Raw genomic sequence first — 62,706 nt, 5'->3', positions numbered from 1 at the left:
TCATTATATATATAATCCTAAGTATCCTGGTTTTGTTTCTCTAGAGAACCCTTCCTATCACAGTATGTAAGACAGTCTTGCCATCCTTGCCCTAAAGGGCACTTTGGACTGACTTCTTCCATGACAGATTTGTTTGTCTTTCTGGCAGTCTATAGTACTTTCAATATTCTTCTCCAATAATTATTCTCCATAATTCAAAGGCAATGAATTTTCTTCGATCTTGCTTATTCAAAGTCAAACTATCACATGTATATGAGGCAATGGAAAATACCAAGATTGCAACTTAAGGTTTGGATTTTTCTAGAGTTCTTTCAGTTCTGTGTATCCTAAGCTGGTTCTTCCCTTTGTTTTCCTAACTCTAGGTCTATGCACATTTCATTTTAATATTTGGCTTTGTCTTCTTGACAAAATACTATATAAAATGTTATAATACCAAAAGATAATAAAAAATGTACACAGAAATACAAAGGGAAAAGAGTTAATTCAGAATTCTATAGGCTGCCAAGATAGCATTTGTATATCTATAGCACTGTCTTTATAGCACTCAATATAGCAGTCTTTCTAAAAATAGTACTTAAACAAAATTAATTACTTATTTTTAATTAAATAGTGTTTATATATCATTAATATTTCCTCAGTTTTTTCCCTAATGATTTTTTAAAATATAGGATTTCCTCCAGAATACCACAGTACATTTACTAATCATGTCACTTTAGGTTTTATTTAGTTATGAGTTTTTTTTCAGACTTCTCATGTTCCTGATGACTTGATTGTTTGAAAATTGTATGTCCATTATGTTGGAGAATGTTATTTAATTGACTCTAAGTTTTCATAAGATGTATGTGTTACAGCCAACACTTCTTCTTCATGAAAAATTCTCAGGAATTCATCTTAATTCTTCACCTGCCTAAATGTGGCTCACAATATGATCGAGAGTAATGTCCTTCCATTAGAGTTGTCTTATTGTAAATGTTAGTCAAATGAATAATGTATTTGTACAGTTACATCAAAATTAGTTCTTGACTAAGCAGTTTATCTAAGGTGACATAAAATTAGGCATCACACGGATGCTTTTGTTATTTGTTTTGAGAACTTGATTACCTTGTGAAACTTCAAGAAACATCATCTTTTATTTTTATTGACCCAATCCAAGAAATAGATATTTATCCAAGGATCCTTGATCAGATTTGTTTTATAAAATGGTATTAGAAACCACTATGTGAACTCTATTGTGTTGCTATTGCTTCTAATTCTCTATGTTGTTAGATTAAGGAAATATATGTATACTAATCCACATATAAATATTTATAGTTTAGCCACTCCACCTTTATGACACTGAAGATGAGTTCATGCTGATAACTCCATTCTCATGCATTATTACTTGCTTTTCTAACCTCGTATTCCAATAGTACATAATTAGGTTCCTACAACATGCCATTCATTTATTTAATTGATAATTTTCAGTACACATATATAGAAGTATCATGTATACTGATAGATGATATCAAGTATCAAAAGTTTTCATCTGTATCTCTGGCTACTGAAATAATTCAATTTCAATAAGGAAAGTATTATGTACCATTTTGTTTGGTCTTTAGTTTATATACTTCATTCATTACAGACTATAACTCATTCAATGAAATATTTTCATGTTTTCAAAATATCCTAGATTTGTTAACAAAATGTTCAAATAATTGTCTTGAGTTAATAAAAATCTGAACAATGCAAATTAATACATTGTTATTATTATCTTTATATAGGAGGAATGGGAGAAAAATTCTGTGATATCCTTTTGGGAAAATTTCAAAATAATTAACATACAAAAGGCATGTAGTAGATAACTGTGTTGGACTGTTTATAGAGACACAAAATCAATGACACTCATATATAGATAAGGAAGACCTTTATATCAAGAAGGACATTTAAATAAAAGAATCATCCCAGTCCAGTTCAACTAAAGTCCATTGATCAGATGCTAATTGGAGACACCTCCAGACTCACACAGCTGCCTGCTGAGGAAGCAGAAAGGCAATGTGAGATGCTGGGAGGTCATAGGCTGGGGGCTTCCAGTTGTCTTTCTAGAAAAAGGATGGATGTTAGGCTGAGTTCTCTGGAGAAGAAAACTGATGATATTTGCATGGTTATGTATATAGAAATAGATTTACTTAAAAAAATGTCTTGTATGTTTGACGAATAGGTAAATCCAGTCCAGTTCAAGTTCCTTAGTAAAAGGTAAGCTGAAGCCTTCTTATAACTCCTGCAGGTACAGGGGCTGAGGAACAGGAAGCAGGATGAGGAAGCATGAAAACCACAGGCTAGTGGCTGATGAGCAGAATGAATTTGAGATCAATCTAATGAATCTACGGTTGGCAGTCCATTGGTGGCTCTTGGGATCAGCAGGCAAGATAATAGGAGATTGATGACCCAGATAGAGAATCTAAGTCCATCAATAAGTCAGCTGGCTTTTTACATATTTTCAATGTATGAGTAGACCACACCTTGAATTAAACCTCTTTCAATCATATCAATGCTGTAGTCAGATTCAAGAGGTCTATTTAACCCACAACCCTTTGGCTGCTTTGCAGAAGATCCCATCTTGGTTTTGATTACACAATGTTAGATCACATCATGGGAGATTCTTAGCTCACCCAAGGTGGAATAAAACCTAACTCTCACAGTGTGTTAGGCAGGGTTCTTCAGACAAACAAACCCAGGACACTTGTGATTATATATAGATAGATATAGTTATGGATAGGTTTATATAACAAGAAGCAATACAACAGTTAATTGATCCACATAGCAGTATGGAAGGCTCAGTCCAACTCACTTTTGTGGAGCAGTTAATATACTGAAAGTCCTTCCAAATCACGCTGGTTGCTGGTTCAAGCTCATGGAAGCAGACAGCTAAGTGGCTGGCTGGAGGTTTGGAGTCTGGCAGGGAGCAGACATAAGCCAGGTGTGGCAAAAGCAGCGGGAAGATGAGATGCCAAGGAGTAGCTGAGGCCAGTATTGCAGCATAGGGAACCAGGTTACAATGGAGTCTCAAGGCATAGCGATGCACAGCATGTCCACATAGTCCACCATGATCCATGGGTTGTCTTGGTCCAGATATAGATCAGAGCTGCTAACCCAGGCAGCTGCTCCAATCACTAGGGAGAAAGAGGAAGAGGCCATTTACCTGGGTCACCCTGCAATCCAGCTATGACCTGATTGACAGGCTTAACTCCAGCTACATGTTCCTACACGAGCCATGTTGGCACAAAGAAACTAATTTTTATCACACACAGATAGCTGGAGTCATTGTCCTATTTTATAAGGAAAACAAATAAGCAAGAAAATATATATACTGTTATTTAAAAATAAAATACTCTTTGTTATTTAAGGTCATCAAGGGAAAATCCTGCATCCAGTTTTCCCTAACATTTCCATGGCAAATGTTCTCCAACCTCAATTTTATAACATAGAAATTAACAAACTATGTTTTTACCCTAAGGAACATGTGACTTATATTCTCCAGATAGAAATAATAGTTATGTAATTATGAGGAATCAAAATGTGTTCTTTAAACAGCTGAAAGTATAACTACCCTTGGTTTTCCATCATCCATGATACATGTCTTCACAGCAGCCCAGCCTCTTGAGAAGTACAATCCCAGACTTGCCTAGCTGGCTGAATCTGTTGGATCTGCCGCAACTCGACCTCAATGATTATGCTCTTTGCTTGGATTTATGTACTAAAGAAAGTGCATGAATTACAGGACCACCTACTCTGCACAAACATATAGTCCCTGGCCTATAAGTACAAAAGTAGCTCATCTCATTTCTGGACCCAATTCAAAGTTAATAAAGGTTAATGCCTTTCCTTTATCATCACTGTCATCAGTCTGGCTTCCTGGTGGAGTGGTGCAGGGTCAGTGAGGTGAGGGGGTGATGCCATAATTAATGATTACATTTCAAGGACAAAATAGTATGTATACAATGTACTGGGCAAATTTCCCTATCCATTTCTCAGAAGCCAACCATGCCATTTACAAACCTCTGGCTTATCATCAGTCTAGGAATGTATTGATTAGAAACAAAAAGCCAACTACATAGCCTCTGGGATTGCTGGTTCCAAATGGAGTTAGTATTTAAGCAACACAATCATTTCAGCTTTGATATTTGTAAGTGATCAGAAGTTCACATCATTGCATCTACTTTCTGGGACCTCTGAAATTAAAAAAAGAAAAGCTAAATGAAGACAATAACAAAGTGTAAAGAGGAAATAGTCAGTGTAGGACTAAGCGTGCAGAGGGAGAGAACAGAATTGGCTTCAAGATATAACAGTATATTTAAAATTAGAGAAAACTCTGAACATTTAACACTCTAGACAAAATAAATACAAGGTAAAGCAGAAGGAGTTTAAAACCAATAGCAACAAAGAACTAAAGATAATAAAAGTATAAATGAAATGAAGACAGCATACTAAATGGTGCAAAACAAAAAAACTATTATCATCAAAAAAAACCAAAGAGAAACACAATTATTTAAATGACAGCAAAAAAATTCATAACAACAATTACACTGAATTGAAACAGATTAAATCCAGTAGTCAAGTGACAGACTGTAGCAGAATGGATAAGAAATCAGGAACCATCTACATACTCTCCATAAGAGACATATCATATGCACACACACACAAAAACGAAATAAAAATCAAAGCATAGGAAAAAAAGGAAGCAAATGGAAAAAAGGCAAAATTGACCATACTAATTTCTCATTAAACAGGTTCTAAGGCAAAAACCAGTATACAATCAAAAATGACATTATATGATGAAAATAAGTATCCATAGAGGACATAATCACCATGAATATGTGCACACCTATTTATTTATTTTTCCATTTTTATTGGGAGCTCTTACACATATTATAACAAACTAGAATTCCATCAGTACAAGCATGGTTGTACAACTGTTGCCACCATCATTTTCTAAACAATTTCCTTCTTGCTATCTTTGGTATCAGCTTCCCCCCTTCCTGCCAAGAAGCCCTGTTATTATATTAAATATAGAGGCTGGGTCTTAAGGCATGAAGATAAACAGGCGGCCGCCTAGCTGAGAAACAAAGCCCACATGCAAGAAGCACACCAGCTTGTGTGATCACGAGGTGTCGAAGGGATCAGGTATCAGGCATCAAAGAATAAAAAATAACATCATTGTGAATGAGGGGGAGGGTGGAATGGGGGTCCAAAGCCCATCTGTAGGCAACTGGACATCCCCTTACTGAAGGTTCGCGGGGATGAGACAAGCCAATCAGGGTGCAGTGTAGCAATGATGAAACATACAACTTCTTCTAGTTCCTAAATGTTTCCTCCCCCTCCACTATCATAATCCCAATTCTACTTTACAAATATGGCTGGACTGGAGGATGCACACTGGTACAGATAGGAACTGGAAACACAGGGAATCCAGGGCCAGTGGAAAGAGTGGGACACCGGGAGGGTGGAGGTGAGGTGAGGGAGAAGCGGCAGATTACAAGGATCTACCTATAACCTCCTCCCTGGGAGGTGGACAGAGGAGAAGTGAGTGAAAGTGCACATCGGACGGTGTAAGATATGACAAAATAATAATAATTTATAAATTATCAAGGGCTCATGAGGGAGGGGGATGCAGGGAGGAAGGGGAAAATGAGGAGCTGATGCCAGGGGCTCAAGTGGAAAGCAAATGTTGTGAGAACAATGAGGGAAACGAATGTACAGGAGTTCTTGACACAATAAATAAAAATAAAAGGAGCCCATACTAATAGTCCATGTCTATTTCCTGACCTCGAGTAGATGAGTAAGCCCTTGTTAAATAGTGAGCAGGCCCTGATAAAATCCATTGGCCATACCCCTTTTTCTTTTGGGGATCCTTCTCCCAGAAAGTGCTTACCCAATAACACTTATACCCTTTTAGTCCTCAGCAGTCATGTCCGAGGGGCGCACCTTCTACAAGACCCAATTGCTCTTCCTGCATTCAAGCCTGGAGCAGTCTAATGTTCCACCCCACACCTTGTTATACTTTAATTTTCACTGCGAGCCCCTTGTGAATATCTTCCAAGCAGCTCAGATGGGGGTGCACACCTAATTCATTCAATCAAATCTCCCTGCCATCAGGACGATGCTGACTCATAGTGATCCTGTAGGACAGGATGAATTGTCCCTATGTGTTTCCACCAATGTAATTTTTTTTCATTGCATTTTTTTAGGAAACTTAAAAAAAATCATTTTATTGGGGGTTTTTACAGCTCACAACAATCCATACGTCAATTGTATCAAACACATCTGTACATATGTTGCCATTCTCATTTCAAAACATTTTCTTTCTCCTCCCCCCTTTCCCCACCCACCAACTCTCACCAACCCTTGACAAATTGTAAATTATCATTATTTTCATATCTTACACCATTCACTTTTCCCCTTCTCTCACATTTTTGTTGTTCATCTCCCTGGGGGTGGCAGTGGTTATACATTGATCATTGTGATCAATTCCCCCTTTCTCCCTCTTCTCCCCCTACCTTTCCCATACCCTCATGGTATCACTACTCCCATTACCAGTCCTGAAGGTTTTATCTGTCCTGAATTCACTGTTTCAAGCTCTTATCTGTACCAGTGTACATGCTCTGGTCTAGCTGCATTTGTTGGGTAGGACTGGGGTCATGATAGTTGGGGGTTGGGGGTGGAGGAGAAGTATTAAAGAACTAGAGAATGTTATGTGCTTTGTTGGTGCTATACTGCACCCTGGCTGGCTCTTCCCTTTCTTGTGACCCTTCTGCAGTGGAGGTCCAATTGTCTACAGATGGGCTTTCGCTTTTCATTCTGACCCCACTTGTCCGCATCAATATGATTGTCTGTTTTGGGTTTTCTGATGCCTGATACTTGCTCCTGTCAACAATTTGCAACCACACAGGCTTGTGTGCTTCTTCTATGTGGGATTTGTTGTTTCCCTGCTACATGGCCACTTGTTTAACTTCAAGCCTATAAGACTCCATATGCTATGTGTTCTAATAGCCAGGAACTGTCAGCTTTCTTCACTACATTTACTTGTGTACCCATTTTGACTTCAGTGATTGTGTCAGGATGGTGAGCATCACAGAATGCCAGGCTCTTAGAACAAAATGTTCTTCCATTGAGGGAGGACTTGAGTAGGGATCCTATGTCCATCTGCAACCTTGATATGTAGCATATGAATATATGTATACAGATCTTCATTCTTCAGATGGAATACACAGATCTCAAAATGACTAGCCGTGCAAAGAGACCATGGAGAAGTTCAATATCAGCAGCTAAAATGATGCCAGCAATTGATTAGGGAACAGAACATAAATTGCTCATCTGTAGTTCAGGTTGACACTAAAAAAACATTCAAACAAGTCTGTGAAAGCCAAAATATAACCTTGAGTTAAGTCCATCTGAATTTTGAGAGTATCTCAAGAACAGACTTGATACATTGAATATTAATGAAAGAAAACCACAGAAGCTGTGGGAGGATATCAAGAAGAACATTCATAAAGAAAGCAAAAGGACATTGCCCTTCACCAATACCATTTTGAATAGAATTCATAGTAGTCAGAAGGAAACATTATCAATTGTTTTAACCAGATGGCATATGCTTTGGATTATGACTAGCTTTTTTCTAAGAGAAAAATAAAATAACAAACAACCTTTATAAATACACAGTAGCAGGCTAGCTAAAATTACATGAAACAGGGAACTGATCCAAGATTGAAGAAGGAATTGAAAACAACTAAAACTTGACACCATTTTCAGAAAAGTAATAACAGAGAACAACGTTCCCCCGCCCCCAACAATAACAAATGATAGCCTTCAATAGCTGCATATCTTAAGAAATTTGCTATTGAATACACATGAGTGTATTCCTAATAAAATTCCAGAAACATGGTTATGGTATCAGCTTTCCAACCCTATGATTCTCCTTTTTGGGCCTCAATGACTTTGAGGCTTAGCCACTCTCCCTCGCTTGACAAGGTGCACAGGACGCCGCATTAAGCCTTGCCTGTCTTTGGAATGCAGCATCCAGAGAAGATGGAAAGAATACACACAGTCACTGTACCTAAAGGAACTAGCTGATAGTCCACCATTTCAATACATAGCAGATGAGCAATAACTAATGGTGCTGAAGGAAGTAATTCAATGCCACTGAATGCATTAGCCAAAAACAAGGATCTAGAAATTGATGGAATTATCCATTGAAATGTTTCAGCAAGCTGAAGAAGCACAGGAGGCACTAATTTATTTATGCCAGGAAGTTTGGAAGACAGCTACTTGAACAACTAACTGGAAGAGATCTATATGTGTACCTGTTCCAAAGTAAGGTGACCCAATAGAATGCTCAAACTATAGAATCATATCATTGATTCTCATGTAAGTAAAATGTTGCTGAAGCTCATCCAACAGTAGTTGCAGGGAAACTCCAGAATTCAGGCTGAATTCAGAAGAGGACATGGGACAAAGAATATCTTTGCTGATATCAGAGGGATCTTGGCTGAAAGCAGAGAATACCAGAAAGATGTTTACCTGTGTTTTATTGACTATGCAAAAGTATTTGATTTTGTGGACCATAAGCACTGTGTATATCCTTGAGATGAATGTGAATTCCAGAACACTCTCGTGCTCATTAAAAACGTGTACATTGATAGAGGCAGTTGTATGAACAGAACAAGTGGATTGTACATGGTTTACACTCAGGGGAGGTGTGCATGAGGGTTGTACCCTCTCACCACACTTGTGCAGTCTGTATGCTGAGAAAATCATCAGAGAAGCTGGATTTTATGAAGAAGAATGTGGCATCAGGATTGGAGTAAGACTTTTTATCAACCTTCAATATGCAGATGACACAACCTTGCTTGTTGAAAGTGAGGAGAATTTGAAGTATTGCTTGATAAAATCAAAGATCATAGCCTGTAGTATGGATTACATCTCAATGCAAGGATGCACATCAACTGCTAAAAGGTCAGAGTGTTCCTTAGGGTCAAGGATGATAAGACTTCATCTTACGTACTTTGGAAATGTAGGAGAGACCATTGCTAGAGAAGGATATCGTGTTTCATAAAGTGGAAGGACAGCGTAAAAGAGGAAGAATCTTAGTAAGATGGATTGATCCAGAGGTTGCATCAATCGGTTCAGGTACAGGAACAATTGTGACCCTGCCACAGGACCATGCAGGGTTTCATTCTGTTGTGCATAGGGTCACTATGGGTAGGAGCTGAATAGGCACCTAACAAGAACATATCATTTTACAAACCCCGGATAAAAAGAAAGGACTGAATTAACACGTTCTATTTTATATCTCTCAAAAGGTCTGCTTTATTGGCAAATCTTCAGTGAGTGATAATGCTATTTTTGACACAGGCCCCTGTTGAGCCAAGTGCCCGTAATTCTCTATATTTTTCAACCCTTAGAATAAATATGCTTGACTCCTGTACTCCCTCCTGTATTACCCCTTGAGGTCTTGTCTGCAAATATTGTTGGGCTGGCAAGATAATGGGAACAAAATGTACAAGTTATTCATTTTATCTTTTGCCAAAGAAAAGTTCTTTAAACTTAACCTTGGCTACTCAAAAAGTAAGGACTCTCTTCTCACAATCAAATGTGGATTGTTAATAACTTAAAACCAGCTTTATAAATGTACTTTTGAACTCAGTTTCAATTCTGTTTCTGGTTATCAATAAATGATATAAAGAAATATTACAATTAAAGCAAACATTTTATTTCCTTGAGTGGTCATGGAAGACAAATTGAAGTTAGAGATCTTAAAACCTTAAAGTTCATCAATTATCTGAGATTATTTATATTAAAAATAAATTTGGACAGAATAAGTTTTTATAACTACTGTGGGAGAGCACAAACAGGCATGCTTAGATCTTAACACACCTTATTTCCCTCCCATTACGAGCAGAATAAGGCAAGCATAGGGCACAGAGGATGAGGGCTCTGGTGAAGCAGTTCTTCATGTTAGCTTAGTTAGCTCTGACTCACAGCAATACAGTCCACTACAAAGTAAAGCCGCTCAATAGGGTGTTCTTGGCTATAATCTTCACATAAGCAATTTTTCAAATCTTACTCTTATGGAACTTTGGGGTGGAACACCACCTATAGCTCTGCATTAGTCACTTCAAGTCCTTGGAACTCTGTGATGTGTCTGGCAAGGGCCAAACTTGCCTATGAATGAAGCATCCAGGTATGATTCCCACCCTGAAAGCTATTAAGCTTTTTTTGCAAGATGGGGGTCTGATCATTTTTCCCATTCTTTCCGATTCTGAAAACATTATTTCTTCTAATTAGATCCAGAAAGGCCGTGAGTTACTTATATGCTTCCATAGCCACATGCTAAATATCTAATGTAAACTATTCAGATATTTAATATTGTTTATCTTAAAACATTAGAATTTTATTTGGATTTGCAACTTTTCTGTATTTATTATTTTACATAAGGAACCTTACTTTCCTATGCTATTTGTATATGTTGGAAAATTATATGTGTTATAATTGATAGGGACTATGTCAGTTAAGCTGTAATATTCTGCTTGAAAATTTTTAAACATTCACAAAATTTCAAAGAATAATATGACCAATGAATGGTCCATTCATCTTCCCTTATAACCAGTAAGTTTTATACCTTTCAATTTTGATTTATTTATTCCTTTCTTTGTCTCTACTTTCTAACACACATTTTCACACATAATTTTCCTTGATGAACTTGAAGTTAAGGAATCCTACATACAATAGAATGAAATACTGTTTGGTTCTCATAATTGTTATTATGTTTGACCTCACTGTTGCAGCCACACTGTATCAGCCATCTCAGGAAGGATCTTGCTCTCTTTCAATGACACTGTACTTTACCAACATGATGTACTGGCCTAGGGACTGATCTCTCCTGATAATGATCTATATGGAAGTCTTGCCAGTCTTACTTCTAAGGAGCATTATAGATCTATAGACAGATTTGTTTCTTCTTTTGGTAATTAATTATGCATTCATTATTCCTCCTCATCATCATAGTTCAAATGCATCTTGGATGGTTTTCCTTATTCTGTTGCCTGGTTTCTCATATGAGATTGCTGTGAATTGAATTCAACTCATGAGCAAATAATATATTCCAGAAGACTGAGGAAACAAGTCTATTCATTTGATTTTCCTCTGACTTTTGATATATTCTGATTTTTTCTCAAATCTCACTGCTAATAAGCAATACTGAACTGTATCTCTGAATCTTAATTTCAGTTCTAGCATGACCTTAAACCATTTGTGTTACTTGTAATTTCCATATCCCGTATCATATAATGTTTAAATAGTCCTATGAAAAAAAGTAGAAGGAAATTGAAAAATTGAGAGATCAATCAAAAGAACTATCCCTGTGGAAATTACTATTAACTTGTCACACAGTAATCTGTAACATAGGACCATGACAAGCATGAGGCTGTAGAAAGGTCAATCTCCATTTGTTCTTGGGGAAACAGCTGGCCCGCTAACAAGAAAGAATTAACACCTGTGCAGTTCCCAGCCTTTGACGGGAAGCATCTCCACCTCATACAGAAATTTCCTTGCACCCAATCCAAATCCTTCCCCATGACCTCTATACCACCTGTGCATTATTGGCTTTCACTTCCTTTCCCCTCCCGCGGAGTTGATTATAAAAGCCCAGGCTTTCAAACCTTCCAAACCATTCCAGACCCGCGCCCAACAGGTGAGTTGCAATTAGATGAGACAATCATTACGAGTCTTTCTTCACACGTGGAGGGAGATTGTAAGGACAAGCTCTGTCATAAAACACAGGAGTTTATTTTCATCAAAGATACAGCTAAGGGATGCTATGGCTATTGCCTCCGCAGCTCTCTACACAACTGTAGCAAGGGATGGACATCAGGAAAGTCAATGTACTTCTAGGAGTACAAAGGAAGAGGCATGGGTAGAAAGAGGTGGGAGTAGCTCTTCAGACATACTTTCTACTCATCCTTCTTGTAGTGGTCTCGGGTTGCCTGCTCAACTCACAGACGAGATGCCGTCTCCCATGGCCCTGCCCAGCCTGTCCTGGATACTGCTCTCCAGTCTGGTGATTCTGTCACAGGTCCAAGGTGAGTTTGAGTTGTTTTTTTTTTGTATTTTTTTAAAGATCATTTTATTGGTGGCTCTTACAATAATCCATTCATCAATTGTCTCAAGCATATTTGTACATATGTTTTCATCATTATTTTCTAAACATTTATTTTCTATTTAAGCCAGTGATTCTCAACCTTCCTAATGCTGAGACCCTTTAATAGAGTTCCTCATATTGTGGTGACCCCTCAACCATAAAATTATTTTTGTTGCTACTTCATAACTGTAATTTTGCTACTGTTATGAATCGGGTGGCCCCTGTGAAAGGGTTGTTCAACCCCCAAGGGAGTCGTGACCCACAGATTGAGAACCGCTGATGTAAGCCCTTGCTATCAGCTCCTCTTTTTACCCTCCTGCCCCCCCTTACACCCTTGTGACCCCTTGATAAACTATAAGTTATTATTATTTTCATATCTTATACCTACCGCTGCTTCCCTTCCCCCCAGTTTCTTCCCCCCTCCTCTCCCCTCCTTCCCCTTCCCCTCCTGGTATTGCTACTCCCATATCTGTTCCTGAGGGGGTTATCTGACCTGGACAAGGTAAGATTTTTATGCTTCTAAACATTTCTGGTGCATGTTTGGGGCCCCAAAGAGGAAAAAGCTACCTGTGTAACACATATGGTAATAAAGAGGTATATTCTCACATGTGTAAACCAACTGCAATTCCCCCAATCAATACTGTTTACACTTGGCTAACTACTTGTGGGAAGCATCAGAGTGGTTCACTAATAGTGGAATGGGGTTATCAAAAATCAAACAACAAACTCAGTGTCATCGAGTCAATGCTGACTCGCAGCAACCTCCTGTGGGTTTCTAAAACAAAGTAGGAAACCCAGTCTCCTTCTGAAGAGCTGCTGGTGGTTTTGAACTGTCAGCGATGCAGATCACAGGCCAGCACACAACCACTACACCACCAGAGCTCATGCTGCCTGTGGGCTTTAGTTAGTTGTCGGAAGTTGAGAACATAAAACTATGCATAATGTAGGATGTGCTATAGAAAGGGTCCAGTGTAGAAACAGTCATCCAGAAAGAGGTGAACCTTGAGGAAGAGGCGAGAAGAGAAAGAAGAGAGATGGCTGCTATAAAGCCAAACAGTCCTGAAGGAGTTGGCAATGGTGAGAAGTGGTCATCCCAGGAGTGAGTGTCACTCTCTATGCCCTGACTTCATGGGCCTTTGTGCCTTCAGCGTTACCTTCCCACTGTCCCTCTCCAATCACCAAACTTCCTTTCAAGTGGTTCCTCACCTTTATTTTTCTCCCATGACTACAGGGGAAGACTCCCCGATGGAGCTGCCCTCTGAACGGATCAGCTGCCCCAAGGGCTCCAAGGCCTATGGGTCTTACTGCTACGCTCTGTTTCTGACACCCAAACCTTGGACAGATGCAGACGTACGTATAGTGCTATGGGGATAGCGAGCACAGGGTGGGGTACAAGGGGCCAGAGGATAGAAGGGGGGCTCTTTATTCTCCAAAAGTCCTTGCTTGTGAGTATGTGCGCCTCTATCTTTCATACAACCCTTCTCACTCACCGCCTCCCTACACAGCGAAGCTTCAGTTTCTTCTGTCTCTCTCTCCCCATGCAGATCGCCTGCCAGAAGCGGCCCTCGGGACACCTGGTGTCTGTGCTGTCTGCGGCTGAGGGATCCTTTGTTGCCTCCCTGGTGAAGAGCACTTCAAACACCAAAGAGAACATCTGGATTGGGTTTCATGACCCCACGATGGTGTGACTGCAGTCTTTTTGTCTCTTTGACCTCTGAAATGACTACTGTCACTGGACTCAATCTCTGTCTTATATGCCTGCCTAAGTGGTGCTTTCTAGAGCCTGAGAGCTCAGTGAACCTAAACAACATTTGGGGGGAAGAGAAGACCTTGCAGGCAGTTGAAGAACTGAGTTCTGGGTGTTCAGGCCTACAGCTGAAGCACATGTGCCTCTCATATTTTACATGAAAAGCTCACATGTGGCTTTGCCATTCAGTTCTCTGTTCTCAGGGATCGGAGCAAGCTGTGATGAGAAGAACCTACCTAGGGAAAGGCTATGGCTTTCCTCCTTTAAGAGAGTCATTGTCTTTGGGGTTCAGAGGCTCATCACAAATGTATCAAGGGTTGTTCAGTCAGTAATGTATTACTTTAGATATTTCCATCAGCCTTAGTTTAAAGACGAACTTCCCAGAGGCTATAGTCCTGGAGCAGCACTTTGAGGCACAGATGAAATGGCATGATGCTAGAGAGAGGATCAGGCATTCCAGTGAAGGGGATCCTGCAAGGAGTGCTATGTGGGCTATTACTCAACTTGACTCCTTCCTTTATAGGGATCTGAGCCCGATTTTGGCGGATGGGAATGGAGCAGCACTGACTTGGTGACTTACTCTGCCTGGGATGAAGAGACCTGCAGCAACTCAAGCCCTGATTTCTGTGCAAGCCTCTCTGCAAACAAAGGTAAGAAATGCCAAAGCCACTTACTCCCCTTGTTCTCTCCCAATCCTTTATGGCTTGACCTTGGGAAAAGCCCCAAGTTGTAAAATACAGTGTTGGAAATTACTATGCTGGCTTTTCTTTTCTCATTTTCTTTCATTTCTCCTTTATTTCTATTTCCATCAGTTGAGTGTGACACCAGGGAAGATGGAGAGGCTTTGAACCCTAAACTAGAATATGAGACAACTCCCTATCGGGTCCCAAACCAATCTTCCTTATGTTTCTTACTTCAGGATTCCAGAAATGGCAACGCTATGGCTGTGAAAAGGCGTTGCCCTATGTCTGTAAATTTAAGGACTAGTGAAAGCATTTGGAGTGGCTCATCACTGTGGATTTGAGACTTCGTGTGAAGACTCACAAAGAGGACAATATCCCCCCGACGCCCTCAAAGGTTCCTCCGAATTCAAATTTTTCCTTCTAGTCTCTCCTTCCTGTGCTCATTACTGTCTTTTCCATGGACGGAAGTCTAAGAGAACAATAATCAAATTGTATTTTGCACGTGCCTCTTTCCATCGCAAATGAGATCCTGAAGAGAAGAAAATGGGTAGTGAATAGACACTGTGGATTCTGTCCTTGTCTAGTCTCGGTGATTCCTTGGGCAAATGATGAAATATAAATTCTTAACAGTGTATTTGTGTGTGCTTGTCTAGTCCCTGTGATTCCTTTGGGGAACGATGAACTCTAAATTCTTAACAGTGTATTTTTTTTTGCTATGAACACGGAAGATTTGGGTTGTAGAGGGATATTGTCCTCTTACACAGACTACAGTATGCACATTTACCGATAACGGTTGATGAATATGTCAGAATATTCAATAAGTCCTGGCTTATTTGTGTTTACATATTCATCTGTAGTGAATAATGCTACATTTTTATACCATTCAAAGTTTCTGCTTCTGGAACCATGTGGGAAAGAAGGCAAGGGTATCACATATAAAAGTTTCAGGGAAAAATTATAAATCAAGAATCATATCATATACAAAGAAAAATTGACACTCAACTAAGACTGTGAAAATAGGGTATTTCCAGAAAAACATAAATGAAAGGAATTTGTAAAAACCAGATCAACTTTACTAGAACTACCAAATGAAATTCTTTGAAGAGAAAACTCATAATTGTAGCCAACAACCACAGATGAATACAGGATGACATCTCAATGTCGATCTAAATATTGTGGACTCTAAAGTACATCATGCCTACAAAACCAGGAACATGGAACTAGAGACCTTCACTTGTAAACAGAGATTATTACAAATCGAGAGGAGTTCAAATAGATTTCAAGACCAAAGAGAATGTTTTAAACTTGATATGGAATTGATAAATTACAGAGTAACCACAGACAAAATTAACATGCACCACAGTGAGAAAGAGGAAAATCACAAAGACGTAATATACACTAAAAGAAAAAAAACACAAAGAAAACCATGGTATAAAAAACACAAACAAGTGAACTCAGAACAAAACAGTATGTGGGACAAAGATGCCCACAGTACTACACTCATACACGCAAAACCCACAATAAAATAACAGCAAGACACAGAATCCTATCCATAACTGCTCTAAATGCAAATGGCTTAAATGTCATCAAGAGACAGAATGTATCATATTGGATAGAAAAATGAGATCCACCTGTACATTGTCCATAAGAAACTACTTTTCAAACTAACACAAAATATATTAAGAGTCAAAGGATGAAAATAAATAACAAGGTAATGGCAACCAATAAAAGAGTAAGCGTGATAATATTAATTTATGATAAGGTAAAGTTTAGAAAAGGTTATTATATAATAACTAATGGGTCAATTGAACAAGAGGGCATAATCATAATAAATATTTATGCACCAAAAAATATTTATACACCCAGTAAAAGAGGCTAAAATATATAAACCAAACTCTGCACAATTGAGAAAAGACTTAGCTAATTCAAAAATAAGAAGAGTCTTTAATATGTCACTTTTTATGAAGTGACACTTTTGATCAACTAGAAAGAAACGGAGTAAAAACAGAACAATTAGACAATCCAACCAGTCTTCTTGGCCTCTCAGACAAACGCAAGACAATCGGCCAAAAAGAGCACTGAGCTCATGCTTTTCTGTGAACCTTCCCCAGAATAGACGATATACTGGGCCTCAAAAAGTCTCAATATGTTTATAAAGATCAAAATATCAGGAGGCAACTTGCTGGTTTATAATGTTATTAAATTAACATTGGAAGATCAATAAAATAGCAAATAGATGGAAATTAAATATGTTTAAAAACTACGTTTAAAAACTACTGGGTAATGAAAGGTATAAAAAATGAAATAGAAATATTTCCTAATCAAAAGAGGATGAAAATACATAAATTACAACCTTTGTGACATAGCAAAAGCAGTGCTAAAAGTATAACTTATAGGAATAAGTAGACACATCACAAAAGAAGAAAGAAAATAATAACAGCACCTCAATACCACAATGCAAGGTTGCCAACAATTAAAAATAAAGCAGTAAAAAATTCTACAAATTTCAGGAAATATTTATAAGTTTTAGTCGTAAATGAAATAGAAAATAGTAAACAACAGAATAAAAAGGAGGACACCTGGTTCTTTAAAAAAATAAACAAATCAACAAAGCACTGACAAATCTAATGATTAGAGCCACAATTGAACCAATGAAAATAAAAATACAATTCTAGAATGTTCTGAAGAACTGCATTCCAACCAACTGAAAATGTAAAGGAGATGGAAGTGTTTCTAGGAAATAGTAGCTATCAGTCTGAGGTAGTTTCTCTAGAGAAGCAAAGAAGATGATGCTTTTTGTGTGTGTGTAAAGAAAGATAATTATATCAAGAGACTCATTTACACGGATTGGGAGAAGGACACAGACTGGTGGAAGCAGTGATAAATTAATCAAAATGATCAGATCAGGGCTGTGGTTGCAACGTGTAATAAACTCAAGGTCAGCAGGTATATGGCACCTAATTATGCTCATTCGAAACTTTTACATAGATCAAGAGGCATGAGAACAGAACAAAGGGATAGAGCCTTGTTTAAAATCAGGAAAGGTCTACATCAGGATTGTATGCTTTCACCATACTTATTTCATCTGTATGCGGACAGAAAAGGCGAGAAGCTGGGTCATATGAAGAAGAATGACATATCAAGATTGGAGAAAGGCTTATTTACAACCTGCAATATGCAGATGACACAATCTTGCTTGCTGAAAAGGAGGAGGACTTGCAGCACTTGCTGATGAAGATCAAGGACTACAGCCTTCAGTGTGGATCACAACCCAATGTAAAGAAAGCCCAAATCCTCACCACTAGGCTATTGGGTTAAACAGGATAGGACAATAGATTGAAGTTGTCCAGGATTTCATTTTGCTTGAATCCACAATCAAGAGATCCAGCGATACATAACAGAGTGTAGATCTGTTGCACAAGATCTCTTTAAAATGTTGAAAAGCACGGTGGACGCTATGAGGACTAAGGTGTGTCTGAGCCAGGCCATGGTACCTTCCATCACCACATATGCATGTGAAAGTTAGACACTGAATAAGGAATATTAAAAAATGAATCAATGCATTTGAATTATGGTACTGGTAAAGAATATGCAAGTACCATAGACTGCCAAAAACCCAAATGGATCCATTTTGGAAAAAGTACAGCCAGAATGCTCCTTAGAAACAAGGACAGCAAAGCTTCATCTTACAAATTTGGTTATGTTGGTAGGAGAGACCAGTCCCTGGAGAAGGCCATTATGCTTAATAAAGTAGGGGAGCAGTGAAAGAAAGGAAGACCTTCAACAAGAAGGATTGACCCAGTGGCTTCATCACTGAGCTCAAACATAAGAACAATTGTGAGGCTTTTATTCTTTCTTATATAGGGTCCCTTTAAGTTGGAACCAACTCAACGGCACCTAACGACAACAGCGACTTGTCTCCGTCCCAACAATACTTTCTTCCAGTAACATTTTCTTCCAGGGCTGTGATCGGATTAAAGGTATAGAACGGAACTGTAATATTTCTACACCTGCTTGGTGTCTCAAAGCAGATCCCATAATGGAGGTGACTGACTACCTTACGTTAGATTTCATCATGGGATAAGTAACAATTTCCAAACGAAGGAGAATCGTGGCCCAGCAAGTAGGTACAAAATCCATTGCACAGGGAATGAAGGAACCCTGAAAAGACTCATAAAAATGAAAAATTTCACAAGTTGTGAAAAATGTCCCAGTTAAAAAAAAAAACAAACCAGTCCCAGAAAGTTTCACCGGAGAATTCTTCCAAAACTTCAGAGAAGAGTTAACAGCAATCCTTTGGAAACTGTTGAAAATCCAATGGAAGGCTTCTCATAACAGCAGCATCAACAGTAAAACGAAACTGATAAAAGAAATGACCAAAACGGCAGTGCAATTTGAGAAAAAGTAATTTTATGGGGCACACGTTGGTCTGTTAAATGGCTATAACAGACCTTTCAATGTTGGTACCTACTTCACCATGACTGCTTAGCAAACTAGCTGGATTCCAGCACTATGTATCAATTTGCACGCAGAGGACACTTTTTTTTTAAAGGAAAGGACCAGTACATCCTCTCTCCTCAATTCTTGAAACATTCTGACTCAATCCAGACTGGTTTGCATATTGTTCATATATGGCATTCTTTATCTTTAAAACAATCATTTTATTGGGGGCTCCTACAACTCTTGTTACAATCCATATATCAACTGTATCTGACATATTAGTACATATATTCCATGGTTCTTTTCTAGACATTTACTTTCCATTGAGCCCTTGGATCAGCTCCTGTTTTTTCCCCTCCCTCCCCCAACCCCCAGTCCTCGTGGCCCCTTGATAAACTGTAGATTGTTAATTATTTTAAAATTTCACATGAACTGCTGTCTCCCTTCCCCTCTGGTTTTCAGTTGTTCTTCCCCCTGGTGGGGGTGAGTGGTTCTGTGCCATTCATTGTGATCAGTGGATTATTTCTATTAATATATTTAAATGAGTAAAAAAAACTGTTGTTATTTTAAAGAGGTTTCCCTTGTCTAAGTTAGGAAATAGACTTCCCCTTGTCTAAAGAAAGAAATAAGTATATTCCAATTAAACTTTAGGAAAAAAGAAGAAACAGGTATTTAATATACATCTATATTGTTCTCATATATTTCACGTGTATCCATGTATAAATGTTAATTTCAATATTTCAAGACTTTATCGCTATCTTTAACTAGCAAAACGCTTCTATTGTGGAAAAAATATATGTGTGTACTTAGTCAATTTCTTCACCTGAGAAAGAGGGTGTTATTTGGGACTGTGTGTAAATGTGTTCATGGTGGCCTGAATCACCACAGCACAGCTCTGTCATTATTGTCAGGTGAGCCTGCACGTGTGCTCACCACACCCTTGCTTCCTGCCTTCAGAGAGCACCAGGGTGTCATCATTTTTTAAGGTGTCATTTGTTGCTTGTGTGTGTTCATTTTTGGTGAAAGAGATAATAGATATAACAGAATATTTATTATTTCAATCATCTTACATAAACAATTTCATGACATTATTAGTCTCATTCATGGTGTACAACCACCATCACAATCCATTTCCAATTTTTAAAAATTATCTTGACCATAAGCTTAGCTCTACTTTAACAATATTTCCCCACCTTCCCTTTCCTTCTATTCCCCAAAAGTAATAATAAACATATTTCTATGAATTTTCTGGTTATGGATACTTTTATAAGGATCCATGGAATCACACAGATTTTTTTATCATTTTGTGTTTGATTTATTGCTGAGTGAAATAAGAGAAAGCATTTTCAGTTACAAATAAGAAGGATCACACCATGATTAAGTTCAGGAAAGGAAGCGGGCTTATTGGAACACTTAACTGAGAAATTCAGGTTTAAAGTAAGCTTTGAACTCGTTCAATCAGAACCCAGGTATACGTTACCCAGAACCCTCTTGCCTACTCTCTTTCATATATATGTCTTATCACCCTACCAAAAATATCATTGTTCTCAAGTCCATTCTGATGCACAGTGGCCATGTAAGACAGATAAAGCACTTCCCTGCTGGATTCCCAAGGCTATAAATCTTTGAAGAAGCAGGCTGGCATCTCTTTGTCCCAGGGATTCTTGCAGGTTTGCATCACGAGGTCTTTTGGTTTGCAGCTGAGGGGTTTAACTACCATGTTCCCAGAGTTCCTGTGTTGTCCCTCTACTGGCTTAGTTTTACAACTCGGGTACATTTGTCTTCCGTCACCGGAGCAACAGAGTCCAGAAGAGAGAACATATACAGTACATATTGATTCCTAAATTTATACAAGAAAAATAATGAGTTTCATCATTTTATAATTAAAATTATAAATATTAACATGACCAACTTTGACATGAGCTGACAATTGAAGTCTGAATTTCGAACCATTACAACAGTAAAAAGATGATGCGCTGTTTGAATTACAAAATTTATAAACTGTCCAAGGTCATAGTGTAAGGTTGATATCACTCACACCTCAGGGAGATTCACTGAATAGAATTAAGGGTTTTAGTTGTTGTTCCTGGTGGTGGTGGTGGTAGAAGACCATGTGAGTGTCAATGGCAAAGGGCAGGGTGCATTGAGGTTGATTAAATATCTACTGTCTATTGCTGTACACATTCAGTCAGAGGATTGTAAATGGACTTGCTATGATAATCAATTTGAGATGAGAAAGCAAAACATGGTAAAAAGCGTTTGCTGCTTAGGAATAATCCACAATTAGGATATCACAGCCATTAAAAGAATGAAAAAACACATATTGAGAGAAATAAATCAAAACCAAAACCCACTGCCTTCTGTCAATTCTGACTTACACTCACCCTATACAGCACAGGACTGCTCCCTAGGGTCTCTGGGATTATAACTATGGAGGTAGATGGACTCATCTTCCTCTGCCAGGTGGCCAGGGGATGAGAACTCCAGATATTTGGTGAACAACCCAACATTGGCTCCATTGCACTATCAAGGCTCCTTACAGAAAAAGTAGAAACCCACTCTCATTCGAGTTTATTGCTACTGATAACAGCCTCGTGCAGGGCTTCTGAAACTGTAAATCTTAACAGCAGAAATGTTGACAGATTGAAAATCAGGGGGAACAACTATTTTCTTATTGTCCATGGACAGTTGACACTTGACATCCATCAAAAATCATTTTTCTAATTTTTCTTATACTCTTGTGTTTTTTCTTTTTGAATCCACAATGCCAGCTTTCAGGGTGAAGAACCTTTTGGCCAAACTGTTACGTAATATATTATGCATAGGCTCAGCTTTGTTATCAAAGTGATCAACCACACTGATAGGTACAGTTTAGATAACTTGTTGCAAAAAAGAGCATAGAAGCAACATCTGACCTCCTTCAGCTACACAAAGGGAAGGATCCAACCCCACTGTGGCCCCAGGCTGACTTGCACTCTCCAAGCTTCTTTACCTTCTTTGTCACCAACCCTCCAGTCTCATGTCGCAATACATCCATACTGTTGTTGCTGGGTGACATCCACTTAGTTATTACCTATAGGCACCCATGTGCTCTTTAGAAAAAATCACTGGCCGGTCCTCTGCATTCTCACAATTGTTCTTGGGGTTGATCCCCTTGCTGCAGCCACTGTGTCAATCATCTTGTGCAGGGCCTTCCTCCTTTTTTGCTGCCTCTCCACTTTACCAAGCATGTTGTCCTTCTTCAGGGATTGGTCTTTCCTGACAACAGGTCCAAAATTTGTAAGATGAAGTCTCACCATGTTTGCCTCTAAGTATCACTCTGGCTGTACTGCTCCCAAGACAGATTTGCTTATCCTTTTGGCATTCCATGGCATTTGCACTATTCTTTGCCAGCACCATAGTTTGAATGCACTGATTCGATGTCCAACTTTCACAAGCATATGAGACAATGTAAAACACCATGGTTAGAGTCAGGCACACCTTGGCCGTCAAAGGACCATCCTTGCTTTTCAATATCTAAAGAGGCCATCTGCAACAGCTCTACCCAGTGCAATATGGCTTTCGATTTGTTCATTCTGTTTCCATGAGAATTGATCGTGGATCCAGGCAATACAAAATCTTTGACCACCTCTGTCTTTTATCCATTTATTATGATGTTACCTGTTGGTTCAGTTGTGAGGATTTGGGTGATATTTTGAGTTGTAATCCATACTGGAGGCTGCTATTCTTTATTTTCATTAGCACATGCATCAAGTCCTCCTTCCTTTCAGCAAACAAGGTTATGTCATGTGCATATCTCAGGTAGTAAATAAGCCTTCCTCCAATCCTGATGTCACATTTTTCTTTGTAGAATTCAGCTTCTCTGATTATTTGCACAGCACGCAGAAAGGCTAGGTATGGATGGTAAGAGGATAGAACCTGGACACAAGGGTTTCCTGATTTTAAACTACCATTCCCTAGTTCTATTCACAAAACTGCCTCTCGTTCCATGTACAAGTTCTGCAAGAGGACAATAAACTCTTCTGGAATTTCCATTTTCCTCAGTGTTATCCATAGTTCGTTATGATCCACATAGTCAAGTATTTGGCATAATCCATAAAACACAAGTAAACATCTTCCTCGTATTCTCTGCTTTCAGGCAAGACCCATCTGACAGCAGCCATGCTATCCTCTGCTCCAGGAGTTTGCTGAATTTTGCCTGAACCTCTGGGAGCTTTCTGCCAATGTACTGCTGCCACCATCATCCGATGGTCATGAGCAGAATGGTATTTGCATGTGATATCAATGAGATTGTTCTATAATTTGAGCATTCTGTTGGATCTGTTGGGTATAAATGTGGATTTTTTTTTCCTGTTCAGTTGGCCAAGTAGCTGTCTTCTAAATTTCCTGTGGTCTTTAACCTTTTGGCCGTGTCAATCTCTTGGCCTCTTCCCTCCTTGGACAGGTGTGACAAGTCTTCTTTAGCACCCCTGCATGGATGTCAATCAATGACAGGAAGACATTTCACATTTTTGATCTGTAGACTTGGAAGCCTGCCACAGTGTCTTATGTTGCCACCCTGTTTCCACTGCTTTGTGCAGGAATCTCAGAAGTGCTCTGATCTTGTCACTCTTCCTTACTGGTGGTTGTGCCACTCTACACTCATGCTTCTGAGATGGCTAACTCAATACTGAATAGGATGGCAGAACTGGCCATTCTCCTCATACTAGATTCCTGTACACCCTATTTTCATGCTCAAGCTTAATTATTTGATGAAAGTTACAATGACTCAAGATCAAAGAAATGCATCAAAGTCATTTTACTTCAAGGTGCTTGATTTTTCAAATCTAAGAATATTGATGTATTATGTTAATATTTTAGAAAAGTATATGGGCAATACAGTATAAAATAAGATGAACTAAAAACACTACTCATGTTCCATATCAATGGAAAGCAAAAGAGTGGGAGGCTTCTTGAGGGAAAATGTGTAATATTATAAATTATTAAAATCGTATTTTGAAAATTCTTCTATATCAGAACAAAATTGTTGTTCTCACAGAAAAATTTTCATGACTTCTAATTTATCTGAAACTTCAACAAGGACACTTAGCATCCATCTTCTGAACTACAAACCAGAGGATTACATAGTGATCCCTTAGTTGCTCAAAAAGAAATCATTACCAGTTCTTGTTGCCATTCATTTTCTGGAGAATTTCTTCCTATCCCTCTGAAAAAGAAATACATGAAACCCCATTGCAAAATATCTTGGAAATTTGAAATCTATTTAAAAAATATTTATTCCTACATTTCCTAGACATTAAATAAACCATCTCAGTTTAGTAAATTATGATATACACAATGGATTAAATATCATTTACTATAATAAATGATATGGCAAATTTTAAAGATAATTTTATATATAAAATGTAGATATGGGAATGGAGGTAGAGTTACAGGCAAACAGGAACTACTTACAATATTATATATTAACCATCTGATTAGTAGTTTTGCCAGGTAATATGGGGAAATCCTCTATACCATAACCTGTGGGAGAGACAGGTTGGACATTAAACCTAGCAAGTGAGTAGAGTGACCCCAGGACATTGAGAAAAGACAAAGGTGACATCGATGATAGGCATTTCTCAAAAGGGGTGTATATATTTCCAGGCAGAAGCTTAACTGCACAAGATGAAGCTTCCCCTCTTAATCAGTACAGACTCCTTCTGGCAAACCTAGGGCTTTTCCATGTAACAGACGTTTCCAGGTGCCCTTTTCCCATGGCTCTAAAAGGCAGGAGGAGTGAGATAAAATCTTCCAGGACCTAATGGAAAAGAAATTAAGTGGCACATTTTCTTAAGAACTTGGCTTCTTTAAATAAATGCTACTTATGATCTATATCATTATTCTAAATTAAAAAACAAACAAACAAACAAACAAACAAACAATCACTAGGTGTCAACCCTTCAAATAATTCTTTGCAACACATAGGTCTATAACTCACATATAAACAGCACACTATCATGGATTAGTTGTTTAATAGTGGCTTCCTGATTGTCAGATAATGAATGTCTTGCTAAAGGTTATTTTTTGAAAAAAAGTTTTTTTTCTAAACCATTTTACTGGGAGCTAAAACAGATACAATACCATTCCATAGTCCAATTAATCAGTATTGTACAGTTGCTACTATAATCTGTTTGTAAACTTTCTCTGCCTTCTTGAACTCCTTGATACCAGCTCCGCTTCACCTCCCCTCTCTGTCTGCCCAGCAGCGCTTTGTCTACTTGCTGTTTCTATTGGTTCATCAATCCTGGGTTTCATTTGAGAGGGTTCCCCCCCAAAAAAGCCAAAAAATTCTCCACTGGACAGAGTTTTTGAAGTACACATTTTTCCTGTTGGGAAACCATCAAGCAACTCACTCTGAGTTAGTTTACCCAATGGTATCACCTGGGAAGGTTGTCTCTGGTCACAGCGAATGGTTTCATAAAATAAGTTTGGCTCAAACTTCACTTTTTGTGATGACCAACTTAAGAGAACAGCAGGTGGCCATGAAATTTTGTTTCCTGCTCAGGAAAAATGCCACAGAAACTGTTGTGATTTTGAACACAGCTTGCAAGGACAGTGTTAAGGGAAAAGCTCATGTGTATGTGCGGGTTTTTTTGTTTGCTTGTTTGTTTCCTAAAGGTGAAATGTCTATCATGACCTCAATTCTACCTTACAAATCAGATCAGACCAGAGCATGCACACTGCTACAGATAAGAGCCCGCAACACAGGGAGTCCAGGATAGATAAACCCCTCAGGGCCAACAATGAGAGTAGAGATACCAGGAGGACTAGGGAAGGGTGGGCAGAGAAAGGGGGAACCAATCACAGGGTTCAATCTAGAACCCCCTCACAGGGGAACGAATGAAGGAAAAGTGGGTGAGGGGAGACAGAGGATGATGTAAGGTATCGAAATAATAATCTGTAACTTATTTGTGAGAGTGGTAGGTGAGGAGGCAGGGGGAAGAAGTAGGGAGCTGATATCAGGGGATCAAGTGGGAAGAGAATGCTTTGAAAATGATGATGGTGGCCTATGTGCAAAGTGCTTGACACACTGGATGAATGGATTGTGATAAGAGATGTAAGAGTCCCCAATAAAAGCATTTTAAAAAAAGAAAAGAAAGTATCAAAAGTAATTAAGAGAAAATTCTGGAAAGGAGAATTAAACAGAAAAAAAAAACGGTGAAATGTCAATTAATGACAACATTTATTCTAGACATCCAGCAATTTCCCAAACAGACAAAAATATTCACTCATAGTGCATTTGGGGTTCATCCACGAGGTCACACTGTTTGTTAATCAAGCTTTCTATTTAGAGCTTATGGAAAGATTGAATATTAGTGTGTGCCAAAAAAAGGCTTGATATGTGGCAGATGGGGGACTGGTTTTGTCGCCATGATAATGCTCCTCCTCACACAGCCAACTCAGTGTGCCAACTTTTGGCAAAACACAGCATGCCTCTCTTGCCCCACACCCCTGACTCATATGACCCTGCTCCATGTGACTTCTTTTTGTTTCCGTGAATGATGAGGGATATGAAAGGACAATACTTTGACAACATAGAAGAGGTAAAGAAAAATAACAAGGGAGCTGCTGTCAGCCATTCAAACAAATGAGTTTGAAAAATGTTTCCAAGAATGGTATCACAGATTTGACAAATGTATTAAGTGTAATAGAGACTACTTTGAAGGTTATAGGTTGTTTTGTAAAATAATTTAAATACATAGGTTTGAAAAAAAATCCTATTTTGAGGGGGTGGGAAGGTGTATACCCTCATACACCAAAAAAGAGAAAGAGATATAACAAACATTCAAGAAGGTTACCCCCAGTGACAAATACAGAATAAATCCCAATATGGAAAGCAAGAACAACCAAAAAACTGAAAACCAGATCAGGCCCAGCATGCATCAGAGGATATATAAACTGGCAAGCTTTTACCCGTTTAAATCCGGTTATCATTTTGATCTCCTATAGCCATCTCTCCCATGCACTCTGTTTGGTAACCAGTTTTGTTTCATCCCTCTATACTGGATAGAAGGAAATCAACAGGCTCTATTTCCTGGGTCGATCTCACAAATGTATGTTGAATTTCCACTAACATCCACAACCTTCTGCAAACCAGAATCTCACAATTTAGGCTTTGAAATGATTCCTCCTTTGGCTTCAGATTATATGATTTCCAATCCCTTGGTCACTCATATTGGTTATCCAAGGTTGGATCTATAAACTAGGTGGATGCTTAAGGATTAACTATTAAAGAGTTAATTCCTATCATTTGCCCCTCTTTACACCGGCAATGCTTAAAATATAGATCCCTTTTGAGACTCCATAATTCTGATGTTTTATCAGTTAAAAAAATGGTACTTGAGGCATAAACCACTCATAATGTTCTAACCCATTGATATTGTTATTTGAAGTTATATATTTAAAATTTCTCTATATAAGAATGTTGCCTCATCAAAGGTTCATGAGGGAAGGGGCATGGGGAGGGAGGCGGAAAAATGAGGAGCTGATATCAAGGGCTCAAGTAGAAAGCAAATGCTTTGAGAATGATGATGGCAACAAATGTACAAATGTGCTTGATACAATGGATGTATGTATGGATTATAAGAGTTTTATGAGCCCCCAATAAAATGATTTTAGAAAAAAGAATGTTGCATTGAATGACACAATTTTTGGAGTCAGCGCGCTGTGCTCCCCAGGGGTACGGCTGTGATTTCTTCAAGGCCGTTCAGAATGCTCCATGGGGTTATACAGTTTTCCCATGTTCTATGCATTGCCATTCTTCAATTCACCATTTTAAAGATGTTCAAGTGTTCAGTATCTCTGCTGCTAACATCTCCAGACCCTCTTTCAAACACTTAAACCCACACAAATGATTGTGTCATGAGAGTGATACAGTATCCCAAGTGGAAAAATTCACCTTCTTTTATTGAAAAAGAAAAGAATATAGAGTGACGTGTTTAGGGACAAGTATCTTAATGTCTCTCAGGGTTCTAAAAGTCTTGCAAACAGAAATACTGACTACTTTTTGTTGTGGATTATTTTTCAAGGGTGTGGGAGAAGTGAAGATCCTTTAAAGTAAACATCTTTCTCCAAAATAATGGTCGACATTTTTAATATGACCTAAGAAGATAAGAATAAAGTTTCCAATCATTATGAGGACAAACAAGCTTACTACCCAGAAAAATTACAAAAATTAATGTCTTCCTCTGGAGTAAAAGATAGGCTTGCTTAGAGACCATAATAAAAAAAATCACGGCTCCAAACTGATGAATATTAAATTATCTTTTCCCAAAAGAGATATTGAAGTTCTAATCCTAAATATCTGAGTTAGACAATTTGGGGGAATATAATTTTTACAGATATTATTCACTAAGGTAAGTGAATTCATACTGGAGCAGGGTCAATGGTTATACAATCTTAGTGATGTCCCTGGAAAGCAGAGAAGAGACATAGAGGAACACGGAGAAGGACAGCCGTTTGAAAAGGCATCTCTGAGCCAAGGTAGATTCTTGGGCCAACGGAATTGATGTGGCATCAGAAAGGATCTTTCCTTGGAGATTCAGAGTGAACTTGGCACAGCCAACACATTAATTATTACCTGAGATCTGCGATGCTGTATGACAGTAAATGTCTATTGTTTAAATCCACCCACCTTTTATATTTTGTTATAGCACTACTAGGTAACTATGGCATGCATCCTAATCTTTTAAAACAACATAATTTGGTTCATGCTTAAGGATACTAATGAAAGGAATAGTTCTCAGATTTTACTTTGCAGAGAAAATAGCAATGTAGAAATGAACCAATAGAGAACCCTATCACGTGGCAGGTGCTGAGGGTAAGCAACCGGGTTCTGTTCATCGAGAGGAGAGACACCTGGAGGCCCTGGAACCTGAGACAGAATGTCGTCTGTTAGGACAGGCAGTGTTTCCAGTCAAGGAAGAACAGCACAGCTTACAGGAAACTTGTAAGATGGACATGGTGGAGGTCAGTTAAAAAAAAATAATGGCAGAGTAAAACCCATTTCTGGGGTTTCTGAGACTTTAAATTTTTACAGGAGCTTAGAGATTTGATTCATCCTTTTTCCTCAGATAGAGGTCTGGTTCGAACTATTGGCCTTGTGGTTTACAGCCTAACACTTATCCCACAATGCTATCAGAGATCTTTATTTTTAATAATAGTTTTACTGATATATAATGCACATATTATAAAGAATTGCACAATCAGTACAATAATCAGTCTATTTCCCTCCTTTCTGCACTCACTACTCCTGCTCCCCATTTTCCACCAACCTACCCCCTCCATAACCCCTACAAACCAATGATCCAGTCTCTCTCTCTAGATACCCTCATAGCAAGGTAGGGAGACCAAAGAGGAACAGAAAAGAACTCTGCAAATAGTAGGGATTAAATATAGGACAGAAAGAGATGATGTTAAAGAGAAAGGAAAAATTAAATGTACAGTCTGAAAAAGGATAGTTAGGAAATTGATCTCTTTCTTCCACCCTGTGATATTGGAACAGAATTTAAATCATCTGAGTTTCAAATGACTTTCCCTCTGTCCCAGGCAGGGAGGCCGAACCACTTGTCCCTGAACCCTGGCCCTGGTGTCACTCACTCACTCCCTACTCCTCCTCCTTTGGACATCCTCCTCTTCCTCCTTCTGACCTCCTCTGCTCAGCAGTGCTCAGACTCCTGGAAGGTCTCTTTACCTGCCTTGCCTCTCTGGGTGGTGGGAAACTGAGCACGTGTGTGAGGCTGCAGAAAGGACACAGCCACCTTTGTCTTGGACAGGTTGCAGGTCTGTAGCGGGAAGAGGCTTTATCAATGACCATGCCCAGTGTGTACCAGGAATAAGTTCCTCTGATGCCAACATTGCCTTTTGCTTCCTCTGTAGGGTCTCTGACCTTGTCCCCTGGACCCTCCCCTGATCATGTGCCAGTTCGCCTCACTCAGGTCCTGCTATAAAATCCAAGTCATCCCTGGCCTGACAGCCATCACAGACCCAGTCTACCTGGTAAGTGGCTGCTGTTTGGGCTCTTCCCTTAGCAGCTTGAGTGGGAAGTAAAAGGTGGCTGACTTTCTCTGAGACTATAGCAATAATGAAGCCAGAACAGACTCAAAACTGCCTTTGGGGAATGGGGCCAATATAATACTCAAATTCTCAAGAATAGTGCTTGATGGTATTTGATCAGAAACCCCCAAAAAGGGAACAACAAGGAATGTAGTAAAAGTTCTACCTTCCACTTATCTGAACCTTCTTCCCTGTGTTTTCCTACAGAGAGTTTGAATTTGCCCCGTCAGCAAGAGATTTATTTACCACTACTCATCATGATGTGCACTAACTCATGTTTGATTCTGTTCTCATATCTGATGTTCCTGTCTCTGAGTCAAGGTAGACTCTTCCCACCATATCATTTAATCCTCGCGTCCTTCATCCTTTCCGTGTGTATGTATATTGGTACCTCTAAGAAAAATTTTAATTTATGAGGTTTGCTTGGTGATCGTTATTGATGTTCTAATTCCATTAAGATATATCATCACTGGAGACTTTAAGAGGTATTTACAATTACTACTTATCACTTAACTGTGGTCAAATCAATTCTGACTCAGAGCAACTTTGTAGGGCAGGGTAGAACTGGTCCTATTCAGTTTATGAGACTGTAAATCTTGAAAGGAATAGAAAGTTTTTTCTCTCCCGTTTCACAGTTGATTGGCTTAAACTACTAATTTTGGGGTTAGAAGCCCAACTCATAATCCATTGTACCACCAGGGCTCCTTAGGTTGGTCAAATAGATGTATTTATCTGATTAAATGTAGGTTAGCTTTCAGGTGTGGGTAGGAAGGTACATGGAAGGCAAGTCATGGGCGGTAATGGGATGGAGAACAGATGAGAGAGAGCCTTATATGTAGGAGAAGCAGAAGAAGCTCAAGAAAAGCAGACTTGAGATCTTGAAATGATGGAGAAGTGCTCAGTAAATTGAAGAGAAAAATGGAACTCATCTTGTTCACACCTCTTTTCTATGGTGTGATTATTTCATAGGGAGGCTTGAGGAAGAAGGCACTCGTCGGGGAAAGGCTGAAATGAGCAATCACTCCCTACCCATTCTGTATCTGTATATTCCTATAACAGAATCTCATGAATTGCTCACTAACCTCCCAGCCTTCACCATTCCCTATGTTCTTTATTATCCTTCCTTTCCAGGACTGGAGGACCAGACAGAGCAGCCCTCTGGCCGGATCAGTTGCCCAGAAGGCACCAATGCCTATGGCTCCTACTGCTACTACTTTACCCAAGACCATGAGACCTGGGCCGATGCCGACGTACGTAAGGAAAGTAGGATGGGAATGATGTGTGGGTGGTACACAAGAATAAATCATTGCCAATGAATCAATTCAGCATCACAGTGACCTTATAGGACAGAGGAGAACTTCTCCACAGGGTCTCTAAGACAGTGTCTCTTTATGAGAGTAGACATCTTCATTTTCCTCTCATGCAGTGGCTGATTGAAATGAGACTGTGAGTTGCTAGTGGCCTCTGAGGCTGAAATGAGATATGATTGCTTGTCTAGAGATTGTATTGCCAGTGGGAGTCACATGATGTAGACTCACCCATCTCCCCATCTTGTTCTTCTATTATGCACAATCACACTCAGAAGAATTTATTGTTGACAATATCATGTTGCCCTTTTTTTTTTTTGCAATTTCCACCTCTCCTCTGCCCACCACATGGAAAAGGGGTTCAGAAAGATAATCATTTTCCATTTAATACTAATCTCTTCTTTCTCCTGCCTAGCTCTACTGCCAGAACATGCACTCTGGTCACCTAGTGTCGGTGCTAAGTCAGGCCGAGGGCAACTTCGTGGCAGCCCTAATCAAGGAGAGCAGCACTGATGCCCTGAACGTCTGGGCTGGCCTCTACGACCCCAGAAGGGTGAGTCTAATGTCCTTCCCTTTCCTGGTGCCCAGGACTGGGGGATAAGAAAAAAATATCAGAGGAGGCATCCTATGACCCAGCGTTTATTATTATACCCTGTAAAAAGTACTACCCCGTGAGGTCTCAAAATGTACTGATATGATTCATGCCTGATATTAGAGAAATTAACTGAGTGAAGCATTCCCTTGGTGTCCTTGGCATTCATGATAATATAATTCTGCCTCCTTCAGGAAGCGTTTTTCTGTGCCCATTCTCACGGAATCTTGTTGCACAGGCTCCCTCTGCCAGTGTAGAGGGCAGGGGGCTGTAGGAGGAGAGCCCACTGTTGGCACTACACAAAATAACATCCTGAACACTTGTCCTGGGTACTCGAGAAAGTGAAGCCCCCAGAGGAGCTGTCTCTAATCTGCTGTTTGGGGGCTTGTATCAAGTTCAGGATCCTTACTGTTTCGAGCAGCATATTGGAATGAGACTGTGAGTTGCTAGTGGCCTCTGAGGCTGAAATGAGATATGATTGCTTGTCTAGAGATTGGATGCTACTTGACTGGGAAAAGTGAGGCAGAATATAGGCAGGGAAGGAAATAGTGTTCGTGGGTAAGCAACATTTTTTCCTCTGAATGTTTTTACCTATTCCTGGATGTGCACATGATATAATTTCTCTCTGAGCAACCTCGAATCCCGTTACACTTTGTTTCTTCTAGAACCGCCGCTGGCGCTGGAGCAGTGGGTCCCTGGTCTCATACAAAGCCTGGGCCAGCGGATCCCCGAGCACTGACAACCCTGGCTACTGTATGAGTCTGACTTCAGCGTCAGGTAAAATGCAGCAAACCCACTCCCAGCTAGTTACTGCCATCTACACCTGCTCTAGTTCTGGGGGCTGAGGATGGGGAGAGCCTAGCTTCTTATTTAGGTAATTCAAATGCTAGTTACTCTCTTTTCTTCTGAGGTTTAGAAGTCAAGAAAGAACAAAACGGTTTCCTGGTTTTCTAGTTTAACTCTTCTCTTTGGCTTACAGGTTTCCAGAAGTGGAAAGATGAAGACTGTGAAACAAAGTTCTCTTTTGTCTGCAAGTTCAAAAACTAATGACTGCTACAGGTGGATTTCTATGACTCCCCTGTTAGTTACCATAATGACACACCAAAATGAACTGTCTTTCGTCTCTAAACCGAACACTCCATCTCCTGATGAGTTCCTATCTCCACCCATATCTCTCCAGAATATTCCAATCCTTGGATCCCTGAAAAGTGAGAATAAACACATGTTTGCCAATTATAGTGTTTTGTGTATCTATATTTGCCTGGGGTGGGTGAGAGTGATTGGACCACTTTGAAAATTGTTTTTATCCATACCATTTTGTGTGTGCATGTTAGATTCCAGATTCCAGAATTTACTAACATGAAATTGAATCACAACTGATGAAGTTAATAAGATAGGACTTCAGTTACTACCCAGATATTCACATTGTGAATTGCAGAAATTTTTAGAACATGGGCGTTGAGATAAGTGGGATATTTCATTCTTTTGAATCATTTCCATACCTGGTATATGAAAAAGGCATAAGACCTTGACTGAAGTGCTAATTTAAGGTGCTTTCATTAGTATAATATGAATGAATGGTGATGTGTGTAGAATAACAACCTGACAAAATTCACTACATGGCATACTTTGAATGAATATATAAATTAGAATTTATAAAACATACAGGCATACATTACAATTCTTAAAATAGTTTGCTTATCTAAGTTGAGTAAGTCTCCACATATTTCCCTCTTGTATTAATCTATGCATATCAGGATCCAGTCTTTGCAATAGTCTGATTCAGGATTTAGAGTGATCATGTAGGTAAGGATGGAGGAAGTCAGTTGTGTTAGTCAGGGCAGACAAGAGAAACAAATACAGGGAGACTCATACAGGTATTGGAAAGAACCTTGTGATAGGTAGGTTTATTGTGCCAACCTGGCCAATAGAAACATGTGGGATTAATAAGGCCACAATTTGATTGGAGGGAAAAGAGATAAATGGCTCAACAAGCCCCACCCCTTGTTCTTTTGCTTTCTGGTGATCAGACCAGTGTGCAGCTGCTTTAGCTAGTTCTTTGCTTCAACTTGTGAGCTACACTGCCTTTAGGACAGCAAACCTGTGATTATGTTGCTACAGCATGAGGTTCCCTTGAAACCTGCTTTGCCACACTGATGATGTATACATGGCTTGAGCTTGAGGTTGGTGGGTTCTGTTGTTTTGCTTTGTATGAGTTTGACATCCCATCGGGCCTCATGTGCTAAACTCCAGAGCTGCTGACTGTTGGTGAACTGCCCTGCTGTTTTCTGCCTGTGGCTGGATTGTCTGCATTCTCTAGGGAAGACTTAGCTGTCTACTTCCTTGACCTTGGGCCCAGCAGCCCACGTGAGCTGAAGGACTTCCAACATATTACAGCATATTAACTATTCCATGGATGTAAGTTGAACTGAGGCCTGCTGTTTGGATGAATTAGCTGTTATATTCCTTCATGATATATATATATCGTGTGTGTGTGTGTGTGTGTGTGTGTGTGTGTGTGTGCGTGTGTGTGTGTAAAGTGTCCTGGTTTTATTTCTCTAAAGAACCCTGTCTAACACAAACTTTATATAAAAGAGCAATTGTATATTGAGAAAACATCCCAACCCAGTCCAGATCAAGTCCATAAGTCCAATATTAGCCCATATGTCCCAGACCAGTCTATACATTTCTCTACAGACTCATGCAACACATGCAATGGCTCTGCATGCAGGAAGATCACAGGCCAGTGGGTGGGAAGTCTTATGGAGCTACTGACGATGGAAGCATCTCAGCGCTGGTGTGAGTCTCTGGCGTGGCTCCTCCAGCTGCAGGGCTCTGGCTCCATCAGAGTAACTCCATGTGGTTTGTCAACAGGAATGTCTCACAAGAGATAGTATGTGTCCTACCTCTAGGGAGGAAGACAGGAGTTCCCGGAATTGTTAGGAGAAGGCCATGCCCACACAGGGGAATCATTGGCTATGACCTGATTTTCAGGCTAGACTCCACCCCTTCCTCAAACTGACAGTGGATTATGCATCTATCGGCCACATCAGTATAATATTTAATCTGAAAACAAAAACAAATAATAAAAGAAAACAACTGTTAACTTTAAATCAAAAGCCGGATCCATACTAGAAGCTTAAATAGTTTATCTCTTTTGATGTTGGAAATATTTTTCTTGAAATATTCCTATGGATTGGAGTTACAAATAATCGGATATGGAGCTAATAAACAAGGCCTTTGCTCCAAAACATCAGTGCTTTTCTCTACATTGCAATTACTATTTACTAAGCATCATCTTATCAGTCTCTAACTTTTATTTTATATTCTTTTTATACATGTATATTTATTATAAAATGATTGGCAGCATGCCATAGTGTTTAAAAGCACAGTATCTAAACCCAGTGTATTTAACTTCAAAATTGGCTTTGTTACTTTTTAAAAGAGGTATCTTTTAAAATGATTTTTAAAAATTTGGTTTTGAAGAATATTCCCAGAAAATCTATAATAATCTAGCCATTTCTGCATGTACAATTCAGTGACATTAATTAAAACTCTCTATTGTGCAAACATTCATGCTTCCTTTCTGAGTTGCACCTCCCCCATTTATATAAAGCCTCTGTCCCCTAGGTTTCCTTCCTAAATTTTTAGATTTCTGTTGGTATTTAACCCAATAAAATTAGTTCTTCTGCAGGCATAATGCTTGAGGTGGTTGCTTTTTACTTGTTAATTTCAACTGCTCTTTAGTTTTTTTTGTTTTGTTTTTTAGTTTTATAGATTTATTTTCAAAGGGCAAAACACTTACGACAACTTAAATACAAGCCCAACAGAATTACTCTAGTAAAGTCAGCAATGATGCTGATAGGCCACCTTACTTCTAGACAGTCGCCAGAGTCACCCCAGTCTTCTCACAGGGAAGAAAGGTGGTCTGATACATTATTCACATGCATCCTTCTTATCTGCAATGTAATCTACACTTGCTTGTGGATACATTAATTTTTCCGCATCCTTATCTGGAATTTCAAATCTAAATTCATCCTCCATGTCTGATATAGTTTATTGTGCCAACCTGGCTGATAAACACATGTGGGGTTAATTGAGGGGCCGAGGGATAAGTGGCTTGATGAGCCTCGCCTTTCTAGTTCTCAGGTCTCTTGCTTTCTGAAGGTTGGATTAAGGTGCAGCTGCCTTAGCCAGTGCCCTGCTTCAGCTGGCAAGGCTCACTTCCTGCAAGATATTCCTGAGGATAAGCCACATGGACCTATTCCGATGCAGCCCTGGGTGCTGGAGCAGCCATGTGGAGACCCTTGCCAGCATTGAAATGTTTACACTTTCACTGACTCAGCTTTCCTCCTGCAGTCCAGCATCGTTGCATGTTTTGTGAGATTGTGGAAGACTTTCTGGGTTGGTAGCAGACACATGGGTTAATGTTGGACTTGTGGGCTTGGGCAGAACTGAGTCAGGATGTTTTCTTGATGTGCACTTAACCCTTATATAAAACTCTCTCTTATACATGAGTTTCTGTGGATTTGTTTCTCTAAAGTACCCAGACCAACACCATGGCCATGATAATCTCCACTTGTTCCAAACTGTCTAAACCCTGGTCTTGGGAATTCACTGAAAGCTTTTCAGGGTCAATCTTATCATAGAATTTCAAGATGTAAAGAACATGGTCCTTGATTCCTTCTAACGTCAATGGTGGTGCATTGTTGTGCTGGCAGCACAGCTGTGTGACTCTACCAGGAGCCTGCACGAGCATCGAGACCGACTGCGGAGCCCTGAGATTCATCCGGTTCCCCAAAGGGAATAGAGTGGTGCTGAGTGGCCGGGTCATGACCAAAGTGGTGGCCCGAGGCAGTGGTACAAAGGCCGCGGGGAGGCAGCAGACACAGGTGGAAAGGACACGGGCCGCCATGGCTACATCAACCCAGGATGCACTCTGCTGTTTAGTTTTAAGAAGACTACAGGAGTTGTTTTTTATTTAAAATTTAAAGATTCCCTCAATGGTTCACCCAGTGTTGATGGTTTCTGAAAGTCTGTAGTCATGGAAATTTGTAATTTTATTCTACATTTTATCACTTTGGGGCAAGATTCTTCTCTAACATCTTTCATCAAAATACTCAGTAAAGGTAGCTGGGTACCACCTAGTTCTCTGATATCGTGGCAAAGTAAGGAGTTGTGCTTGGTGGCAATGAGCCATCCATTTCATCTCCTCATTATTTTTTCTTTCATTCTTTTGTTTGTGCTTTCTTACTCAGTTGGATCACTTTTTCTTTGTAATTGGCACAAATATGTATTTATTTCAGTTGGTGGACCAGCTAGCACTTTTTAAATTTACTGTCATAGTCAAGTAAGACCTTGGAGTGTTGAAACATCTCAATTTTTATCCCATCAATTACCAGAGCCTTATTCATGTACCATTTCCACATGAGCACAATTTTCTAGAATTCCCATTTTTCTCAAAATTGTTCATAGTACATTATGATTTATACATTTGAATGCCTTATGTAAATTAATTATGTATATCAATAAAACACATGCGAACATTTTTATGGTAATCCCTTCTTCGAACCAAAATGCATCTGACACTAGTCATGATATATCTTGTTCCATGTCCTATTCAGAATACAGCTTGACTTCCTGGCTGCTCCTTGTCTATTTACTGCTGCAACAGTTGCTGAATGATTTTTAGGAAAATCTTAACTTGCATGGGATATTAAGGACATTGATCTGTAATTTCCATGTTATGTTGGATCTCTTTGCTTTGAAATAGGAACAAGCATGAATCTCGTTCATACCTGGTAACTGTCTTCCAGATTTGAGGCATAAATTTGTGAGTGTTTCCAGAGCTTTATCAGTATTTTGAGATATTTCAGTTTATATCCCATAACTGACATGAACAACTGATGGTCTATTATGTTACTCAGTCAGCCCCTGGCCTGATTTTGGATGATTATATTGAGCTTCTTGGTCAACTTTTTCCACAGATGTAGTCATTTTGGTTTCTATATATTTCAACTAGATACATCCACATTTATAGTCTGTTGATGTTTAAAAAGGTATTTTATATAAACATGTTGTTGGTCTTGTAAAATCTATGTTACTATCTCCAGCTTCATTTACATATTTTCTAACTACTATTCCTTCCTCTTTGTTTCCAACTTTTGCATTCCAATCATCAATAATTATCGATGGATCTTCATTGCATGTTTGATCAATTTCACTTAAATATCTTCTAAACTAATAATTCTTCATTATTATAAAACAGAATTCCTCTTTCCAAATATCATTCTAAACACAGGTAGGGGAGTTTGATTTTACAACACATGATTTAGAAAACACAATTCAATCTGTAACATTCTATATTTTAGCACCCCATAATTCTTGTCATTCCCACATATGAACCACACTTTCACCATCATATCATCCAATGTTAGACAGGTTTCTCTAGAGAAACAAAAGCAGGACACTAATAATTTTATATATATTTATATAGATAGATAACATAAGAAATAAACAGCTAATTAATTAAAAATCAGTACAAATGGCTCAGTGCAACTGAGTTCCGTGAGATAGCTGTGAGACACTGGCAGTCCTTCAAGTCTTGAGGGCCGCTGGTAGTCCTCTGTAGAACAATTCAGGCTATCTGGCCACAGGCAGCAAACAGCAAGGCAGGTCTCCTACAGTCAGCCAGATGACAGGGTCCGACAGTCCCCAGCTCAAGAGAAGTATATTCCAGTAGCGTAGTGAAGCAGGTCTTGAAAGAACCTCAAGTTACAGTGAGATAGTGCACAGGTTAGGTGTCCCACAGGTAGTGTAGCTTGCAAATGGAGGCACAGAACAAGCAAGGCAGCAGCATACTGGTCCAATGAATTAAGAGTAAGAGACAAGGAAAGTGAGGCTCACCGAGCCATTTGTCTCTCTGCCCATAAACTTACCTATCACACAGCCTAAAATCTTAAATCAACACCTATACAAAATCTCATCATTGGACTCATCTAAATCAAATATGGGTGGGATTTTGTGCATATTATATTATGGGAAGAATTCATTTCCACCAGTGATCTTATAAAATTTAGAATACAAATTATCTGCTTCCAAAATAAAGTGGAGAGACAAATATGCACAAACATTCCCAATAAGAAAAGGTATTATTGGAGGAAAAACAGGAGTTATGAGAACTAAACATTCCAAACACCAGTGTTACCATTAAACTAAGTCTATTCTATGGGAATTGAGTGGTGTTCCTGAATTTAAATGCATACCATAGAGCCTATTTTATTAAGTCTTAAACAAAACAAAGAAAAGACAAAAACAAAGCAGTTGGATGAGGGAGCCCATTAGCATGAGGTCATAATAGTTTCCCAAATGCTTATGGTCAAATGGCTAATTATAGGGGAGGGGATCATCACAAAATCATGATTGGTGACAGATCAATTTATCAATGTCATAGGCATGAGCTCAGAACAGAAAAAGGACCACAATTAAATATATACCCAAGTGCCTATTAGAAAAGTTTACACGATTGATTCTGAGACCCTCAGGACATTCTGAGGAATGAGTCATGACCATGGAACCCTGGTACACCGTTGTCCATGTCTAAGCATCTTGGAAGATTTGGGCATTTGGAACATCCTTGATCTCTAAGTCCTTGGGATAATTTGGTATTAATTCTTCTAAAAAATTATTATCATATATAGAAAATCTAAGTTTAAATTTTCATTATAAATATCGAGTTCCTAGAATGTTGCCAAATGTTTAGTTAGTCACCTTAAATTTAGATAATGTGAATCATTGCCATCATCATCTGACAAGAATTTTCAAGTGACTTATAATTGACATTTAAAATTTAAAGCAATGTAACATAAGATAGAATGCCTAATCACCATTTTCTACCTGCATTGATCTCTCTATAGAGCAGTGGTTCTCAACCTTCCTAATGCTGCGACCCTTTAATACAGTTGCTCATGTGGTGGTGACCCCCCAACCATAAAATTATTTTCATTGCTACTTCATAACTGCAATTTTGCTACTGTTATGAATCAGGTGACCCCTATGAAAGTCATTCAACCCCCAAAGGGATCATGATCACAGGTTGAGATCCATTTTTATAGAGTATTCAAGTCCCCAAAATGATTATGTGAGCAGTCAAAGAAAGCCAATCTGCCTTTTTTTCCCCCTTTCCCAAAGCAGGAATCTTATATCATCTCTTCAGTCTGCCCCTTTCCTCTGTTTCCTATTCGTTACCCTACTCCCGTTTTCAGCACGTCCTGCCCCTTCTTATGCCTTCTTCTTACCAAAAAGGCTCTTCCCTCCTTGCTGATCAGGGTCAAGGGAAGAGGGTATGGGAGTCCATCTAGAGTTGGACAGGTGGCAAGCCTATTTTCGCGATCACATCTTATTTAGGACAGTTCTCAGTACCAGGAATACATTATGTCCCTTTAATTAACTGAATTAACTCCTTGCTTTGGCTTCATTTCCTTATGGAGTTTCTGACTTACCTTATATTAACCCCTCCTACCCACCACTCCACCTTTGTGAGATGTTGGGACTCCTCACACAGATTCTTTTATAAAGACCAGATCCATCCCTTCTTGGCTTGAGAGTCATTGGGTGAGTGCCTGATACAGGAGGAACATCACTAATTGGACAGTTATCCTCACATTTTGGTTGGGTTACGTGATTATTTTCTTTCCCAGAGATTCCAACATTAATGAGCCCTCAACAGGAGGTAAAGCTGCTTCTGGGAAACTGGATTCAGTCTCTAAAGATAAGGATTTGCAGGTGTGGGTGTTCCAGAAGGTCATTCTGCCTCTCCTGAACTCTGAGACAGGGAACAACAAGGGAGATACTAAGAGCTCAACTCTCCATTTCACTGTGCTTTCCTTCAGAGATTTCTGATCCTTCAGCAAGAAATAGTTTGCTTCTTAGAATGGCATATGCCAACTCATGCTTAATTCTGAGCTTGTGCTTGAACCCTAAAGCCCTCATCACTTTCTGTTACACATTAGTCCACATGAGAAAAGACAATTCAAACAGTAGTGTTGGCTAGTGTTGTATGGTAATCTATATTGTTAAATTACACTTGTCCTGGAAAGCTAAATCTGAAGGTCTTATCTGATTAAATCTGAACTTGGTTGTCTATTTAGGGTTGGGGATACACAGAAGGTCAGCATTGGGATGGAGAGCTAAGGAGAATTATGTGGAGATTAGAAGCCAAAACAAGCTTGAGAAAGGAAGAAGCTCAAACATTGAAGGCTGGAAATGGGCTCAGAAAGGAAAAGAGAAATACAGAACAAATTTTGCTTCCTAATTTGTAGTGTGGGAATAGAACGTAGGAAAGAGGATTCAGCTGACAGGAAGAAAAAAGTAAGCAGTCAATCTGTACCCATCTCTAGGTTGCTCAGTCTCATAGGCTCCTTTCTCACATTCCAGGCTACACCCTGTGCTGTCACACTCCTTTATTGTCCTTTTTTCCCATGCCAAGAGGTCGAGATCATCGGCCCTTTGTCCAATCTCTATGACTCTACTGCTACTTCTTTAACCAAGATCCTGAGTTGGGGGTTGGTACAGATGTATGTGAGGTGAGCAGTATGGGCACAATCTTTGACTGTCAGATGGATGTTCAATCACCTGCTACTTTGTATTGTCTATTGCGTGCCTCAATGTGATTTGATTTGCTGCTATCTCTCCTATCCCCAGGCTCAGAGCCTTTCCTTCCATGTTGTTTTTTATTCTGCAGAATCACAGCATAGGTCATTTGTGTCAGTCTTGCTTAACTATCCATTTCTGACTCCATTGCATAGGAGGTACTATAAGGCTCATCTAACACTCTAGCCATTGAGTACTGATCCCTTCTTTTCCACAGACAGCTCTTCTGCCAGCATCTGCATTCAGGCCACTCAGGACCTGTCCTCATTCAGGCTGACCTCTCCTTGCTGATGCTTCTCTGATCCAGTAGAGCAGCCCTGACAACCTCAAAGCCCGGGCGCATCTGCATGATTTTCTTTACTTAATGCACAGGTTTATAAGAAAATAGGAAGGTCTAAGGCCATACAACTCCAAGCCTAGCTTTTATCATTATTCCCTGCAAAAGAAACTACCCCATAGGTCTGACAATGTATAGAGCCCTGATGTTTATGTAAAAGAAATTCAGAAATTTAGTGGATGTTCTTGGCATTCATGGACAAAGCTACTCTGTAATTTCTAATGCAGTGTTTTTATGCATCAGTTCTTGCTGAATCTCATTATCCTGTGTTTAGCAAGAGAACCCTTTGACAGTCAAGTGGAAAAAGAGACCAGAGGAAAAGAGCCCACTATTTTCATTTATATAAAATAATATATTAAGAACTAATGAATAGCCCATGGTTTACAATACTGTTTGGATTTGAAGACACAGGAATGAAAAACTAGGTACTTTTTTCTCTATTATTTTGATTTGGGTTTATGTATCCTGCTCATAAAATATATATATCTGATTGGATGAGAGAAAGGGTTCCACATGACTTGAATCATGAAACTGAACATCAAATAGAGACAGAAAAGGGAATATGCTCAGAGCCCAGTAAAGTACATTCTTTTGCTTGCCTTTTGTAAGGAAAACCTGAATAGGGATGCTTAACAATTGGAAAAGAAACCTAATGCACTGTACATTGTCTCACCCCATGTACTTCCTCATTTCCTGAATGCATTTTCTCCCTTTCCTAAGGACCATGTCTGCACTAGAAATCTCTGGCTATGCCATTGTAACTCTGCTAACAATGTATGAAAGCTATGCACATCGGCCATTTGGAGCCCAGATCTGAAATGCTAGTTCTTCTGGACTGCCAAGTCCTCTTTCAAGTTCACCAACAGTGCCCTTGGCCATTCCAGACTCATGATTTTGCTGTTACACATTGACCTGCTTCTATGGTGCATATGGGGAAATTGTTCCCTGTCTCTGAGTGACCTGCATCTCTCTGTGTCCTCTCACATCCACAGTGCTACTGACATTAGAGTTGTGGATGCCTGACCTCATACAAAGCCTGGGTAATTGGAGCCACAAACAGTGTCAATATTAGTTACTGTGGGAGCCTAACTTCAAACTCAAGTGAGAGGCAGAAAATACATCCTCATCCAACCAATGCTATCCTCTCTTATTTTTCCTCGAGATAGGAATCTGAGAATGAGGGGTAGTGGACAAACACCAACATCCTCATCCACAAAATCAAAGGAACAGCTTATGCAACAGGACTTACCACTTTCTGTCTCCTTATCTGACTCTTCGTTCTAAGTGTCCAGAAATGGAAGGGCGAGCATTGTGAAGGTAAATTCTTCTTCATCTGCACATTCAAAATCTGAAAATGGAGCTGAAAATGGTAGTCTAAAGCAGTCCCTGTAATTACTCTGGGGTCAAATGTCAAACTGGGCAATCTTTCTATCTCCAAACTACCCTTTCAATCCCTGCTGAATTGTGAACTCTATATTCATGTGTCTAAAGCTACCCCAGTTCCTGGAGCACTTAACGATGAGAATAAGCTATTACATCTTTCCCCCACTGTATTCTATCCTGCATCCATTGTTTTCCTGAGAGGTTGGAATGGGAGTGGCTGGATCAGTCTCGAACCTGATTTGACCTTGCCACTTTTTCAGCCTCCATCTATATATTTTTTATGCTGCATCCAGAATTTATGAATAGAAGCTCATATTGTTGGTAAAGTTTGGAAGGTAAAGAATTCACCTCCACCCCAAATGTTTTCATGAACCCAGTGTGGATTATAAAAAAGTATTAGATTCTTGGATTTAAGATGATTTGGTGTTTGAGTCTATTGAGGAATTCAGATACTGGGAACCCACATAGGGTATAGATCTCAGTCACACAAGTTGAAGCCATGACAAAAGCATGGATGTGAGGAGATAAATACTTTCTCATGTGCTAAATGACAGGTAGTGTGTTGGCCAAGTGATGAGAGAAACAAATCTGGGGAATCATACGTATACAAGAAAGAGCTTTATATTACAGTGCAATTGTATATTGAGAAAATATCCCAGCGCAGTCCAGAACAAGTCCATAATTCTGAAATGAGCCCCTATGTCTGATAGACTCTATAAATTCCTCTTTAAGATCATGCAGCACATGCAATGATGCATAATGCAGGGAGATCACAGGCTGGTGGGGATAAAGTCTTGTGGATCCAGAGGTGGGGCAAGCATCGCACAGGTCTCCTCATGGCTTGTCCAGCTCACTGAGTGTCTCAACAGCAGGACAGGGAACGCAGAGAGAGAGTGGGGTCCTGCCTCCAGTGAGGCATTTATCTCTGTTGTGCCTCCCAATGAGGTCATCAAGCTGCAACCTGGTTGACAGGCTAATCTCCACCCCTTCACTCTTAATACCCTCAAGTTGACAGGAGATAATGTAACTACCACAAGAGCTAAGGTGATTGGATGCCTGGAGGTCTGCAATATTTATTATATGACATGTCTTCAATGAATGAAGAAAAATTATAAAATGATAGAAATAAAAAATACATATGCATAAACTTCAGCTATTAAAGAACTTTATTTATTCAAGTCACATAAGCTCATATATATACATTTAATATTTCCCCCTTGGAACTAAGACATGTCCTTCCATTCTCTCTATAGTCACATGTAGGACTTAATGTGATGATGGAAGTAGGAGAGTAGTAATAGCCAATGGGATAGTCATTCTGAAGGACAACATGCCAGAAATAGATAAGAAATTAATTCATTTGACTCAACCAATTTCTGGAAACTTCTCTCATGTAGGACTTAAGAGAGTATTGCATTTTGCTCACTCAGGGTTAATTGTTTTAAAAATAAGCAGAATCCATTGTCCAGAAGATATGACCCCACGAAAATGAATGTTTCATTCAATTAGGTTTGTCTTTCATGGAATTTAACCTATAAAAGATAAGTACTTTTCAATAACCAATGCTGCATAGACTAATAGGATGTCCAGTGAGGACAAGTTAGAGTCATGAGCACTAGATGTTTGCAGGAAGTAGATACTAATTGTAAACAGAAAAGGTACACCAAAGAGAAGGGAGCCAACTCACACACATAAACACACATTCACATACTGCATATATTATAAAATTATAAGGAATAGTAAAGCATATGCTTCAGTATGTTCCACATACATGGTAAATATATAGTGTTTAATGTTTGTGAACTTTAAGTAAATGGAAACATATTGTATTACTTTCAGCTTATTTCTGTTTAAAACAAGAATGTTAAGTATTTAGTAATAAATGTGTTCCTAGAAAGACCTAAGCTATTGGAATCAACTCCAGAAAAAAATTATACCCTTATTAACAAGTCAAAAAAGAAGTAGTAATCAATTATTCTCCCACAAAGAAAATTTCATGTTCCAAGAGTCTCACTACTGAATGCTACTGAATAGTTAAAAAATTGGCATAGTTTATAAACTGATAAATAATATCATAAGAAATTAAGAAGAATTTGAAATTATCAGTGATTTGAATCTAATTGTATCAATAATTAACATTCATAGATAAAGCAAGAAAGATCTCAAAAAAGATGCTATTGCTGTTAGGTGTTGTCACGTCAGAGCCCACTCATATCGGCCCTATGCACAATAGAACAAAAGACTGCCTGGTCCTGCTCCATCCTCATCTTCATCCTTAGGCTGGAGCCTGTTGTTGCAGCCTTTTGTCGATTCACCTAGCCCACGGCCTTCCTCTTCCCCTCTGCTTCTCTGCTTTACTAAGCTTATGTCCTTCTCCAGGGACTGGTCTCTTCTGCCAACATGTCCAAAGTACATGAGATGAAGTCTCACCAGCTCTGCCTCTAAGGAATATTCTGACTGCAGTTCTTTCAAGATGGATTCGGTTGTTCTTTTGGCAGACAATTGTATTTCCAATATTCTTCACCAACACAAGAATTCAAATTCATCACTTTTTCTTTGGTCTTCCTTATTCAATGCCCAACTTCACATGCGTATGAAGCAATTTCAAAGAGCATGCTAGGGGTCAGATGCACTTTAGTCTTCCAGGTAACAGCCCTCCTTTTCAATCCTTTAAGAGGTCTTGTATAGCAGATGTATCCAATGCAATGCACCATGTCATCTTCTGACTGCTGCTTCCAGTGAACATTGCTTCTGGATGCAAGCAAGATGAAATCCCTGAAAGTTTCCATCTTTTCTGTTTGCCATGATGTTACCTCTTGGTACATTTGTGAGGATTTTTGTTTTCTTTCCATGGAGTTGTAATCCTTGATCTTCATCAGCAAGTGTTTCAAGTCCTCTTCACTTTTGGGAGGCAAGGTTGTGTCACCTGCCTATAGACGGTTGTCAATAAGCCTGACTCCAATCCTAGGCTGCATTCTTCTTCACATAATCTAGCTTCTATCTTCACATGCTAAGTATAAAGGTTACATGAGTGTGGTCAGAGGATGCAATGCTGACACACACCTCTCCTGAGTTTAAACTGTGCACTATTCCCTTGCTCTGCTCCAACAAAAAAACATACAGCCCAGCACTAATTTTCTAGAAAAGAGCATTCAAGTTTGTGAAAATGAAGATATCAGTATGATCACTATCAAACTGCTGACCTTACAACTAGCAGCCCAAGGCACCAGACCTCCTCCAGTCAATTGTACCTGACCCAAGAGATAGTATTTTTAATCTACTAGTATGCATACACACACTAGCAACCGACAAGGAAACACAGGTGAATTGCAGCAAATGTTGGTTTTGGTGAAGAATATTTAATATACTGCTGAAAGGATAGACCAGTCTTAAAAGAAATAAAAACACGAGTAGCCTCACTCTCAGGGGGCATTTGAATGTGGATTCATGCAGATACCATTATTGAAAGCACATGGGCTGACAAAGATCAAATTTGTCTTGAAAGAAGTACAACCAGAATGTTCCTTAGAGGCAAGGACGATGAGACTTCCTCTCACATACTTTGAATGCGTGGTTGGAGAGCCTATTCCTTCAAAAAGGACATCATGCTTGCGAAAGTAGAACCAAAACCAAACCATTGAGTCAATGCTGACTCCCAGTGACCCTGGGCGTTTCCCAGACTGTAACACTTCATGGGAGCAGAAAGTCCAGGCGTCCTTCCCTGGAGCAGCTGTGGTTTCAAACTGCTGACCTTACAACTAGCAGCCAAAGGCACCAGAGCTCCTCCAGTCAAATCGAGGGGCAGTGACTGAGAAAAAGGCCCGGCAGGGTTTCACTCTGCTGGCCATAGGATCTCTATGAGCTAGAACTCTCTTGATGTTGACTTGGAGACCCACGGGGACAATTCTAATATGCCCTATAAAGTAGGCTCGCTCTGAGCCTACAGACTCATGAGAGTGAGTTTTGAAAGTTGCGCAACCGCATTAGCAATTTGGTTAAAATTCAACACCTTATCATTTGTTCTCTCCTTTGACACACTTTACATTAGTTCTGCTTTTTATTATTTTCTGTTTTCTTTTTGATTAAGGTGTTTGTTTTTTGTTGTTGTTGTTATTGTTGGTATGTTTCCTGTGCATGAAATCCAGGTGAGGTAAATCTATAGAGACCATAATTTGATTATGAGTTCTTTAGGGGGTGGCAGAGGAGGTTGGGGAAAATGGACAACTAATAATGGCAAGTACACAGAAAAATAAAATACTCTCAATTTGATTGTGTTGATGATGGCACAAATCTTTACTATGTTGAAACCATTGAATTGTATATGTGAATTATGCTACTAAGATTCTTAAAACGTAGAAAGAATAGTGATAAAATCATGAAACAGACACACACACAAACCCCAAACATTTACCATGTTATTTTTTGGTTATTTTCTACAAGTTTTTATTTGAAGACAAATATAATGTATTTGTTTGTTCTCCCCTCATCTCTCCTATTTCTTACTGCCTTACTTGAATTGACACTCCTTGCTTCCGGCAAAGCCAGACACTGCACTGGAGAACGATGAGAATGTGGCCTCGCTGGAAGATCCCTACAATTTGGAACAGACACAGTGAGAGTGGGTTTGGTTTGGGATTTATTTCATTAAATTTCTGACATACCATTTTTCTTCACCTTAAAGAACTTCTTCGAACATTTCTTGGTCAGCTCCACTGGCTATGAATCTCAGCTTTTGTTCATGTTAGCAATTATTTATTGCTCCTCATTGAAGGATAATATGATGACTATTTAATTCTTGTTTAGTGTTTTCTTTACCCCCCCTCCAATACATTAAATAGTTTCACCTACTCTCTTGCTTGCATGATTTCTGAAGAGAAGACTTATAATTTTTATCCTTGCTTCTTTATGGCTAAGAAGATTTCTCCTAGTTACCCTGGCATTTTAAAATACAATTTCTTTATTATATTTTCTCTTGTTTTCTCCAGTTTGAATATTATATGTTAACTTTAAATATTTTAGTATTTATCTGGTTTGATGTTTGCTCAATCATCTGAAACTGTGCTTTGGAGTCTGCTGTTAATTTTGGAAAATTCTCAGATATTATTATGCCCAATATAGTATGTTTTGCTTTGTTTGCTATTTCTTCTACTTCTGGTAGCCAAGCGTATGTGTGCTACAACTTTTAATATTGGATCATCTCCCCTGTTTTCTGTCTTATGTTTTTACATTTCAGTTTGAGAAGTTCTTTTTGGCAGACAGTAGAACATTAAACTTTTCAAATACATTTTTCTCTTTAAGTTTACAAGTACGCTTTCCTTGGTCATGGGCAGTTCACTGATGAGTCCATCAAACATGTTCTTTCCACCTGTTCATGAGATCTTAACTTCTAGCATTACCTTCTGATCACAGTTTCCAGCTTGCTCTCTATGCTAGCATCATGTGCACTGACTTCATGAGCACTTTTAATGCATTAATCATAGTATTTAATTTTTTTCTGATTAATACAATATCTGTGTGAGGGGATTCCAGCCCCTAGCACATCATCACAGGATGGTAGGCACAATTGTACAGCGATAATATGTAAAGATTATAGTAAAATCATAAAGAGCATGAGAGATAGAAGAGAGATAGAAATAATGGAGTCAGACACATTTCATGGTAGCATGTTCACCTCAGGCTCACTTGGTGGTTCACATAGAGAGAGATAGTTATTGCTAACCAAGGCTTTTATATTCTCTGGGGACATGCAGGCCCCTAATTATGAGTGAAGACATACGTCACAGGAAAGGGTTGTGCTCTAGGGTATACAGCAATGAGAGGGGGATAATCTAGGGATATACACGCAATAGGAAAAGGAGGGACTGGGGACATACATGTAACAAGATAGGAGGATCCTAGATTCAGGATGGCAGCCTAACTTTGGATGTCACAGAGCAGGTTTGACCTATTCTCTGGCTCAAACAGAGACCATTATCAGTAGGGTGTGAACTCCACCTACAGGAACCAAATCAATGACTGCAAGCCTTTAGGGATAAGTAGACCATTGTCCTTAATAGCAGGGAGCGAGGTCTACCATAGTCAGGTGACTGACTGCCTTCAGGGAGGATGTCTTTAAGCATCCACCTCCCCCCATATGCTAGCAAAAAGTCCTTAATGTTTGGCATGTCTTTGAGGGAGACAAAGCTGGGGAAAAGTCTCTTTATAATCCCACATATAATCCCACAATCAGGGGGTTTTGATGCTTCCTTCTTTTTCTAGGTTTTGTTATTTATTTTTTTTAGTACATCATTGTTTGTTGAGAGTCATATTAGTACAAGCCATTAGCATGAGATTTTATGTTAACCCATTGAGGAAACCCTCTATGACACAAGTGGTTAAACTTTGAACTATTAACTAAGAGCTTTGCAGTTATAATATCAAGACCGGAGGAAAGCATATCAATTTTCTTCTGATAAATCAGCCATTAAAGTGCCTATATTACACAATTGCCCTCTGAGAGCATGTGGGCTAAGCATGATTCTGAATCAACTGTAGAAAAACTGGTTTGGTTTCACTTGATTTTGCTTAGAAGTGTGCTTCCTATTTGCTAAAGCTATTGATGCCAGGGCCTGGAAATCCCCTCCGTGGTCCTGTTTCTGTATCTCATACTGCCTCCGAACTTTTCTAGAAATTCTACGTGACACAACATCTATATTTTCCTTCCCTTTCAGATGTACTTTATTGCTATTGTACAGGAGATTTGTATTTATGGTGGTGTCAGAGAAGGGAAAGCATTTAATGAACTTATGATTAAGTCTAAATGATATTGTGGGCTTGTATCCCTGGTCTTGACTTTCACAAGTATTTCTCAGCTGTATGTACTGTCCTCAAAGAAATGGAATCAAGTAAACAAACTACATAGAGATAGAACCGATTAAACAATCACCTGAGGTGGGATAAAATGCTGATACAGTCTTTTCCCCTGGAAAGCAGGTCATTTTTTAATCTCTGAACAGATTTTTGGTTAAGTTGTCCCTTTCCCTGAAAGGAATCATGAGAGGACCTTTCTTGTCTCTTCACTATGAGGACTCATAAGGTAAAACTCACAAACTGGTGTTAACCTCCCTAATACTATGTACTCCTGGGATTTATTGCCCTTAAAACTAATCTAATCTCAACCTGCACATATTTGGCAAATTATTTTTCTACATTCTTAACAATGTGCTACTTTAGAGGCTTTTGTTTCGGGTTAGCAGCTTTAAGCTGGGACCGTCCATAATCACGTACCTTTGCAAAGATTAGGGTTTTTACCTTGTAACTAAGTTATCTCATGAACAGGAGGAGAGTTGTGGGTTTTCATTTCATTCAAACTTTTTACTCTTTTAAGGAAGTGAGTGAAAACCTTCAAGAGCTTCATATATCACAGTTCATACTGGAATTCCAAATAATTAATATTTGTAGTCCAAAGAGAATTGGAAAATGGAGAAAACAACAAATTTGTTTTTAACCCCAGTAAGGTTAAGAAGTCATATTCTAAACATGAGAAACCAATCAGACCATCAGAGCAGGATTGGGAAATGTATAAGGTGTGTAGTATAAAATGTCTGCCCAAACCCCAATCCTCTGTGTGCAGCTGTCATATGCTCATATGAAATATACTGGGTAAGGATTTTTTTTGTCATTTTCCCAAGATCTGAAGTAAATTAGATGGATCGTGAATCATTCTCCAGCCATTTTTCTTCCTTAAGATCTGGCTAATAAAACAAAAGCAAACAAATAAACAAACCCAAACAAAAAAAAACAAAAGGTAGAATAAAGTTTTATTATTTCTCTCTTAAGTCCTAGACCACGAATCACGCAGAAAGCTCTAAGATATAGGTAGGGAAGAGAGTTGAGAAGAGAGGACAAGAAGGAAGGATCAAGTTGAAGATGTGGAAGAGAATATTCGCTTCCTTGGTAGGTCTTCACACTCTTAATATCAAGTCCATGAGGACTCCACCAGTCCCAGCTGCTCTCGTTCTCTCCCTCTTAGCCCTTAAACTTGCAAACATAGGGCAACCTCTGGCTGCAGTCATAGTCTCTCCATTTGAGGAATCCTGAAGGGGGAGCCGAGAAGTGGATGAAGCTATTGAAGGCTGTGACTTCAATAGGGCAGCACTACAAATTCTAGTCTAGAATTTAACCCCCGTGCTTACAAGCATCTCTCTGCAAGCTGAGACACCAAGAAGGGAGTGAAATGTGATGGGAGAAGAAAACCCACAGCACTGGATTTATTTGCTTAGAACATTTTCTGAAGATTAGATCCAGGTAGTAGTGAAAAGGAGCAGAGTGGCTTCTATGTTTATTACCTGTGGTTCGGGACACTGCCCCACAGTGGCCAGAATTTGAGACTGTGGCAGGATCTCTCTCCCAAGACAAGTAATGTAGCACGTCTCCGTTACTCCACTCCCAGCCTCCGGCATTGGGTTGCAAGCCCTACACAGTGAAGAAAGGAGGCGGGTGAGAGAATGGCTTGTATAGCTCTCTTTACATAATTCCCCTGGTTGGAATTTCTGATCCCCACGCCCATACTAGGGAACTGGTTTTCTTTTCCAGGACCATCTATTCTATAAAGCACGCTCTGAACTACTTGCTGCTTTGAAAAATCCCAAAGCCACAGCTAGCAGAATAATCCTAAGTGTATGTCATTGGTTAACAGATAGTGGTACATTGCTATTGTTTATGCTAAGAGCCCTAAAACTATTGAAATTCTGCAAGAGACAAAGAGATAGTCATTTAGGACTCCGTGCGCACAGTTTACACAGGTCTGTGAAATTCAAACGAACTAAATTATGAAGCCTCCTGTATTATATAAAAAGCTTAAAATGATGCAGTTAGTTTCAGCTTTAGAACACAACCTCCACAGCACTCAACTATCCCCTGGCCTCACTCGCTGTCCTTCCCTTCCCACCAAGGTGCCCCAGGATCACTGAGCTCTAGCACTCCGTGCAGAACTTCCTGAGCAGACACAGTGAACAGACAACAGTCCATAAAGCAGCATCAATTTTGAGAAAAAGAAAGGAAAGAATGCAATCATACCAGTGTGGGGTCATGAATTCCAATCCAGATGTTTGCATAGCTGGTTGAAATGCTCTTCACCAAGGAGGCAACAAAAGACCCTTCCGTTGCCCCTAGCACAGAGACCAGGTGTCCTGAGGACCGCTTCTGGCAGGCTATCTGCGTGGGGATGGAGAGACAGAAACGGAAGTGAAATTTTACTGCAGGAGGTACAGGGAAATGGTCGGTGAGCAAGGTGGCATGTGGGAGAGATAGGTGCACAAAAATTCAAGCAAGTCTGTTGACTGGAAGGGTGCCCCTCCCTCCTCTGTTTGCCCAGGTACTTAGCCCTGTGACCCCTATCTTTCCATAACACTACATACATCTGCATCCATCCAGGATTTGGGCGCCAGGAACAAAGCATAACAGTAAGAACCATAAGCCTTGGAGCCTCTGGGGCAGCTGATCCGGGCTGAGGGCAGCTCCCTCTGGGGGTCTTCAGCTAGAAGGGTGGAGAGAAAGTAAAGGAGAGGAACATAATGAAGTGAACTTTGGAGATTGGAAAGGTATATACATGTGGCCAGTGCATGAGGAGTGACAATCACTCCTGACCACCTCTCACTTTTGTTCATCGCCTTTTGTTCTGAAAGTCCTTCCTCTGGCTCTTGTACCATATCCCTTCTTTCTGCCTCCCCACTCACTTCTTCACAGCTCAATGGAATCACTCTTCCTATGCTGGCCCCTTTACATAACTCAAAATGGACTCTGTATTTTATCTTTTAGCATCCTATCATTCATTGATGTCCACTGGCAAAATGGAAAATCATATATTCCATTAGAATTCACTCACTCTAATTCATTGGGCTGGTTTTATAGTGACTCTGGTTGTATAGTAGTCACACCTTGAGCTTATAACTGCATATCCAGCAGTTCAAAACCACCAGCTGCTCCAAGGAAGAAAGATGAGGCTTTCTGCCTTCCATAAAAACTTAAAGTCTTGGAAACTTACAGGGGCAGAGCTATCCTGTCTGGTAGAGTCATTCTGAGTCAGAATTTACTTGACGGCAGAGAGTTTGGCTTTTGAAGTAGTAATGATGAGGGAATTCTAGGCTGTTTGATTATTTGGGACCATCCCTTAGCACTACAATGTGTATCACACAGGCAACTTTCTCTTCCACTTGGCATTGAAGCTTCACCAGTGCTAATGAGAAGAATCTTACCTTGGACCTTGGATAGGAGCATCAGGCAGGAGAGTAGTGTCCAGAACATTCTGGAGAAAGCCATGGAAGACGCCTTCATGCCTGAGTGTCAGGAAGCAATCAGAAATCGTGAGAGGAAGGTTGATGAGGGAGCGCTTGCAGCGGCATTCCTGTCTTACTACATTTCTTTTCCTTCTAGTCCTGGGAAGTAAATGGACGGTCCAGGCCTCTGGTAGCACAGGGGTCACCTGGTTGCTAACCACAAGGTAGCCTGTGGAACTCATCATCTGCTCTGAGGGAACATGATGAGGCTTTGTGCTCCTCTAAAGGTTCATCAAGTCAGAAACCCACAGGGGTACTTTTACTGTTTCCCATAGAGTGAATATATGTCTGAATCAATTTGATGGCACTGAGATTGCTGGAGATGGTCATTCCTTTCTATAGTCTGGCAAGAATTAGGGAATCTGTGTCCCTGAGGTCCCTGAGACAGCCCTTTGCTGAGTCTGAACTTTGACCTTCTATAGGGTGTGGTATTCTCCCATAGCAGTTGCATAGAGTGTGAGGGAAAATCCCAGATTGGGGTTTCCTCTGCCTGCAGCTTTGACTCACTTGTAATTGCAGGGGTTGGGGAGGTTTTGTCAGGTTAGTTAAGCCAGGGTTTTTATAGGAGGATATAAGGGAATAACAATGACGTTAATGCCAGGAAGGTTTGGTGACACAAGAGTTATCTGGCAGGACTTGGCAGGTATTCAAGGAAATTCCTGGCATAGGGAGGAGACTATTACCAGTAGACACCAGGAACTTTGCAGATATTGCTTTTTTTCCATCCACGATGCCAGCTCTTTTCCAGGAACAGGTGATGTTGCCCTTATTTCCAATATCTCACACAAGCTGTATTTTATAGATCAAAGGAATTATGATGGCCCTGTGGTACAAATTCCAGTATGTTATATCATTAAGAGAACATTGTGATAGATAATAAAGAGATCAAAAGAAGTTTATTTTTCATAAATCTATCAAGATCTCACTACTATTAGTAGCATATATATGAACTTAAAAATAATTTCAAATAAGATTAAATAGCCATAAAGTAACATAGGAGCAATGTATCAGAGTTACAGCTTCAACATAATAAGATGAGAAGGAAGCATGGAGTAAAGTCAAGTCAATCTGTGAACTAAGATTGTTCAGAACATCAGATAAATAGTTTTCATTTCAATAAACTAAGTTAAATTCCAGTAATGTATAAAGCTAAAGATATAAGGTGAGATAAAATAAAGGAAATCTTTTATAATTAAAAGGGTTAAATTATTCCAAGGACAAGAATTGTTCATGTGTAAGTAAAGGACATATATGATGATGGAAAATTGTAGATATGGGCCTTTATTGAATATCAGACAAATTCTCCATTTTATTGTTCACTGGTTCATACTTCATATTGGTTCATTGTAAATATTTCATTAAAAACTATCCATATGGTCCTGGTCCTGAAGATGGGGCCATTATCATGAGAGGAGACTGAGAAATATGTCATCCATCAATGTCGTTCTGAGCTGGTAAAAAGAGTCACATTATGTTCAGCAGAATGGACGCTGTTGAACAATGGGAGTCTTCAAACTCATTCAGGGGTCCTAATGTTGTAACTTTCAGAATCTGTCTAAAGTGTTACCTTGATTTTTCACTTTGCTGACACGCGTACTGTTCGTGTTGAAACAATGTGGGGTAAAATCTAGTCCTTATAATTAATCAAAGCAATGATACGAATGATACTGATTTTACACTTTGTACTAAGACATTGAAAAAGAATCTAGACCTAGAGTGGCGCGGGTGGGTGGCGGGCAGAGGAGACCTGGGGTTGGAAAACCAGAATGAAGAACACGTCAGCATGTCTTGAACTGAACAAGCTGAAGAAAAAGTCCAAGCCTTGAGTTGCAGCATTGAAAGGGTCTGTGGGCAAAATATTTAATGATTCAGGAAACATCCAAGAAGATGGAAAGAGTACACAGAGCCACTGAACCGAAAAACTAGTCAACATCCCTGCATCTCAAGAGGCATATTCGAGGAAGAACCACTCGTACTGAAGGAAGAAGTCCAGCTTTCACTGACAGCTTTGGCCACAAGCAAGACTGCAGGAAACCCTCACTGGTCTATGCTATGTCAAGAAATTGGAAGACAGCTACTTGGCCCACTAATTTCAAGAGACCATATTTGCACTCAATCCAAAGAAGGGTGACTCAATAGAATACTCAAATTAGAGAACAATATAATTGACTCTACATTCAAGTAAAATTGTACTGCATATCACCCAACAATGGTTGCAGCAGTACATTGATAGGGAGCTCCCAGAGATTCAGGCTGGATTCAGAAGAGGATGTGGAATAACAGATATCATTACTGATACAGATAGATCTTGGCTGAAAGAAGAGAATACTATAAAGATATTTACTTGTCTTTAACTGACTATGCTAAGGCATTTGACTATGAGGATCACAGCAAACATTGTGATTCTTTTAAAATAATAGAAATTCCAGAACAGTTATTTGTGATCATTTGAAACCTGCACATGGATCAAGAGGCAGTTGTGTGAACAGAAGATGGCAATACTTAAAATAAGGAAAAGTGTATGTCAACCTAGTATCCTCTCACTGTCGAAGGGGTACACCGATAATCTGGAAGCGCACTCGGCAGAGCATAGATTTTATAGTATGCATTTTTTCCTGATAGGCAAACATTGAGCAACTCTCTTTGAGTTAGTGCACCCAGTGGTGTCACTTGGACAGGTTCTCTCTGATCACAGTGAATTTTTTCATAAAAGCAGTTTCACACGAAACTTGTTTGTTGTGATGGCCAATTTAAGAAAACAGTGTGCAGCTATGAAGTTTTGTTTCCTTCTCAGGAAAAATGCTGCAGAAACTATTGTGATGTTGAACACAATTTGCAAGGACAGCACTATGGGAAAAAGTCAAGTATACAAATGGTTTTCTCATTTCAAAAAAGGTGAAATGTCAATTGATGACAAACTTTTTTCTGGACACTAGTCAACTTCCTGAATGGACAATTGTTGACTTGTAGTGCGTTTGGAGCTCGTTCTACCATGTCACATTGTTAATTAAGGTTTTAATCTAGGGGTTCTTAGAAGATTACTTAACAGTGTATAACAAAAAAGACCTGATTTGTGCAAGACAGGGGACTGGTTTGGCAACCACCACAATGCACCTGGGCAGGCAGTGATCTCAGTTCGCCAGTTTTGGGTAAAAAAAACCAGCATTCCACTTTGCCCCATGTACCTTACTCACCTGACCTTGCTTCATGTGATTTATTTTAGTTTCCATGAATGAAGAGGGCCATGAAAGGACAGCAATTTAAAGACACAGAAGGGTGAAGAGAAAAAGAGGGAGGTGCTGTCTCCCATCCAAACAGATGAGTTTGAAAGATGTTTCCAAGAATGGAATCTCAGATTTGACAAATGGGTTAAGTATTATAGAGAATATTTTGAAGGTTATAAGGTTGTTTTGTAAAATAAATAAATAAATAAGTACATAACTTTGAAGAAAATTCATTTTGGGGGCCACTCCCTTGTTCTTATTCAATTTGTATGCTGAGAAAATCATCATAGACGCTGGCTTATATGAAGAAGGATGCTGCATTAAGATTGAAAGAAGGCTTATGAACAACCTGGAATAGGCTGAAGACATAATTTTGTTTGCTGAAAGTGGGGACTTGAAGCACTTGCTGATGAAAATCAAGGATTGTAGCCTTGAGTATGGATTACAACTCCATGTAAATAAAACCAAATCATCACAACCGAAACAATATGTAACATTAAGATAATGAAAAAAAGATTGAAGTTGTCAAGGATTTCATCTTGCTGGGATCCACAATCAATACTCATGGAAACAGCAGTCAAGAGATCAAATGATGCATTGTGTTGGATAAATCTGCTGCACAGGAATTCTTTACAGTGTTGTAAAGCAAGGAGTTTACTTTGAGGCGAAAGTGTGCTTAACCCAAGCCATCATATTTTCAGACACCTCATATGCATGTGAAAATTAGACGCAGAATTGGAAAAACTGAAGAAGATTGATGTATTTGAACTATGGTGTTGGTGAAGTATATTTAAAGCACTATAGACTTCCAAAAGAACAAATAGATCTGTCTTGGAAGAAGTCCTCCCCCACTACCATGATCCCAATTCTACCTTACAAATCTGGCTAGACCAGAGGCTGTACACTGGTACAGATAGGAACTGGAAACACAGGGAAACCATGGAGGATGATCCCTTAAGGACCAGTGGTGAGTGGCGATACTGGGAGGGTGGAAGGGAGGGTGGGTTGGAAAAGGGGAACCGATTGCAAGGATTTACATGTGACCTCCTCCTTGGGGGACGGACAATAGAAGAGTGGGTGAGGGGAGATGTCGGACAGGGCAAGATATGACAAAATAATAATTTATAAATTATCAAGGGTTCATGAGGGAGGGGAGAGGCGGGAGGGGGGGGAAATGAGGATTGATATCAGGGGCTTAGGCGGAGAGCAAATGTTTTGAGAATGATGAGGGCAATGAATGTACAAATGTGCTTTACACAATTGATGTATGTATGGATTGTGATGAGAGTTGTATGAGCCCCTCATATAACGATTAAAAAAAAGAAGTACAGCCAGAATTCTCCTTAGAACCAGTGATAACAAGACGTTTTCTTACATATTTTGGACACGTTGTAAGGTGAGACCAATACTTAGAGAAGGACCTCGTGGTCAGTAAAGTGGAGCAGAATCCAGAAGGAAGGCCCTCAGTGAGATGGATTGACAGAGTGGCTGCAATGATGAGCTGACACACAAGTACAATTTTGAGGAATGTGCAGGACTGGACAGTGTTCCGTTCTGATGAACAGAGAGCCACTGTAAGTTGGAACAGACCTGAGGACACCTAACAACAACAATGCATTTACATCACAATGTCATTTTCATTGAAACGTGTCTTTGACAGTTAAGAGGATTAATTTTAATAATTGTCAACCTCCAACTATTCTTTTCATATTTAGTAGAACAAAATAGAAAGTCTCAAATAATCTGCTACACGCATAAACCCAATGGTTGATCTGATGAAAAGTGGTATTTTGTTTTTAAATTTAATTTAATTTTTAAAAATTTTATTGGGGGCACTTACAGCTCTTATCACAATCCATACATATATCCATTTTGTCAAACAGATTTTTACGTATGTTTTCATCATCTTTTCAAAAACATTTTCTGTCTACTTGAACCCTGGCATCAGCTTCTCCTTTTCCCTCTGCCTCCCCTCCCCTCCCTCCCTCCCTCCCTCCCACATGCCCTCCTAACAATCTATAAATTCTTCATCTTTTCCCCCCATGATTTACACTGACTGCTGGTCCTATTTCACCCACCATTCTGCATCCGACTCCCTGGTATGGGGGCCACATGTCAATCATTGTGATTGGTTCCCCCTACTCCTCCTGCCCCCACCTTACCCTCCTAGTATCGCTGTTCCCCTTACTGGTCCCAAGGGGTTTATCTGTTCTGGATTACTTGTGTTTCCTACTCTTATCTATACCATTGGTAAGATGGAATTGGGGTCATGGTAGTGGGGAGGGGGCAGGGAACATTAAATCACTAGAAGCAGGTTGTGTGTTTCATCATTGCTATACTGATGGCTCTATAGGGTGCTATACGGATCACCCTCACTGGATCTTCTCTTCCTTGTGGTTATTCTGGCAGGGGAGTGTCCAATTGACTACTGATGAGCTTTGGGCCCCATTCTGCCCTCCCCCTCATTTTGTTTGTTTGTGTCTTTGATGCCTGATACCTGATCCCATTGATGTCTCGTGATCACACAGGATGGTGTGCTTCCTCCATGTGGGCTTTTTTGCTTCTCAACTAGATGGTCGCTTTTCTATTTGCAAGTCTTAAAGACACCAGACACTATATCTTTTGATAGCTGGGCACCATCAGCTTTCTTTACCACATTTGCTTATGTACCCAGTTTGTCTTCAGTGATGGTGTCAGGGAAGGTGAACATCACAGAGTGCCATGCTAGTAGAACAAATTGTTCTCACATTGAGGGATTACTTGAGTGGTGGCCCAATGTCCATCTGCTACCATAATACTTTATAAGTAAAGTATTGTCCACAGCTCTATTCCCCTGTCATTGTATATAAATGTAAATACATTTATACATGCCTGTGTATATACCTCTACAATTCTCCTGTACCTCTCAGTTCTTTCCTCTATTTCCTTTTACTTTCTTCCCATCCCACTACCATGTTGGGTCTTCATTCAGGTTTTGTTAATTCCTCTTAGCTACTTTGCCCTTGATCAATTCCCCAAGCATCCTATACCCTCCTTGCCATCAATGTTAAGTCACTTATTCTTCCCTTGTCCCTGGGTTTTTTGGCATCCCCCTCCTTTGCCTCCATCTCTCCATCACCCATGTCCCCCTGGGAATCATCAGTCCCATTGTTTTCTCCTCTGGATTAGTCATCCCACCTATCTTGTCCAGATAGACAATAAATAATACAAGCAAAAACAAAGCAGAGCAAACATAACACAAAAAAGAAGAAAAAATAAATCAACAACAGCTAATACAATGAAATAAAAAATAAAGAGAAAAAGAAAAACCAACAGCAAAAACTGAAAAGCCCTCAAGTGGTTCTGTCTGGTGACCTTTATGAGTGTTTTCCAGTCAAGTCCACTGGGGTGCCACGCCCTGACCCCCAAGTTCACTGTTGGAGTTCCTCGGGGACTTTGTTGCTTTGCTCCCCTTGCTGCTCCACTATACACTCTTAGTGCTCAACCTGGTAAGGTGGGTCCGATTGGGCACATCTCCCACACCGTGTCCCCAGTGTTGTCCCCCTTTAGCACTATTTGTTAGTGAGGGACATGTTGTCCTGTCTTGTGATGGGGCCAGCCCTTTGATCCCCTCTGTGCCTTGGCTGTTCTGAGCCGGGATATTATTCTTAACATTCATTCATAATCTGTCGTTTTCATGGCATACCAACTTTCTATCACAGACTTCCAGATAAACTTCAGTTTTTTAGATTGATATTTCCTTTCCATTAATGAAAAAGATCAAAGCAAGTCTCTCTCTATATATATATTAAACTACATATATATGGCTTAAGAAAGCTTTAAGTTTCTAAAAAATGTCAGTAAATGTCTTTGAGGTCCTCAATAATTTTTTAAGAGTACAAAAGTGTCATAAAGTCAAAATACCTTGAGTGTCCCTTTTCAACATTTTTAATATTAATTACCAATATCCAGGAATTATAGGATGTGATGAAACAATGTATGTGATGCCAAAGGTATAGAATCTGCAACATCTCGAAGGAAGAAACTCGGTAGACAAGTGTTTTAGTTTCCCTAACAAGCGATCATAGGGAAATAAAACATTCTAAAGCCAATAAGAGCAATAAAACATAGAATGTGTAGACTAGGTTTAGTTCTTGAGCTTAACAGACTAAATATGGGGAAAAATATGAGAAGACTGGGTTGAAGCATGTATTTGTGAATATTAAAATGTTAAGCTTTTTTCTGGTATGATTATGGTTTCTAAATTATGTTTAATTTACCACGTTCTTAGCATTTAAGAACATGTAATAACTTACTCAAAGAAAGCATAATGTGCATGCTAGAGTTTACTTCAAAATAACATACAATAACAAGATGAAAGAAAGAAGAAATAATTAGAGTATATAACCTGGATGTTATGGTTGTTTTAGCTGTGTCAGGTTAGCAGGAGCCTGTTGCAGTATTCTTCCAAGGTAATTTAAAAGAAAAAAAATTAGGATAAATATTTGGAATATAGAAAAATTAAGACCAGAGGAAAACAAATTTTCAGGCCACTCTGACTCAAGAACATAGATGCAGAATTCATGGACAAAACCATAAATGAACCAAGTCTACCACTGTAAATAATCAACAAGCATACAGCTAATTAAGGTCGAGTAAAAATTATGTCAGAAATGTGGGATAGTTTATTGGGATGTTGCAATTTTTGTATCAAGGAATAAAACAATAAAAATATGATCATCTTAAAAGAAAAAACAATATTCAATTCTACATCATTTAAGACTAAAATTTATTAGCAAATAATAAATAGGAATTTCCTTACATGATATTACAGAAATCAGAAGTAAAACACTTAAACATTTCTCTAAGTTCAAGAGGATAAAAGGCAGCATGGTCTCATTGACTCTAACCAATAACAGCACTAAAACTTGACTTCTGTAAAAAGGAGAATTAAAAAAGGGGAAAATATAGTTATCTTTTAAGAAAATATTTAACAAAATGAAGTTGTTATTATTTGTATATAGTGTGGTGTTTTCATAGAAAACTCAAAAGGATCTCTAAATTAATATCCAGAGATAATGGGAGGATTTAGATCAACATATAATTGCAATAGAATATTTGCATATTTTGAGCATATTTGAGCAAAATAATTAGAAAATGATTTTTAAAAGAAGATACCCTTTTTAAGGTGAAGAAAAATATAAATTAACTAGGAATATATGTGAGTAAATAAGAATCCAGGCCTTAGGAAACATTCTTAAATCATAAAGACTTACATACATGGATACATCTCTCATAGCTATAAAAATACAGTAAATATCTTATTCATCTCAATATTAATCTGTGAGTCTGCAATCTGAAAATTTATGGGAGTTTATTTAGTACCTTTATTATGCAATTTTAAAATTTCTAGGAAAGTACAGGGCCAAAATGGGCATAGCTATTTTGTTGAGTACATAGATTTTTATTACTGTGTGCCTTTTGTTCAATTGGCATTTTATTCATAATATAATGCCCTTTTTTGTATCTTATGCTGGTTTTTGTCTTAAAGGCTATTTTTCAGATATTAATTCTGACACTCCTGCTCTATTTGATTATTATTAGATTAATTCCCCCCTATTTTTTCATTTTTTACTCTATTTTTCTTTTTTGTCTAGGGTATGTTTTGGGGTCCTGTTTTTTGTTTTTGTTTTGTAAAATCTATTTTGTCATTCTTTGACCCCTGACTGTGGGGGGAAGTCAGATCCTTGCTGCCAGACTGCTGTCTCATCTCACCAC

General features: G+C 39.2%; 4 protein-coding genes across 5 annotated transcripts; 2 read left to right on the top strand and 2 right to left on the bottom strand.

Moving 5' to 3' along the window:
* The first annotated feature begins 12,037 nt into the window (after nt 1-12,037).
* On the top strand, nt 12,038-14,906 carry LOC101651306 (lithostathine-like). 2 transcript variants are annotated; one of them, XM_004713850.1, is made up of 5 exons: nt 12,038-12,113; nt 13,404-13,522; nt 13,717-13,854; nt 14,443-14,569; nt 14,839-14,906. In XM_004713850.1, the coding sequence occupies exons 1-5, from the start codon at nt 12,038-12,040 to the stop codon at nt 14,904-14,906; spliced, it is 528 nt and encodes a 175-aa protein (XP_004713907.1). The 2 variants fall into 2 exon arrangements, with proteins under 2 accessions (XP_004713907.1, XP_004713908.1); XM_004713851.1 differs by lacking the exon at nt 13,717-13,854.
* A 15,490-nt stretch (nt 14,907-30,396) lies between these two features.
* LOC101651003 (lithostathine-1-beta-like) lies at nt 30,397-33,085 on the top strand. The gene is made up of 5 exons (XM_004713849.1): nt 30,397-30,460; nt 31,271-31,389; nt 31,862-31,999; nt 32,704-32,815; nt 33,018-33,085. The coding sequence occupies exons 1-5, from the start codon at nt 30,397-30,399 to the stop codon at nt 33,083-33,085; spliced, it is 501 nt and encodes a 166-aa protein (XP_004713906.1).
* Nucleotides 33,086-35,974: 2,889 nt separating this feature from the next.
* Nucleotides 35,975-36,953, bottom strand: LOC101658197 (acyl carrier protein, mitochondrial-like). The gene is made up of 2 exons (XM_030888502.1): nt 36,600-36,953; nt 35,975-36,082 (listed from the first exon to the last, which is right to left on the bottom strand). Exons 1-2 carry the CDS (start codon nt 36,951-36,953, stop codon nt 35,975-35,977), a joined length of 462 nt encoding a protein of 153 aa, XP_030744362.1.
* A 14,463-nt stretch (nt 36,954-51,416) lies between these two features.
* Nucleotides 51,417-53,708, bottom strand: LOC101650695 (regenerating islet-derived protein 3-alpha-like). The gene is made up of 5 exons (XM_004713848.1): nt 53,645-53,708; nt 52,808-52,926; nt 52,467-52,604; nt 51,737-51,863; nt 51,417-51,484 (listed from the first exon to the last, which is right to left on the bottom strand). Exons 1-5 carry the CDS (start codon nt 53,706-53,708, stop codon nt 51,417-51,419), a joined length of 516 nt encoding a protein of 171 aa, XP_004713905.1.
* Nucleotides 53,709-62,706: the final 8,998 nt, after the last annotated feature.

This window comes from Echinops telfairi, unplaced genomic scaffold (genome assembly GCF_000313985.2).
Source record: "Echinops telfairi isolate 266 unplaced genomic scaffold, ASM31398v2 ScPeMD7_7467;HRSCAF=8505_1, whole genome shotgun sequence".
Classification (NCBI taxonomy): domain Eukaryota; kingdom Metazoa; phylum Chordata; class Mammalia; order Afrosoricida; family Tenrecidae; genus Echinops; species Echinops telfairi.
The sequence above is the reverse complement of the archived record's forward strand: the minus strand, read 5'-3'. Positions and strand labels throughout refer to the sequence as shown.

Excerpts from the sequence above, each read along its gene's own strand:
- LOC101651306 (XM_004713850.1), top strand. The coding sequence starts at position 12,038 with ATGCCGTCTCCCATGGCCCTGCCCAGCCTGTCCTGGATACTGCTCTCC. Across the intron at positions 13,855-14,442 it reads GGTTTCATGACCCCACGATG|GGATCTGAGCCCGATTTTGG; the intron begins GTGTGACTGCAG and ends CTTCCTTTATAG. Across the intron at positions 14,570-14,838 it reads AAGCCTCTCTGCAAACAAAG|GATTCCAGAAATGGCAACGC; the intron begins GTAAGAAATGCC and ends TTCTTACTTCAG.
- LOC101651003 (XM_004713849.1), top strand. The coding sequence starts at position 30,397 with ATGATGTGCACTAACTCATGTTTGATTCTGTTCTCATATCTGATGTTC. Across the intron at positions 30,461-31,270 it reads GTTCCTGTCTCTGAGTCAAG|GACTGGAGGACCAGACAGAG; the intron begins GTAGACTCTTCC and ends CTTCCTTTCCAG. Across the intron at positions 31,390-31,861 it reads AGACCTGGGCCGATGCCGAC|CTCTACTGCCAGAACATGCA; the intron begins GTACGTAAGGAA and ends TCTCCTGCCTAG.
- LOC101658197 (XM_030888502.1), bottom strand. The coding sequence starts at position 36,953 with ATGGCGGCCCGTGTCCTTTCCACCTGTGTCTGCTGCCTCCCCGCGGCC. Across the intron at positions 36,083-36,599 it reads AAGTGGAGATTATCATGGCC|ATGGAGGATGAATTTAGATT; the intron begins ATGGTGTTGGTC and ends ACTATATCAGAC.
- LOC101650695 (XM_004713848.1), bottom strand. The coding sequence starts at position 53,708 with ATGGCTTTCTCCAGAATGTTCTGGACACTACTCTCCTGCCTGATGCTC. Across the intron at positions 52,605-52,807 it reads AATCCTGGATGGATGCAGAT|ATAGCCTGCCAGAAGCGGTC; the intron begins GTATGTAGTGTT and ends ATCCCCACGCAG. Across the intron at positions 51,864-52,466 it reads GAATTCATGACCCCACACTG|GGCTTGCAACCCAATGCCGG; the intron begins GTATGATTGCAT and ends TTCACTGTGTAG.